Source organism: Liolophura sinensis, chromosome 4 (assembly GCF_032854445.1).
Source record: "Liolophura sinensis isolate JHLJ2023 chromosome 4, CUHK_Ljap_v2, whole genome shotgun sequence".
Classification (NCBI taxonomy): Eukaryota; Metazoa; Mollusca; class Polyplacophora; order Chitonida; family Chitonidae; genus Liolophura; species Liolophura sinensis.
Window position 1 is genome coordinate 18176627 of NC_088298.1, and position 72089 is coordinate 18248715.

Below are 72089 nucleotides of genomic sequence, written 5' to 3' on the forward strand. Positions count from 1 at the left end.
TGGTGAGGTTTAACACAGTGTGGAATCAGCGTTCTTGTTTGCGAAATGTTCCCAATTCATTTAGTTATTGTAGAATGAAATTTACTTCAACAATGAAGTGGATTGTTTTTGTTGTGTGTCTTGTTAACTGATAACATCAATGTTAGCATGAAATTTGTTCTTAACAATCGCTCATTCTGGACAAAAATGTGATTCATACCAGGTATATATTTAATTAAATGTTTTGGTAGCTGTAACTTCCTTGGATGGTGGTAGCGGGAGTGCCTTGTGTAAAACTACCGGCATTTAGCATGCTACTAACGACATTTCCCGCGTGTGACGTATCGATATGGACCCTGCACCCTATGTGACGTAGGGATTGAAAGACGAGCGTCTTAAGCCTTTGGCTATGATTCTCTTTCTATCAGACACATACTTTTGGTCTTCCTGTCCCTAAGGACACAAGCTTTTAGGGATTGTCAAAAAGCTTAAAGGATACATGAAAAGCTTGACTTGGCTTGGCTTGAGTTTAGAATGTGGTGTAACATTTAAAAGGTACAAGAATGCTTCTTAGCTTTCTTCTTAAAGTGTAAAAATAGCTTAAAACTTCAGTATTTCTAAGGGTCCCATCGTTCAACAAGGAAATTAAGTAGCCTGCTGTGGTGAAACCAACTTTTGTAACTGTCAAAATAACTTTATTGGATGGAGAGCCCAATCTGGGGCCGCCAAGCTATTTCCTTGTTCTCAGTATGTTTATCGATGACGTCATTTCCAAATATTCCCGACCCATTTCTGGGATTTATGCATAAAGTATAAAATATACCTCAAAAACGAAAAAATGTTTTCCTTTTTTATGTACACGTCTTTAAAGGCGATCGTACGGTAAAGCGGAGAATTTGCCCCAGAAAGGAACAGTAAGAAAGTGTAAATTTCAAAATTTCAGCTCATTTCTGTAAATTTCTAAATCAGAAATATAAACCTTAGTCGAAGCGCCCTAAAAACCTGTTGCACCTGGAGAAAGGGCTCGAATCTTGGTGCTTCTTCCTTTTCTGTACTTTTCCTTTCTTTCTTTGGAAACACACTTTTGTATGTGTAAAGATATGGCCGTCTTGCATTAAATAATTATTATCATAAATTAGAATGGATAAGTTATGTTATTGCCTATAACGTTTGAGAACTATATGGCCTAGCTATCATTAAGATTAACATGTTACCGTTATGCGTATCGGAAGTATAAGGCTGAAAGTTACAATTGTTATATATTTATTTAGCCGACCGCTGCATACCCACGTGCTCAAGAATTGTTCAGAAAGTATCATATGCGGTTTAGTGATTTTTCCCCGCTCTATAGTGTGTAACGCAAAAAAAAAAACAACAAAACGATATTTCTGTGTGACAGGATCTTTCGGCCCATTTTCGCACCATTGCATTTTTGAGCTGTATGAGTCGCTAAATTGCCAAATAATAGAAAAAAAAAAGATTAAACAGAGCTGAACAAAAATGTAGCCTTTCGGGAGTGTGTCAGTAACGTCTCTCACAGCTATAGTCAGTTTTGTTGCTTGAGGGGCAGAGTGTTTTGCACTGGGGCCGACTGTCCGCCTTAACGTATCCGGTCCGTTGACTTAAATCCATAAAGGTGGTTTTGTAGTAGCCTTTCATGTAACCATTAGAAGTTCAGCCGGGTGTGGCTGTTTGGAGAGGCCGTCGACTGCAAACTGCTGGCGTACACATAGCAGGCCACACCCGGCGTTTGACTTTGAATTTCTAGATTTCCCCACTCTCATTTTCCCAGCTACCCCGATGATTGTAAGCGGTTGATGGCGCTTGTGGGTAGTTTTAAGCAGCATACCTTCCGATCACGACAAATTGTTTTGTGCCACTGTGACTAGCCAGTGTAGAGGTCGTCTGTGGGCATGAAAACTACCACAGAAAAATCCTGGTGATTTTAATCCACTCGTAAATCCCACCTCCAACGTCTATCGGATACATTTTTGATTTCATTTTGATTAGTTTATTCTCCAATGTTGTACAAAAGAAAAAAAATCAAAGCCAACTTTATAGGCACTAACAAAGTATAACCATAAATACTGTATACACGAAGAAGTTACATGTAGTACACTGGCTGGATTAAAGCTTGTTCAATCCCGATTGAGGAGATATGAAATCATGCGATGGCCCATTTTTAGTAAGACTTTTAGTAAGGCAGTGATCAGAACATCATAAAACATATTTATGTGAATATGTATGTTATAAGTATTTAGTATTTATATGAAAATCAATATTTATATGAAAATCAATATTAATCAATATTAAAATCAAGAAAATCAATATTAATTCCGTATGAATGCATAGGTTAGCTTTATGAGAAAGTACAAATATATCATTCATTTATATACAATCATTCATTTTATAATTGTAAATGGGGAGGGATAATGAAACATATTAAATAATGTTCCCTTTAATAGTATGTAAGTGTACAACTATCGGAGAGTAAAGATGAGAAACGACTGACTTTTTTAACTCTCATATGAGCGATAGGCCTTACACAAGATCAAACAAAGAAACACGAAGGCGCTTGAATAAGTTAAATGCATATACTCTAACAAAATATACAAATAAAACAAATGACAATAATATACTAAACAATACAAATAATTGCAAAAATATATGGACTCTTACTGATGAGAGCGTCTAAATCCGGATGGAATATTACAGCTTTCAAAGGTGAGTCAGTCCACAGAGAAAAAAAATGTAGGCCAGACACTGACAAATAAAAAAACCAAAAATACAATATAGTGTTTAAAGATGCGGGTTGTTAAAGGTATAACAAGTATCACTGACTATTGAGTGTGTGTACATATACTGTGTCTTTTTATGGCGGGCGAGTCCATACTGCCAAAAAGGTGTCATGCCGATTACTTCAAACATGACAGGGGCCTCCGTGGCTCAGTCGGTTAGCGCGCTAGCGCAGCGTAATGACCCAGAAGCCTCTCACCAATGCGGTCGCTGTGAGTTCAAGTCCAGCTCATGCTGGCTTACTCTCCGGCCGTAAGTGGGAAGGTCTGCAGCAACCTGCTGATGGTTGTGGATTTCCCCTTGGATCTGTCCGGTTTCGTCCCACCATAATGGCAGCCGTCTTAATATCGTTAAAAATTTCGATTAAAGGTTCCGTTTTCTATCTCTGCTGAAAGAGCAGATAGTCATACACACAGATAATTAACAAAATCCAGAGTGAATGACAAATGGAAAGCACCTGGGAGATATTGTTGTTGTAATCTTACTGTGACTGACCGAATCGGGGATGTCAGATAGAAATCCTGTTATTAAGTATGGAGACTAGCTTGCAGACGATCGTGACACCACGTTTTGGTGAGACAATGTTTTTTTTTCTATTTTTTCGTGGGAAATTCTAGATTCTAGATTCTAGAAGCGGTAAGGTCTTTGAAGACACACCAACATTTCGACTAAAATTTGAAAACTTGAAGTCGTTTGCCAAGATAGTTTGCTCACGAGGACTGTTCATTTGTCTCATATGGATTACGTCTTATCTCAGTTATATCAGAAAAGCCTGTGGTCTTCCCACAAAGCATATAATCCATATAGAACTCATGTAGTCTGTCATGCAGAAATTATCATACAGATTTGTTCTGAAGCAGACGCTAAAATCGATGTAAAAAGAAGGCATATATACACATTGTATAGCAGCGTTCAGTTCTAGTCTATTTACTTATTTATTTATTCATTCATTTATTTTTTAAACTTATTTATTTGTTGAAATAATTTTTATCGGCAGGTCGAATAGCTTATATTGGTCTACATGGGGTTACCAACCGCTGTTCTCAAGAATTTTCACTTCTGTAAGGTCCGTGTATGACGGCGACTATATTTTAATCATTTTACTGATTGATATATTTGTTTAATTGGTATTTTACTCCATACTCAAGAATATTTCACTTATACGACAGCATTATAATGGAGAGAAACCGGACAGAACCCGGGGAAAACCCACGACCATTTGGTGGTTGCTGACAGGCCTTCCCTCGTACGCCCTGAGAGGCAGCTAGCATGAGCTAGACTTGAACTCATAGCCACCACATTGGTGAAAGGTACACTAACCACAAGGTCACGGAAGCCTCCCAAACAGAATGCAGAGCCCGGCACAAGTCGCCGCCCTTGCTAGTTATCTGACAAATTTCCTGACTTACATTTGCAGCCAAGCCACCAGTAGGCAGCTGGTCTCGAGCAGAAGGAGCAACTGAGGCTTTGCAAATATTTATGCGTCTATGGAGGACTTTTCACAGATACGTATTACTACAGGTTGTATTTATCTTTCGTGATTGTACTAAACTTGGGCTAATTTCAGAGTGTAAAACTAGGACAGATGCGTCAGATCACGAAATTTCCAGTCACGTGTTAAAGGTTTGCCGAGTTATGGTTGCAACCGGTGAGGTTCTCGAAGATGGTGCGACTAAATTCACGTTTGCGCGAATTTGTCTGACATACAATGGAAGACTCCCAGCACGTAGAGTAAAGTCAGAGCACGGACGACTGTGCGGTAATTTTTAAATGTTTACACATAACCGGTAAAATACGATCTCTTGTCAATTTATCTCAGTCAGAGCTTTACTCTAATTGTTCCCGTAAATGATTAAACAGTAGGAAATTATATGCTCCCTAGCACCATGGCTTAAGGAGAATTGGGTGAAAAATGTATTAGACGTCACCAGTATAGAATTACTCAAACTGTTGTGTTATCACATTTAACATACAATAATATTAAAACAGTGCAAAGGGATCAAACCTCAGTCATGACTAGTCTACCAGCAGAATTCTGGTTTATGCAGAATACATTATAATAAGACTTACAGTATAGAGAGTGTAAAAAGAAGCAAATCATACGCTCTCTAGCACCAAGGTGCAAGCAGAACTAGGTAACAAAATAGAAGTGACAATGATTGCTTCACGTATCGTGTTCCGGTATTTCAATGAAACCAGGAAGATGTAAAACTAGCTCGCTGTGGCATAGCTTGTTATGTTATTTTGTCTACAAATAGTAGTGACGGTCTTAAAGCACACCATATCTGAGGCGGCAAAGGCACCCACAATGACGGTTTCGAGGCACATTTCCAGACATATTGTCTTTGTGGTTACCATTCTGCTAGTTATTGGTGAGTATGCGTATAAGTTTTTAGTCTCCAATCAAAGTTTTGATTCAAGAGAAATTATTTTATCTCAGTGGAGACCTTCGTGGCCGAAGTGAAAAGCGTACCAGCGCGGCGAAATCGTCGTTGTCAGTTGAATCTCAAACTTTTTTTTAGTTTTTTTTTGTGGGCCGTGCTTTGGAAGGTTTAGTAGCAACCTGCGGATGGTTGAGGGTTTCTCTCGGGCTTTGCCCGGTTTCCTCCCACATAATGCTGGACGCCGTCATGTAAGTGAAATGTTCTTTAGTAAGGCGTAAAACATCAATCAAATAAGAAATAAATATTCTGTATGTATATTTTTCTCTGTTGATAAAAAATATTACAGAAACCTTTTTTTCACATATGTAATCATAAAAGTAGTTTCCTATCCGGCCGTACGTGGGAAGGTCTGTCAGCAACCTGCGGATGGTGGTGGGTTTCTTTCGGGCTCTACCCGGTTTCCTGCCACCAAATAAGGAGTAGAACACCAATCAAATAAATAAATAAATAAAATTTGTATTCCCATCTCCAAATTGCTTATGTTACAAACAAGCAGACTTCAGGAAGCACACAAATTGGAGCACACAAAGGTAGACGTAGCAGAATAAATGCGCGTAATGCGCGTTGGATATTAGCACGAGATCGATGTCCACTGTGTCGTGAACCTAAAGTATCGCTTTGCTCCAGAGCGTGATCGTTGTGCATTGTACAGAAAGTGGATACTGTGGGATGGGATATGAGGAACTGTCAGCTCGAAAGAAAGGATATATGATCCTTGTCAAGAGCTGGCAGTTCCTCACATCCCATACCACAGCATGCAACGTAAGTTTTATTATACCGAAAAAAATGTAACTTTTCGGGTTATGTTTAAGTCGCCGGATTTGTACGTCGATAACGGAGCTTTAACTGTAAACCATTGTTTACTTTGCGACTAAGCAGACGTCGGAGAGTTAACAAAAGTAGATAACAGCCGTGGACTCATGGTATGTGTTCGTTGGATATTGCCTTGTGGACGTGGGATACTACTTTGCAAGCGTGACGTTACATTCCTTGGGCGCGTGATAGTTGGGAAACGGAGAATAGCCAAATGAGGTATAATAACATGCTTTGCTGAATGTCATGTGACCGTATATTGGACAGTGCATATATATATATATATATATATATATATATATATATATATATATATATACACATCTTGTTGTTGGTTGCCTGGTAAATGTAAATATAGAATTAAGTTTACAGGGATTTGGGTCTGTATTGCAACAGACCTTAACTAAAGAAAGCAAACAATAATATAGTAATACCCTCACAGTAAAAGTTCCGCCTTGAATATCTGAATGAAGTGCTGTTTCATATGAAAACGTTTTGCATTATCCTCAGGAAATGATTTTAAAAAAGGGTAATAGTGGGGATTTAGTCATAATATTTTGGGTACATACCCTAATGTGTTTACTGATTTTTAGAAATATTTTTCCCATAAATGTACTACAAAGTCGTTCATTGGACTGTAAGCGAGTTTGGCTAATTTAAATGTCAGCATATCCTTTGTCATTGTTGGGGTTAATTGTAAATATAAAGTTTATAGGATGAGAGGCATGTACAAGGGCTAAGGGTCCCCGTAAAAGTGTAATTCAATTGAGCATGCCTACTCCTGATGGATACCATACTTTTCTACTGATAATGGATGCCCCACTCCATTACTCCAAATGGAAATCCCACTTTTCTACTCCTAATGGAAAATCCCACTGCCCTACTCCTAATGGAAATCCCACTTCCCTACTGCTAACGGAAAATCTATTGCCCTACTCTTAAAGGAAATGCCACTCCTCTACTCCTGATGGAAAATCCCTCTCCCCTACTCCTAACGGAAATCCCACTCCTCTACTCCTAATGGAAAATCCTACTTCCCTACTCTTAATGTAAATTCCACTCCTCTACTACAAATGGAAAATCCTACTCCCCTACTCCTAATGGAAATATTACTCCTCTACTACAAATGGAAAATCCTACACCCCTACTCCTAATGGAAATCCCACTCCCCTACTCCTAATGGAAATCCCACTCCTCTACTACAAATGGAAAATCCTACTCCCCTACTCCTAATGGAAACATCACTCCCCTACTCCTAATGGAAATACCACTCCCCTACTCCTAATGGAACTCCCACTCCTCTACTCATAATGGAAAATCCCACTCCCCTACTCATAATGGAAATCCCACTCCCTACTCCTAATGGAAACACCACTCCCCTACTCATAGTGGAAACACCACTCCAATAATCCTAATGGAAAATCCCACTCCCCTACTCCTAATGGAAAATCCCACTCCCCTACTCACAATGGAAATCCCACTCCCTACTCCTAATGGAAACACCACAGCCCTACTCCTAATGGAAACACCACTCCAATAATCCTAATGGAAAATCCCACTTCCCTACTCCTAATGGAAACCCCACTCCCCTACTCATAATGGAAAATCCCACTTTCCTACTCCTATTGGAATCCCCACTCCCCTACTACAAATGGAAAATCCTACTCCCCCATTCATAATGGAAACCCTACTCCCTTACTCCTATCAGAAACACTACTTCCTGACTCCTAATGGAAAATCCCACTTCCCTACTCCTAACGGAAACCCCACTCCTCTACTCCTAATGGAAAATCCCACTCCCCTACTCCTAATGTAAATCCCACTCCTCTACTACAAATGGAAAATCCTACTCACCTACTCCTAATAGAAATTCCACACCCCTACTCCTAATGTAAACACCACTCCCCTACTCATAATGAAAAATCCCACTTCCCTACTCCTAATGGAAGCCCCACTCCCCTACAACAAATGGAAAATCCTACTCGTCACCTCTTAAAGGAAACCGCACTCCCTACTCCTAATGGAAAATCCCACTCCCCTACTCCTAATAGAAACCCCACTCCCCTACTCCTAATGGAAACCCCACTGTCCTACTCCTAAGGGAAAATCCCACCTTCCTATTTCTTATGGAAATTTTACTGAGCTGAAGAGTGCTATTTCTAATTTCACAAAGAAACTGCATCTACACGAATATTTTATGATATTAAAAATGATGACATTTCAGTGGTAAAAAAAAGAAGGGTATTTTCACCCAAAATTCAGAACCCATGACTCAAGCATATTTATAGTCTTCACAAATCATATTCCTTACAAGGTACTAAGAAAAGGAAACAGGTAAAAAGCAATCTTAATAACAATCAAAGGGGTGCTCTGAAACATTTACAAGACAGAACGAACATAATGACAGAGAAACCTGACAAAGGTTCTACTGTAGTTTTAATGGATAAAGACTACTATGAAAGCAAAATTTTAAACATGTACCAAATATATACTATGAAACAATATCCTGATGTCATAAAGCATATTTTGAGTGTATGTATACTTACTTCAAAACATATTTTGAAAGATATTACTTTCATTTATGGCTGAATTTCACTTACATCATTACGTCTTATAACTGGAAAACTATTTTTTGTTATTCGCATTGAAAGTTGTATAAAGCAGTAAAATTATTAATTAAACTTTTCATCTAATTTTAAAGCTTTACCTTTTATATCGTGTATATACACGATATCGTGTAAGCATTCAAACCTGTCAGGCCCTTCATGAACATGTTTTGTTGCTGAAGTTTTCGATTTTTGTTCAATTTGCACTACATACCACGTCTTGTGGCAGCAAAATAGTAATAAAATAACGTTTCTAGTGAAAGAGCTATCCAATGTAATCAAAATAAATACCTTTATAAATGTTTGATTTATTTATTTATTTATTTTATTGATGTTTTGCGCCTTACTCAAGGATATTTCACTTATACGACGGCGGTCAGCATTATGGTGGGTGGAAACCGGGCAGAGCCCGGGGGAAACCCACGACCATTCGCAGGTTGCTGGAAGACCTTCCCACTTACGGCCGCAGAGGAAGCCAGCATGAGCTGGACTGGACTTAAACTCACAGCGATCGCATAAATGTTTGACTCTGACATTTTACATAAAATTAATATATTGTTATTTTCGCTTTAGCGCTAAGAACTACAAATATTAAAATGACTGTACAGAGAAAACATACCTAGTGTTACATTAATTTTTTGACACAGTCTTGACAAGCCAAACAAGCTTAAGGTATTGCTCTAAAGGGGTCATGTACAAAAACGTTTCTGGAGAACCCGGAAGAAACTAGAGATCTCCGTAACTTAATATCCGTCAAGAGTATAAATACAGATTTGCCACTGTGCATACATACACCTTAAATATGTCACAGAGCCACTGACATAAAACACATCATATCTACGTATGTATAAATCTCTGCGTTGATTTTTACATCGCACGTTGAGAGTATGTCATATAACGACGAGGAGTTATTAGGTGTGTGTGCATATGCTGGGTCTTTTGTGGCAGGGCGAGTTCATGCCACCACAAAGTTCTGCCGCCACTGAAGTGTCATTCACCACACATGACATTAAAGCCAGTCACATTATACATAATATCATATTAAGTATTTGGTATGTCACGACTAGATCTCCCGATTTCGCGTCGGACGCTCTAACCAAAGAACCATCCTGACTATGTGCACATATAGCCGACATACCAGAAGAGATGGAGGATGGCAAACTGTGAAAACTCTTTGAAGCACTATCCTGGGGTCTAAGTCCATACATGTGAATGTAATAAATGTGCATATGTATAACATGCATGTACGTTCTCAGTCCAGCCATATACGCTTACAACTTGTGGCATCAGGAGTTGCATGTATGAGGACCATGTCAACAGGAACAACACGGTATAACTTCTGTTCCCTCAAAGGGTGGTAAAATTTACATTTCGTACCAGAAATACCTAAGGAAGACTCTCCAAAGCAAAACAGTTAATACGTTTATTTATTTATTTATTTATTTATTTATTTGATTGGTGTTTTACGCCGTTCTCAAGAATAATCTCACTTATACGACGCCAGCCATCATTGTGGTGGGAGAAAAACGGACAGAGCCCAGGAGAAACCCGCGACCATCCGCAGGTTGCTGGAAGACCTTCCCACGTACGGCCAGAGAGGTAAGCCAGCATGAGCTGAACTTAAAGTCACAGACACCACATTTGGGAGAGGCTCCTGGGTCATTACGCTGCTATAGCGTGCTAACCAACTGAGCCACGGATGCCTCTCAAGTAATACATGTGGAAGCACGAAAATCTGGCCTGAAGATCACTTATTTTTACTTATGCGCGGAGACCGCTGCCGTCATAACCTCGGACGACTTGTGCATCCGGTTAACACATTGTATCTCTATTTACGTAGCTTTATTTATCTCAGCAAAAGCCACTTCGCAGTAAGAGACATTTGCGCACGTTTTGAAAAAAAATTGGCACTGACCTTTATAGGATAATTTTCTTCACAGAATCTTAGTCGAACTAAAATCTTTTTTCTGCTACTGGCCACGTCACGCCATCTTTAACCAGTTGACTTGGTGACATCATCTAAATATATGTCACAATCTTATAACTGAGTATTCCAAAGTATAGAACAACTCAACTCGCAAAGGTCCACAACATTGTTTTAAAAGATTATTGGATAGTCAAGTACAAGCATGAAGTACCGAATGTTTTTAAAATGATCATGTATTGACGCCTTGATAGCGGGTTCATGTGCCGTCACACGGAATATCAGTCATGCGCGGGTGCGCCTGTGGAGCGCGCGATCAATTGCATCACCTGAAATGTATTACTGTCTTGACAATTGTAAGCAGTCCACAAAAGCGCGATATGATGGGCTTAGCCTCGTATATGACACGGGGTGAGATAAAAAAAAAAGGTCTAGAAGGCCGCAAAGCCGTCGGCGAGTGTAAATTTACCGGACTTTTGAAAATTACACGTACATTTTGGCAGACATTTTCGATGAGCCGTTTTGCTCATCTTAAGGCTCTGTTATCATACACGAATTTTGATGTTGACGTGGTCTCCGATGTGAGCTAGACGTTACACAGTATCAAAAGTTCACGGCCGATTTCTCTCTAATACACGTATATTCCGCCGGTTATAAATTTTATCGGATAATGTTCTTTCGGTATTTTGTAAAAGCCGTGTTTGGGTGGCAATTTAAATGTGTATGGATATAAACCGACTTTTTATGCTATCCTGAAGTTACCTGTTCCCTAGAGCTTCTAGTCTTTGAAATAACCATGACGCGTTTTAGATTGTTTTGGGGATAAAACGGTTCTTTCGGGGCACAATCAGTTAGCCCGAGGTGCGATTTTATATGACTTGGTAATTAAAATTATGGTAGGAAGGTAGGAAAGACATGCTTTTTATCGGCAAGTCATGTATAATTTGGGGGCTTCAAAGCAGCGATACTACCATCTCAGCCAAATAGGGAAGGTTCCAGAGCTGTTTAGAACCCGGAAGTTCTGGCCTTTTAAATAGACGAAGGTGCGTTTTTCCACGATTTTTAATTACATATGTATCCGTATACAGACATCCATTTACCAATCGTCAACCTTAACTTAACTTGTTAATCCGCTACAACTAAAATATATTTCAATTTTGTCGAATTTGTGTAGAAGTGAAAACTGTTACATGAGGGGTTACCATACCCACCTATCTAGAGATTGCATGTAGGTTGAATTTGTGATATGTTGGGAAATGTGCGAGGTGCGTGTGGTGGCAAGGGATTTCAAAAGATTATGAGCATATATTATCAATGTGCTGGTGTAAATCATACATTACAGGGTTTTTTTTTTTAATTTGTTTACTTATTTGATTGTCGTTTTAAGAACGCCATACTCAGAAATTTTTCATTTACACGATGGCGGTTATTTTTAAAGTTGTGTGTGAAGGAAACCGGAGTTCCCAGTGTATTTACCCTGACCGACCTTGATGCATTACTAACGTCCCACATGTGAAATACTGATATGTAGACGGGTACAGGTATAAGAGTATAAGTGTTTTCAATGAACGTTATAGAGAACTCATGTACTAACGTAACCCGTTATTAATGATGAACTCTTCTTCAGGACTAAAGGTGACCACAGCTCGAGGTAGACGTGGCGGTGGAGGTTCTCGTTTCGGTGGAGGTTCTCGTTTCGGTGGAAGTTTTCGTTCCAGTGGAAGTTTTCGTACCAGAGGAACATTTGGTGGAGACTTCGATATCGACACTGACAGCGATAGTTACAGCGACAGTGAGATTTGTATAAAACTACCTATCTCCAATCCCCGGAATACGAAGCCATCTTACTTAAATCACAATTTCGCACCACTTTAAAATTGCTACTTCAACAAAGTGAAAATATTGCTTGATAACGTAAAATCTTGGTAAACTATTGTGCAACAAATTGCAGCAAAAATACGGCGAACAAACGTGCTAAATTTAATGATTAAATTTCCGACTTAAGTCTAGGATGACTTCGTGATTCCGAGGTAAGAATCATAAATCAGGCCCCAGTACTTAAATTGGAGATGAATTTTAAGTGTTGAAATTTAGTGTGTCAAGTGGCAAAGAGCTAAAGTGTCATCGCTGTTCCCAATATGATCAGAAAAGACCACAGTACAATCCCAAAGTTATATAGTTATATATGAATACATTTTATTAGGTCAAATAATATTCTACAAAATAAATCAAACTATTTTCCCGGACAATATTTAATGGGGTTTATCTGATATTAACGTAATGTTAGCGTGGTTTTTACCTTTAAGGTAAAATGTGCATATTTAAGATAAAAAGTCGATCCTATACCGCTATAAACTGTTTCAACCTAGACTCAGTCTGCCTTAGCGAAGGGGTCAGAAGTTGAATAGCGGAAAGGACAATGTGGAGTGTCTATGTAGAATTCATACCGTTTGTATCCAATCTCTTGGAACTGTCGGGATATCGCGACTGCATAACCAGTTGGTCCGAAAGACCGGGCGCAAACTTAGGATGTCTGTCTCCTGAAGGAAGACACTCTTAAAAAGCAATCAAACACTAGCTAAATCTGTAGATACGACTGCCTTGTCAAGACCCGCGACCTGCACATGGTTCCACCACACTGCTAACCGCCGTCGTATAAGCGAAATATTCGTGAGTACAGAGTAAAACACCAATTAAGTAAATGAGTAAACTACATACATTGGTTCTCTTTGACCCGCCCCTTGCAATAGTGACGCCTTTCTAAATCAGTTCACACAATAGCGTTGTTTTAAAGCAGTCTTTTATTAACTTTCTCGTTCAATTTTCTGTTGCACAAAAATTTCCAATGATGAATAAATAGGATGATACACAAACTTATATATGTACAGTACACGAACCAACCACAAACATATATATGCACAGTACACGAACCAACCACAAACTTATATATGTACAGTACACGAACCAAACACAAACTTATATATGTACAGTACACGAACCAAACACAAACTTATATATGTACAGTACACGAACAAACACAAACTTACATATGTACAGTACACGAACCAAACACAAACTTATATATGCACAGTACACCAACCAAACAAACAACTTCAATATCGTTTCAAAAACATGGTTTTTGCCCCTGGGAGTAAGGGTATGTTCACCCATCCCAATGTGCAATTTGCCCAACACTTGGTTTTGCAAATGGAAGTTGAAGTTTTAACACATTTGTTTTCACACTGCATTGGTGAGGTGATCAACATGTTAATTTGAAGGGCAGAAAAGAATATCTAAAATCATAAACCAAAATTTTGATTCATACGGTTTTTTGGAATCGGTCCCAGAAAGCAGTATCAGTATATGTATAATTTCACTGAGTGAAGTGTGTGGTTTCCCCTGCCCATTTTCTTAGGGTTCTGTCCCTTTTTCTCTGTCCAGTGCGTTTGATCAAACATATGCCAACAACTGAGAAAAATATTAAATTTTGAGCCATATTTCATATTTACCCCACCCCAGTTCGGTTCTTCTCCCAATAAAATTGTTTTCACAGCTTTTAGTCTTAACTATTACTTCACCAAAGCAGAGGACTTAATTTCCGGACTGACTGATGGATCTGTAATTTAAAGCCACCTTTACTTCCAAGCTAGAAAGCTGATAGACCTTTTGTAGTTTAATATGTAAGTCGACATCATGCTCTAAGTATTAAAAAAAATCAAAGGTTTGTGTACCCTTTAAACCCCAATTACATGAATGCATTAAAAGATAAAATGGATTGACCTCTAAAATTAAGTGCAAATCTTTATAATCTATGTTTTCAGCTTACCAAATTTGTCAGAACAACAACATCAACGTGAGTGAAAGTGTATCAGTTTACGGAAAATTTTACTGTCCTATGAGCAACCAGCCTTCTGACTATACCTACTGCTGCGGAGAATCAGGGAATCAAAGATGCTGTAGATATGCCGATGAGTAAGTGTAAACCGTCCACCAGAGGTGCGCCACAAGCTGACCCCTAGGACTTTTGCAGTACACCTCTACCAATAACATAAATTAGTTTACATGGCGACTCCATTCCATGGAATGATTTGCGCCAAAGCTATAGGTTACAGTTAACGTCTGACGTAAAGGTGTTCAAGTCAGATGGTCACCCAGTCAAGGCCGTGTTTTGTCACAGAGGCCGCGAAGCGACCGAGTTGACAAAAGACGGCCACGACTGGCTGATCATCTAGCTTGAACACGGAAACCAAAGGCAGTAACTGACTTATACAGCGGTTTCATTGTTTGGCAAAAGTCATTCCTTTTTAATGAAATCGCCGTTTTAGCGACTAAAGTCGGGACGAATTTTTCTAACTATTAAAATTTGCCTGAATTAATACCTCTACGACACATATGTAATAGGCTTCTATAACTATGTATTTCATTATTATGGTAGCGATATTTATGTGGTGTTATGTGAAGCTATTAAGATGTTATCCATTACACATAATGTCGTTACAAACTACATAGGTTTACCACGTACATTTACTTCGTACTATCGTTTATGTTCGCTTAAACCAGTTCAGTAAGCTTCCCCAATAAGTTAACTTACGTTAGCCTGAAAGAAAGCTGCAAATTTCTATGTTTATATACCTTCAAACACAGGGGACATAAGGAAAAATGATATTTCTTAACACGGCAATTTCTCGGAACAAATAGCACAGGCCAATAAACAACAATACCCAGCAATGTACTATGTACCGCAGTAAATAAATAATCATGTGCAGATATATGAACGGCTCATTTAGAAGTTTGAATATACATTTTCTGTTTATTACAAATAACAAACTTGCTTGAAAAAATAAATCCAATGGCTTATAAAATTTAATCCCCTATACTGAAAATGGAAAGATGTTTATCTTTAGTTGTTTTAAATAGATAGGACAAAAGCCGTTATGCTCCATCCGGTGTTGTTGTTCTTGAAAAAGATAAAATATAGTACGATGGCATGATGACCTTACCTGGCTTCTACAGAACACCCAATAGCTCAGATGACAGAGAGATGGACTATAGACATAAGGTCCGATTTTAAATCCCCATGAGTGAAACATCCAATTTTAAAATGGAATCTGGGAAATTAGTACCTCACCTGAACACCCCGTACGTCACTTGAACACCCGGTACACCTCACTTGAACACCCGGTACACCTCACTTGAACACCTGTGATCCTCCAGCAAACCTGTTGGTGCGTAGGATGAATGACCCACGGCGAACAATGGAGCCCATGTGTAAGACATAATAAAAGACGTACAGCATAGAAAGTAAAACCAGTGCAGCGATGACAGTGTGATAGCTGGAAAATGGGCACACGTAAGCTGTGAAACACAACCCCTTGTCAATTAACCTCATAAATTGTTGCAAGTTACACTGCGCCTGGTACCATGGCTTAATCTGAATTGGGTAAAAAAATGATGCTAATTGCAAGTTTTTAGACGCCTACAGTTACCCAGAATGCTGTGTTGTCATCACTTTAATGCACAATCATAAGAGGCATTTCGTGGATTCAGGCTGTCCACGGAAAACTAAGCTGCTGAAGACGCGGTAACACTGGAACGTTCTTTCAGTGTTCCACAAGTATTCGACTGGAAGTCTAGTGTCTCGCCACTGGGTTACACGTACCAGATGGAATGTGAATTGCCTCGTGAAAGAAACAACTTGAGATTTGTTTCTGAGTCTAATTCCTCATATCAGATAAAGTCGTAGTACACACTGTATAAGCATGCCAAATGTGATTTGGCCCACCTTTGGTTGACTTGTGTTACTGATTACAGTTCCCTTCCTTGATGTTTTCTCAACTGTTCTATGTTACTCTGAAACAACGAGGTAAACATGTTCCAGGCTCTATGGTTTTGAATGCATCTTTAAAACTATATGTTCATTGTGCGTAACCCAGACAAATGTTCGAACTTAAAAAGGACTTAAACTCTCAAGTTACGATTGAGATCTTGATTCACTTCGATTTTCGAATTTTCTTTCCATTTTAATTTCCCTTTAGCCGAACAAACAATTTCTGTAAGAATGGGCTTAGTTTAGCATTTTTCAGGTCACACATTTTTCTTGATTCTGATTAAATTTACGAACCTTATAAGGCCACTTAAGACTTTTGTTTTGAACTTTTTACCCTTGGTTAATTTCATTTCAGAAAATTTTTTAGCATTAACACTTTCATTTTAAGACCTTTACCTGCTTCTAAAAATGCGTTTTTTACTTAGCTTTAGGTAAAATACCATAATGCTTTTACACCCCAATGACGAGAACTGCGTGCATAGATAAGCGAAGGCAAGGACTGCATGCATGGTGAAGGGAAGCCTTGAAAAATATTAATAGTGGTTAGATATAACCCGTGAACAATGACTCTGCCTTGAGATGGCACATTTGTCTGGAGAGTTCTGTTTTTCCACACAGCTGCATCATTCCTCCAAAACCAAAAGAAATCCAGAATCCCCATACATAAACTTCTACGTGTAATTTTAATTCTCCAAAACCATAATAATAATTTTTGAACATTTGGAAATTTGGGGGATTTGTCAATACCTTAAAATCACCATTCCTTAAGAATCAAAAATACAGAATCCCTGTTTTAAACCTCTTTACAGTTTTTTACCATGCTTTTACCATTCGGCCCCATAAGTTTAAAAATCTTAACCGTTTAGAGCCAGGAATTTAAAAATGACATTGGTTATTTCTCTTTAAAGACATATTTTTGCTTCATTCTGATTGATGTATCCCACTTCAGAGTTGATTTTGTAAAGTGTGGTAAATGTATTGGCAGAAAACAGGCCTTTATGTGCTTCTGAACATGCATTTTTACATGTATATGGTATATTTCCTTATATTCCAGCCCAGGTAGACTTGCAGGCCTTATTGGTGGAATCTTCTTTGGGATCATAGTTAATGCTGCATGGATAGGCTTTTGCCTATGTAGGAAGAAGATGTGCGGAAGAAAAGAGTCGGAAGATTCGGCCAATCGTGAGTATATCGATCTTCACATGTTTACTACAATACTGAGTGTAAACTATAATTGCTTCACTATGCCATCTTTTCTAGTGACCTCCCTGTAGCTCGGTGATTGCCTTGTTTTCTTGGAATGAATACAGCTATGGTTACCTGGAATGGGGACATACGCCTGCACATGAACACACACACAAAAAAGATTTCTCAACTGTCTGGAAATATTGGTACGATTCACAATATAAAAAAACTTTCTAAACAGAAACTCTTTGTTCCTTCTGTATAATTCTTTTATATTACTTATTACTTCCTCTCCGAAATCTCACGTTACTCAGCTAAAGATCAAGGAACTCGACTTTGGAACAGTTTGTCAAACCATTTGAAATCTATAACATTCATCTCAGTATTCAAGAGTCGAAATAGATCTGAAGTGATACAGGGCCGAAACTCTTTGTAACCACATACAATTGTTCAGTCGTTATAGCTGGAACAGATTAAGGGATGGAACAGATATTCACCAGCTGTGTATTACCAAGGCTTTGATCTCTTAAATTCTATGCTTCATCTTTTAAGAAATACTTCTTTCACGAGGTCTCCAGCTTACTTTTCATCAGGCCAGGTATTACTTTAAATGTTTTATTTCTGTCTTGCGAATTTATGCTGTTTGTATGCCATCTTTATTTATTGTATTATTTGCTTTGTTTAAATATTCTTGTGAATAAATCAAATATAAACAGCTACTTTGGAAATTCATAATAAAGCAGGAAGCAGGAAGGTAGAAAGAGTTTAGAAAGGATCAGTTTTCATCCAGGTAATGCTGGGGGGGGGGGGGAGCCTCTCTTCTCAGAACATTGTGAGAGCAAACGTTGGTATGACCATTCTATTTTTGTTGTGTAAAACGCTGGCTGTTCAAGTGATTTTACTGAGAAAAAAAAAAAAAACCAACACGAGGACGTGCCACATAAGAAAAACTGATCCCAGTTAAACACTGTGCCTTTGAAATCCCCCCTGGAAAGAGTACGTGATAAATTTATTGTAGTGCATTCTAATGTGTTGTGCAGTGCTGTCATTTACATTACATGCATTACATTATTACATTATATTACGTTATATTACGAGCCACCCGTGCATGCCACATAGGAAAAGCAGATCCCAGTGCACAAAAACATTGCCTTAAATATTCACACCCATAAGTTTATTTTAGAGGACAACAGATATCATAAGATATTGGTGCTGAAAGGTGAAACTAAAATTCTTCCAGCAGGATATTCTTTGTCCTTCCCAACATGAGGCTCAAAATCCCCTTCTACCTATAAAGATTTATAAGACCCTCAGAATAGGACAAATTATGTATATATAATTACATGTTCAATCATGGTCAGCATTTTAAGTATAATACGATCATGGTAAAAGTCAGGTGGCTTGTTACGCACCCCTACTTTTATCTGTATGTTCTGGCTTCTACGCTGCTCCTCTACTACACAGGAAACCACGGACATCGATTCGAAGGTTGAATACCTGAAAGAAACTGAAAAGTACTACATGTATATACCGATGCCTTCTTGATGGTTGTCGTTGTGGTTTGTTGAAGGAAGTATATGTATATCTATCAAGGGCATCTGTGGCAGAGATGATTAGCACACCACCCAGAAGCCTCTCACCAAGCCCAGCTCATGCTGGCTTTTCTCTCCGACCGTAAGTGTCGGGTTTCTCTCTCGTTCCGCCCAGTTTGCTCTCACCATAAAGCTGGCCAACGTCTTGAGTACGGCGTGAAACACCAATCTCAATCAAACGATATCTATCACATTTTACCGTATTTTTACCTATTTCACTTCCTGGCTTTATAACATCTTACGGTTACCGTATCGTATAACAACCCGGGACTGTCCACTTTTATGTCATGAAGTCTGGTCTGCATGTAGTTCTGGTTCTCCCCGCTTGATACATATGTAACCGTGGCTTCCATGATAAGAGGGACAATTTTTGAGTATATCATTATTGCACCAACTATGTAAAGATAGTTACATATTTAGTTTATGCTCATATATTTTTTGTTCCTTTTGTGTTCATAGCTCCCAATCAGTTGACACTGACACCCGCAGCTCCACCCTACGCTATCTATCCTAACGGTACAGCCCCTTACGGTTACCCCCAGGCAGGCGTATACCCTCAGACTGGGGAACCTGGTTACCCTACACCCTACCCAGCTTCGGAAACCCTGGCCTATGACAAGTCTGATGGCTTGTCCCACTCGCCTAACCCTACAGGTAGACATGTTTAGTTATATATTGGTTACATGGTTTCTCAGCGAAATGATACGGACAGATATGGTTTCCGTATCGTATCATTGAGTAACCATGTAACGAATTTATCCTGCGAAAAACTCATAATTTCAACAAAGAAGACCAGTGTACAGGTGAGTCTCTTAAGCGATTTGACCATTCTCTTCACAGTCAAATAAAGAAAGATAAACCTGGTCACCGGAGACATATTACATCGGCTTTAGGATATAGGAATATTCATGTACATGCCCATATACCACACACACCCACACACACCCACACACACACGTGGCCGTTGCTGTCCAATAAAAAAGCGTAGTATTTTGCGGGATAATACTGTGAATGACTTAAAAGTTTGCCCAGAACAAAGTTGTTTATTTTTGTATACATTGCGCTGAGTAAGGTATTGTGATGTTTAATTGGGATTTATGATGAAACTTATTGCGAAAGTGATATTTGATTACTTAAAAATAGGCCAAGTTTCTAGGTTGTTTACAGTAATTGACATGTGGACATGAAGACGTGTTTAAATGCATTCGGAGATGGGGGTTACCCCTTATATTCCCAGGATTTCAAAAGGCATAGCTTTAGCTTTGTGATGTTGCACAATAGAGATATCGCAATTCAAAGTAAACAAAGTGACGCACGCAATCCAAAGCGCCAACATGGTGTCAGTTTTATTTAATCCGCTGCGAGTTAGTTACATAGTCCCTGGACGCGTCTCTTTCCGCTCACGTCACCCGAGCCCTGCTTTGCCTTTCAACCTTTTTCTTTTATGTGTGCGGTGCACTGTTTCCAATTGCTCTAACATGGGGCATGCCATGGCCTCTAAGATTTCTCTATTAGGAGTTAATTTAAAAAGAGTTACAAAGCGCGCAAGAAAAACGTCCGTTCCTCTCCTCTTTCAAAATAACTGAAGTTGTTATTGTTTGTTGTCTTGTCTTTTAAATAATTTGGATTGTCTCTCTGATTAGATTAGATTAGATTAGATTAGATTAGATATTTAGACCACCTCACTGAATCTTTCAACCCTGCTCTAAGGACTGCTTTCTGAGTGGGGTGTGTAAGACTAAAACTGCGTACAAAACTGCTCTGGTATTTAAGTGTATAAAGGCCATTAAAACAAGTCCATGATAGGCCTAATTTAGAGGGACTGTCAAAAGCCGTGAAACAAACCATCTTCAGTGCTCACTATTTGGGAGGTCTTCAGATTATATAATCCTTGTGGCAGCAACCGGCCGCGATGGCTCAGTCGATAGAATGTCCGCTGTGGGGGCGCTCGATCCAATGTCAATCATGGGTTGGGTCACACCTAAGGCCTTAATGAGAAAGTTGCAACTCTCGCGCTTGGCGTTCAGCATTAGGGGAGTAGGGCAACGACTGGTTGACCCGTATAAGTAAGATGGCTCGAATGCGACAACTTACTTGCCTTCAGTAAGTCGTCTCAGTGAAGCAGCACTAGATAAAAGAGCGGTGGAAATCCGTCCTGCAACAAGGAGGTGCAGTACACGTACATGCACTCGACGGGCTCCTGCGTCGTCATATGACAGAAAAAGCTATCAACTACGAGGTTAAATCCTCAGCACTCACTCACTCATGTGGCAGTTTGTGCATTGTAACGTTTCTGAAAAAAAATACTTGTTCTTCCGACATTGGAGAAAATACTCCGGTTTTAACTGGACAGCAACAGTCCAGTGGATAACATGTGTACTCTCGCACACTGCAGCCGATGCGATATGTGTCTGTTGACTAGGCAACTAGGCTTTGTTCAGTTGGGAAAACCATGACGACACTCAAGCTGAAATCAAGTTGTCCTTTGCCGGAGAAATTTGTTACATGGTTACTCAGTGACAGGATATGGAAATATATCGTGACAGTAACCCTCATATTAATTTCGAAAGAACTAACATCAACTCCGATCGTCCGTAAATGTGGTATCGACTTTACAAAACCATTAGCATAACAGTGTAATGTTAAAAATTGAAAGCTGAAACATCTAAATAAGTCCTATGATTACTTCATAATTTCCACCCCCCAGGCACAACTGAGGCACTACCGTACTCCGCCAACCCGGTGGGATTGGTCCAGCCAAATCTGCCCAACAACAGTCACTCCGACCCTGATTCAACTGAGCAGAGTAAGTATATCCCAAATAAAACGTCTGAAAACGTTATTTTGGATTGTTTATCTGATTCGCCTATACAGTTAGGCCACCTCACTGAACCTGTCGTGTCTTGCACTAAGGCCTGTTTTCTGACTGGAGTATGTGAGACTGAAATTTGGTAGAAACCTCCAGTTTTAAAACTGCTCAGGTAATTGCGTGCACAAATGACTGCATCCTGCAGTCAATACTATGTGCGGCTGTTTACTAGACTCCCTTTGTGCGGATGTGAAAACATGACGACGCTGACGCTGAAATCTGTGCGTCTCTTACAGGTAAAATTCGTTACATGGTTACTCAGTGACAGGATATGCAACTATATGGTGTGAGTTACCCTTAGATTAATTTGGGAAGAACTAAGCCCCATGATAGCTTCATCATTCTTTTCCCCCAGGGGATAAGCCTGAGGCACCGCGTTACTCCCCCAACCCGGATGGATTTGTGAAGTCCAGTGTGCCCAACTCCAGTTACTCAGATCCTAATCCCACTGACAGAAATAAAATTTTTAAAATGTTTATGGTTGCTGGGAAAAACGAAGTGTGGGCTCAAGCGTGAAACTTTATCAGTAATTTGTCAAAGGTTTACCGGGCAAACCGGTTTCTCCCACAATAAAAACTTCTTCTGTATTAGTGGGGGAAAAACATTTGAGTAAGAACAGTTCAGTAATAAATGAAATGTGTCCGGGGAACTTGATGATAGGGATACAACTTCCTGCATTATGAATAAGGGACCAACTTCATACTGTCGACCGGCCCGGATAGCACAGTTAGTAGAGCGGACGATTCAGGGTCAATCCTGAATGGAGTCATACCTAAGGCGTTAATACAGGAAGTTGTAACTTCCTCACTTGGCGTTCAGCATGAAGAGGATAGTGCAACGACTGGTTTACCCGTATCACTATCATGGCTCTGGCGAGGCGGCTTATTTACCTTCGGCAAGTCGTCTCAGTGAAGCAGCACTAGATAAAAGAGCGGTGGAAATCCGCCCTGCGACAAGTAGGCACATTACATACAACCTTACATAGGATTCCTTCTTCGTCATATGACTAAACAATTGTTGAGTACGACGTTAAACCCCAAGAGCACATTCACTCACTCATACTGTCGATTTCATGTGTAAGCTTTCATTTTTAGATGTAACCACTCGCTACTGATGCCTTGAAGTCGGCCGGCACTTTGGAAATGATCAGGTTCGCTTTACATCAGATATCAGACAAGGAAAAGTTCGACGAAGTAGTTTTCAGAATAATTCTTTTTTTCTTTCCTCGCTTCTTTTGTCATTCCCAATGCATAAGAATTCTTTAGCACTGACGTTCAATAAACTGTGGACAGTCAGCGTCACGTGGATGTAACTAACATGATGACATTTTAACCACAATATTTGCCGCCATCGTACATGTAGCTACGTATTCTGGTGCGGTAAGTTAAGTAAGGTTAGCGAGTTGCTCTCCTAAGAGATTCCCATGTACACGTGTCTCATAGAATACATCATTAATTTCCTTTGGAGAGATTATTTTTATTTAGATTTCTTTATTTTGCTGCAAATGTATTATTATTATTAGTAAACTTAAATCTTTGACAGCGGTTTAGAAATGAACTTTTTTTCATGTTTTGTCACTGAGAGCGAAACTTCCAGAAAACTTACAAACATTTCAAAGTTTCATTGAGACTGTCCTATAGATAAATGAAATTCGCCATTTGTTTGCTTCTCTGCTTTCTAAAGAATTATTTTGTTCATCGACGTTTTAGTATGTGTGTACACTGATAGTTTTACAGTTAACATCTATATCTTTTACGTGTATATTTACAAAACTGGTAGAAAAGATGATGACGTGTGTGAACTGTGTAACAAAGGAAAAGAAACTACTGAACATTTATTTTTCCAGTCTAAACTAGTTAAAATGTTTTGGCGTAGATCTGAAACATAAGAGCAACTTTCCGTGCCAAAATGACAATGTTACAGCTATTATAGGCTTATCCGACGAAAAAAAAAACAAACAATTATAAACATTACTTATATTTGCAATAAAGTGGGCTTTTGAGACTAACAAACTAAAAAGACCACTGAATACAGAAAATCTACTTTAAACAATTCAGTACTTTAGAATGGAAAAATATGTTGCCAAAATAACGGGGACGGAACGTTGATTAAGAGACAAATGGAGTAGCAGTAACGTTTGCATGTATCATTGATAAAGTTCATAAAAAGAATTTTGAAAACAATAACTGTGCGTATATATAAGGTTGTATTTATCCGGATTCATCATTGTCAATCATGAATTTTTTTCCTGCTTTAACAAACGAAAATTTGTAAATTATAACTGGTTTAAATAAATAATAAAGACTTCGCAAAAAGAGTATGACAGATAATGTTCCATTCAGGGGAGACAACTGGAATGCATATAGCCACAAAGTTTTCTTCTTTAAAAAGATGAAACATAAATTTTCAGACTGAGTACAGTTATGACAGTATTTCAGTAAGGCTGAAATTGCTCATTACGTATAAGCATTTCTTCGTTGCAACCACAGAATAGGACGAGTAACGATTTGCTAACTGACCAAAATTAATTACACCTATAGAATATAGAATAAAACGTCCAAATTATTACAGAATACTTTCTAGCAAAGGCAGTGGTTATTTCCGTTATGTAGATATGCGTAAGTGAAGTTCATGAGAGTGTTTGTCATTTGATACCGTACTTTAGAACTGTCACAATGAATGTAGTGCTTTCGCGTTTTGTTTTTAAAAGCATTCGACTGCGTCATTCTTGTTGGGTTGATATATGTATATCTGAACTGTTGTTTTCAAAGGCTCACATGTTTTAAGATTTTTTTGTAGGCGTATGTATGTGAAATATTATATTCATATAGACAGAGCTTATTGGTAATGTTTAATGACACATTACCTGTATATATCTATGATAAATGTTGTTGACAAAATGGGTATTGGCTTAAGTGTAGTAATAGGGGGGTTTTTTGCCCCCGAAACAGAGTAAGGCAGGTAAATTTATGTCTACAAAAGCTGCCTAACATTTTTGATAAGTCATATGATACAATAGGACTACTTTTACCTTTAACGACAAAAGAGTTCCGTCTCAAGACTCCCGTAGTACTTTGAACATTCATGTAAACGTGTATATATTGTTTATGTTAATACATAGATATTTTGGTAAAAATATGTTTATTATTCATATGTCCATGTGCATTTTGGAGTTCATGCGAATATATGATGGGGGTTTCAGCGTAAGTTTATGTAAGTGTGTGATGACATGTTCATGCAAATCGTTGTTCCTGTCGGTGCATGTTCATTAAATGAGGTTTCTAGCTGAATGTTCATATAAATGAATGTGTAAAAGAAAATAAATATTCATGCAAGTCAGTGTATGTTTATTCAAATCCATTCTAATGTTTGATTATATCCGCTAGTACTGACCCAAAGGATGTCATCCCAAACACTGGTGAGTGTAATGGGAATGGCTGTAAATAAAGGGTGCTGGCTTACATTCATGCCTTTGTATTTCATCATGCTAAAGGAAGTTTACGAATGTGAGGATAAGTTCAGGTAAAAGATCTGGGTGTCGTTGTAACCCTATCTTAAGGCATGCCCATATCTTGTCATGCAAATGGCCATGTCTTGTCATGCAAATGGCCATGTCTTGTCATGCAAATGACCATGTCTTGCAAATGGCCATGTCTTGTCATGCAAATGGCCATGTCTTGTCATGCAAGTGGCCATATCTTGTCACGCAAATGGTCATATGTTGTCATGCAAATGGTTATATCTTGTCATGCAAATGGCCGTATCTTGCCATGCAAATGGCCATATCTTGTCATGCAAAATGGCTGTGTCTTGTCATGCAAATGGCCATATCTTGTCATGCAAATGGCTATGCCTTGTCATGCAGATTGATGAAGACATCTGAATTTACCCAAGGGGATTTTTAAGCTATGATGCAACTTTGCAAGTAATTTTCCCGTTGCATAGATTGAAAAAGAGTTCTTTTAAGTATGGATGATGTGGACTATTCGTAAGAGTAATCAACATGGGTATGGTTGTTCAGATCAACTCACCAAAGATCAGTGGTTTACGCCAGGCATGCAGCCCGGTTTCCTCCACCCATAAAGCTGACACTCAACGTATGAATGATCAATTCTTGAAATTGCTTTAAACAACATCAACTAAATAAATGAATAAATAAAATGGAGTGCGACAGAACTAACTATCCTAACTGTTCATGTAAATGCATAAATAGTAGCAAATTACTCGTCCCCCGACCCAGCACCATGACTTAAGCAGAATTACGTAAAAAATGCCATTTCTAACCGGTTTCAGCAGAAAGGTGGGAAAAATCGCCCTTATTTATTCGTGAGAAAATCTCACCGCTCTAGTAGCCTTCTTCAACCTGCATACCAGGTTTGCCGAACAGACGACATCAGTGAAAATAATCACGTGTCTCCAAGTTACAGTGTGATTGGTTGACATTGGTAAGGTGTTTACCTCTGATATTGGTCACAGAGATATGCCCCAAATACATGTACATTGTAAGCCGCTTGTGCCTGCAGCAGGGTATGTACATATATTTGTATTTGACAAATCTTGGCAAGTTTGGAAATAGGTCCACTTATTTAATACATTTTGAAATTTACTAAAACATATCTGAAATTCATTTTTAATACCTGGAAATTTTTTTAGGTTATAGGCCCCTCTGAAATACATTTTAAGATATGTTTGTTTTCTTCAGAAATCACAGAAAAAATGGGGAATGTAAATATGATTTCTAGATGTATTGAAATAAGTTTGCTATTCCTAATATAAACGGCAATTTGTAATCCTTCTGGTGAAACGTGCCCAGTGTTCACCTGATGTATGCTTATGATACGAAAGTAGATGATTCTTGAATCATTACATCAGAGATAAAACTAGGTCACAAGCGACCTCAACATCTGGTGCCACCACAACGTGTCATGCACATGGCGGGTCCTTTCTAAGAAAGTCTGTAAAACTACACTGTCATCATGGTTATATTTATTTATTTATTTGATTGGTGTTTTACGCCGTACTAAAGAATATTTCACTTATACGAGAGCGGTCAGTATTAAGGTGGCAGGAAACCGGGCAGAGCCCGGGGGAAACCCACGACCATCCGCAGGTTGCAGTATATTTTAGTTTTGTGAGCGTTTCTTCTTTGTGATTAGGCAGTCAACTTTCTACGTAGGATACTGTGTCACTTTTGTGCCAAGGTCGCAGCGATTTTGTTCCATTCAGCATTCTCACAGTTACAGGCTGGAATCATTTGTTATATTCTGCACATTGCATTAGCGAATCGGACAAGGACACTTATTTGTTTTTCTCGTATATAACATTGTGGTCGATGTGGTTAGCGTGAGAGCGCGGCGCAATGACCCAGGAGTCTCTCACCAATGCGATCGCTGTGAATTCAAGACCGGCTCATTTAGGCTTCCTCTCGGGCAATCAAATAGATAAAGAAATGTAACATAAATATGCTAATATGGGTTAACACGGGTTGTCTCAGTAGTGATATGTATCATCGCTGTGACAATCTGCATAGTCTGATGTTCTGTAGTTGTGGTGTTGAGTTTATTTATTTGTTTCATTGTTGTTTTGTCGTATTTACAGGTATAGGATACCAGAGTGAACGGACTACACTACCAAACTACGCTGCTACTGACAGATAAGGGGAGATTACTCATAGCACTGACTACTGTGGATTTAAAGTAGAGTATGTTTCTCAAGAGATATGTTTAGAGATATTTATTTATTTACTTATTGAAAATTCAGTTGGAGTTTTATGCCGTAATTATTGATAATTATTTATTTCACTGCAGACACGGTGGAGTTTCAACAAAGATGGCCTCCTTAGTTCTGAAGAATATGAGTTAATGGCAGGAAACCTAGCCCAGTTGACGAAGGCTTGCCCGGAAAAATCCGAAAAAATCGCAAAGAATTGTGAAGATGGTGGGACATTGTGTTCCAGGAAGGGGCATGGGCGTCCAAATTCCAGTGAAAGACGCAGCAAAAAACGTTGTAGAGTATCATTGCGTTCAGGACCCAACCAAGCTTGCCGAGGAAGCAATGTCCACAAATAGCCAGTTATTTAATATGATTGATTGAGAGGATAATGGAGTTATATCACTTGGTGAAATGCGGATGTATTACAGGCATCATTGCCTCATTGGTGACAACTTTTTCCGAAGTGTCTTCCAACGAATTGACGCAGGCGGAAACGGTCGAATATCACGTCACGAGTTCATGCGGGCATTTGATGCATTCTGGCCGAGTGATGATCCTGAAAATGGATTTGATTTTGTTTACGATCCGTCGCAGGGCAAAACGCAGCCTTTCTTTTGAGTACTACAATTATAAAATAACTTGGAAGATATACCTATTTCTTTTTATTTTATTTATTTATTTATTCGTGTGATTGTTGCTTAACTCAATACTCAAGATTTTTTTCCTTGTCCAAACGTTGAAATATATACAGGATCTTTATCGAGTGACAATGTTGTATCAAATTTATTAAACGAGAGTTTAAAAACTTTCTTTCGAGGCCCTGACGAGAACTAAATTTTGATTCGAGTTTAAAAAATTTGATACTACAGGGTCAAGAACAGGTTGTACTTGCGAGAATACAACCTGCGTCCATTCAGACCGTCTTGCAATTACTGGTGATATTTTAAAATCCATCACTAAGATCCCTCACGACACATTGTACAATCGTTCTAAGATTTACGAAGATTCGTGGCAACTTTGAGATTTCCTTGATTATGGTAGCATGTGTCGTTATGGCAGGGGTTTTATAGAAATCGTAGCAAACCTTGTCAACTAACCGTACCTCGGTGAAATGTCCACTGATTATACACAATTCTGAAATCTTTAGCAGCTGTTTTCATAAGACATCGTTATTCAGTGGTGTAAAATACTTGTGAGTTCAAGTCCAGCTCATGCTGGCGTACTCTCCGGCCGTACGTGGGAAGGCCTGACAGCAACCTGCCTGCTTTCGTCCCACCATTATGCTGGCCGCCGTCGTGTACGTGGAATATTCTTGAGTACGGCGTTAAACAGCAATCAAATAACCACCAAACAAATAAAATACCAAACAAATAAAACACCATTCAAATAAATAAATATATAAATAAATATATAAATAAATAAATAAATAAATACATTCATATAAAAGTTATGTTCAAGCGTTCAGCCCATGTGTTTATAACGTGCGTGTATTGTGTCAATAAATTTCGCCTTTGAAAGCTTTCATGCGTGACGAATAATGTGTCGAGCTTGTCTAAACTAAATTACCTGCACTTGTTAGCTAACCCTCATTTTTTCCCTGTAATATATGTGTGTATACATACATAAAGTGTGTGTATTTTCTGATGATGGTTACATTTTTCACATCGGGCTGTTTATTAAGACTACCTCGACAATGACCATTTAACACAGAGAGCTGAATTAATTAAGCTAGTGTGTGTAGAACTGGCTTTGCTAAGTCGCAAACCGACACGGTAAGATGCCGCATCTCTCTGATTCCCTGTATGATCACAGAAGCTCGCTCTTACGCAAATCCCCAAGTTTTTTGGTCTGTTTTTGTTTTAGCACAAATGATTTGCCAATGCAACCTAATGTTATCCTCACTGCAGTTTGGGATTTCATTTTCTTAGAAACACTTAAAACTAAACACTTAAGCAGTTTACTGATCTTGAAACGTTTCGTGAAATCAGGAAAAGATTTGTCCACTTGTTGTCCGATCTTATTTTACAGAGCGGTATATAGGCATAACTGATTTATTTATTTATTTATTTGATTGGTGTTTTACGCCGTACTCAAGTATATTTCACTTATACGACGGAGGCCAGCATTATGGTGGGTGGAATCCGGGCAGAGCCCGGGGGAAACCCACTACCATCCGCAGGTTGCTGTAGACCTTCCGACATACGGCTGGAGAGGAAGCCAGCATGGAAGGCATAACTGAAACCCAAACTTGATATTCGGATCGGGTGGTTGTTCATATTTTGAATACAAGTATAAATAAATGTTAAAACGAGTATTATTTTATAGCTGATGCACAGTGTGGTTTTAGTTAATGTTTAAACACACGAAATGCAATCTTTGTTCCCTGCATACTATTATTATCATATATGCAACAAAATATTTGCGATACAAGTATAATTTTAAGCCAGACTTGTTTATGAAGAGTCATTTATTACAAACTAAACAAGAAAAGTATGCATGTGTCTTATGTTGTCAATATCCCCCATGACATATAACACCATCAGCCCCAAGAATAACGAAGATTACCGGCGATTTGGCCAAGTAGCCTCAACTCGCTGACCTGGCCACTAAATACACAATCTATAAATGACAAGATCGTTGACACCAACAAATTTATCTTAGCTACACATAAATAGGCTTTACTATCACACTGAAAACCAGCGATTTAAAGTAAGAGTTTAAAGTGGGTGAGGCGTCATGTCTCGTGTTCTCGGCATGATACTTCAGTGGCGGCAGCGCTTTGGTGACATGGAGTCGCCCTGCATAAAGAAGACACAGTATATATACGCACACTTAATGACTTCTCGTCTCCATAAGACTGAAAAATGTTTAAGCACAACGTTCCACCCCAAGCATCAATACATCCATACCTACCTACCTACCTACCTACATACATACATACATACATGCATACGTACCCACCTACCTACCTACCTACCTACCTACCTACCTACCTACGTACATACATACATACATACCTACATACATACATACATACATACATACATACATACATACAACTCTTATTCCAGTTGACTCGCTTCATACATACATACATACATACATACATACATACATACATACATACATACATACATACAACTCTTATTCCAGTTGACTCGCTTCATTATTTTGCATATATTAGCTCTTACCCGATGTGGCGATCGAGTTGATTTGAGATCGGTCTTCAGTGCAAATGAATACCGAGCTAGCATGTGTTATTGGCACTGATGTGTGCTCCCTCCAGAGGGCTCTTTCAGCATATAAAAACTGATCGCATCACAATACATGCAAATGTGTCATTGGCCTCTGAAACAAGCACAAATTATCGTCTTATTTTCAGCCGTCAAGCTCGTCATTTTTGAGCGTGTCAGTAAACGTCTCAGTATTTCATTCAATTTGCCAACTTCGTTAAGACCGTAGAATTGAAAGAAGATGTGGCAATCCGGAACTCCGCGATTTTAACTGAACCTTTTTTCAGTATTGTCATTGCGATGTATTTTAACCTTCTCAACACAGGGAAATGTGGCGCAGAGCATTTAGGCAAGCACGTTTATCGTTTTTTTCACCAAAATTACTGACAGTTAAGCTTATCATTGTTGAAAGTGTCAATGGACAAAAGGAATCATTTCAACTGGTTTGGAAACATCGATTAAACTGTAGAATGGCGAAAAAAGGAAGACATGATTGGCCTGACAAGGCAGAAACCAACAATGGGCGAGGTTAATTGCTCGCCCACTTCCAGCTGCAGGTATTGTGTTTTTTTCTGTAGTCCCAAAAGATCTTGTCCCTTACAATCACTTCTGGGTTATTGTTGTTCTGTAATTACGCGGACAGTTGAAGCTCTCGTTTTCACGTTCTCTCATTATGCCAAATCCTAGCTGCTCATGTCTGGAGCAATACAATGATAGTCGTTGACAGCGTAAAGTCGTCGCAATACTAACCCTTCCGACTTACAGAGACGGAGAGAGTTTAAAAGACTAAAGAAAACGTCAATTGACTGAGTAACTTTCTCTCTATTTAATTCAGTTTTCGACATCCAACATCATTTACCTTGATTTGCTGAGTCATATGACCTCCTCCGAGGCCTGTGTTGATGACAAACTTCCCCTCATAAATTTGCCTGATTCACGATCCAGTCAGGTTCAACTTTACAAAGGTCGACATGCTCCTCAATTACTGATATTGATTAGAGTAGGAAACAAAATGTTCTAGGAACAATGTTGTAGTGAAAATATGTTATGTGTTGAATAAATTTACTTAGAGTACACTCAGAAGAAAAGCTAGTATCAAAAATTCATCCCTGCAGAAAGACTTTCTAAATTGGGTTTTCGGGGAGGGTAAAATTTTGGGGAAAATAGAGGAGAAACAACAACACACAGTGGCTGTCCTGAGAAGAGGGGAAGAGTAATGCTGTCCCCGGGCTGACCGACCTCTTTTGTTTTCACCAATGTTGACTTGTATAGCCGGGTTTTCTACTGGTTGTGTCGATAAAAGCACATGGACGCCGTGCACTGATTACAGCTGACCTCTGATTTTGCGTCAATGAAGGAAGAGCATATCCACCTTTGTTTTCAAGACAACTGGTTACCTCTTCAGCCAATAGTCACCCAGTCGTCAAATAGTCAATTTCAAAGGTGACAAGAATAATCCTTTATACGTCAAAAAGATGTCCCAAACGGTTCAGATATACCTTAATACGTTATTTCTTTTAAAGTTATGCAACGCCACACTAAGGAATTAGTAATCAATTGTGATTAGGCTTATGGTAGTTGAAAACCTGCCAAAGGCTGGAGTAAACCATCTACCTTCCCAAAATGACTGAAAAGCCTCGCGTGTCTAAGCCTTATATGAACTAGCAAGAGTTGTATATGAGCAAAACATTACAGCTCATTTGCCGTTGGTTTTGAGGGCGGAAATAAACCCGCCATTCTTTGCTGTAAAGAGGTAATGCAAGGGACAGTCATCATATTGATGTTTAGGGGGAAAATGGACAAGCCTTTCTCGCTTCTCGGAATCTCAGTTTCCTATTGGGAGTTTCTAGTCCATTAGGAACACATCCACCTAGTGGGATTCGTTATTTGATCTTCTCACTGCATTCCATCTCAGACTTAGAATGTACCACTAAACGGCTCTCTGTTGCCATTCACTGTTTCTGTATCTTTATTGATTTACCGGGAATTGTTGGATGCTTTTACGGAGCAAATGGAGACAGTTACAAAACATCTGTTAAGGAGCTTAAGATTTGCATGGCAAGAGACCTGATTTATTTGGGTGACCTAAATTGATCCTCCAAGCACAAAACATCTTGTAGTAATGGAATTGCGAAGAAAAAAGATTCCATGCTAAACAGTTATTAAAGCTGTCAAAATCTACATTTACTGCTAGCTACACTATAGGAGAAATGGTCTGTAGACTAAAGCGATTCTGGGATTTCCTTAAAATATGTATTGGGTAGCAATAAAAATAGAGTCAAGAGTATCTGACAGAAGAGAATTTACTACTGTGGTCAGCTCGGAATTATTGGTGCACGAGGCGCTTTTCTTAACATATGAAGACAGTTAACTTCTGAAGAGTTCGAGGCGATTTAACATCTAAGAATTGAGTTTTATAACGAGGGAAGAAAAAATATTGGAGGTCCAGCATTATTGCTTGTGTTTAGCTGATTTACTTCACTGGGGCGTTATGTCATTTGTGTAATCAAGTATAACAACATCCGCTAGAGACTGACGGAATCTTTGTATAAACTGGTGAGAACCACACACTTTGCATCAATCTCTCGATACTGTTGATTCAAAGGGATACTTTTCATATTGCCCGCAAAATCTCAGCGGCATCTTACATGTTCTAATCCCCGTCACGCGTGTCTGGCTAACTTTGCGGGCTCGGTCATTGGACTGCGGTTACCGGGAAAGTATAGGTGTCAACCAGTTAATTCAGATGTATTAAAAGTCTTAGCCCCAAGGATATCCAGTTCGCGATTTACAAGGAATTTGCTTTGACTTGGCCGAAAGGAGTCGTTTTAATGAAAGAGATTAGCTGCCAATGGATTTCGAGTCGAACACTATTGGATCTGGACAGCCATTTCATTGAGATGACAGGATTTACACCTAAAGCAGACTACTAAGACTTAGTAATGAGATCCGGGACCTGCTTCTATTCAACTGAATAAGTTAAACACTACTAAATGGGCAAATAACTAGTGCTTCAGACTGTCCTCAAGGCACCTGCGTGGAGGTATGTAGCTACACCATGTGAGCTCTTTTGTCGCTAAAGGTAAAAAAAAGTCCAACTCCAACCTGTGACTAGTGAAAGATGTAATTGCTGAAATTACTTCGTCGATCACATTTCTCACCGCGTTAGAGGCCTAGATCAACTGACACTGAACACCATGGTTCGTTTACCCTAAATAACTTTTTTGTGAAAGTGTTTTCAGTGGAACTTGTTATAGTACTCCTATACTCGGAAATAGTTTTAATAGGTCATATGGTGTCTTTTCTGTATTTTCCGCGGCAAAAGAGTTTAAAACCGAAACTCGCCTATTCTGTTTAATATAGTCTAAATGTAACAGTTCAGTTTTGTGATGTAACAGACCCATTCACAGGACAAGATGAGACAACCACAGACAACAGCAGACAACCACAGACAACAGCGGTCACAACTCCATGACGTTGTTGTGTGTTTACAAGACACCTTGGCGACTCATCACTCCGAGAATCTCTCTTAACAGTACGATTTTTATAATTTTAATCGTTGTTGCATTAAATATTAGTCCAAGTGACAAATACTGTCATATATGTAGATTTCCACATGCTTATGTAAATGTAATTAATATAATTAAGACGTAAAACATAGAGGGAAAAAACTAGAGCATTTACGACGTTGTAATATCAGGCAAATGGTAATACGTAATAGGTAAAATACACCCTTTTGTCAATTTACCTCAGTCAGGATTTTATTTTAAATGTTCATGTAAAAGCATAAATAGCAGCAATTTCCACGACCTCTAGCACGGTGGCCTGAGCAGAATTAGGTAAACAAATGCAGGGATGTTAATTGCAATTTTTTAGATGCCACTGGTCTAGAATTACCAAACATGCTGTGTTGTCATCACATACAATACAACATCATTAAAACAATTGTCTGTGCAAGGTCTAAGGTTGGTATATCAATTCACATGTATAAAAGGGGGCTTAAGTAAAGATTGTAATGACTGAGGTGTGTCAACTTGGGACACCTGAAAATTTCCAGACTGACAAATGGAATGTGCTTTTAAAAGGAAAAATTTTGGAAAGGAAGTCCAAACTAACTAATCTATGGCTGATCCAGAGTGTCAGAGTACAGGATCTCTTCAGTGAGGATGGACAAAGTCACGTCAAAAAATATAAGTATGATCATTTGATCAATAACCTGCCAGACTCAATTCATTCAATCTCAGACAGCTATAGGAAGTTACATGTTTATTAGTACAAATATCTGATTCCCAGTGACTCGCAGTTAGACTAAATGCAGTACATCTCAGCGCTAGACCATTTACTACATCTTTATTGATTTAGCTAGAAGAGTAGGGTGACTTTTATGGAGTAAACGGAAACTAAAATATAACATACTTTAAGGGGTTTATGATTTGAATCACGAGGGACCTCTTTCTATTGAATGACAGGAGCTGATCTATAAACGATTTTATAGAAAAGGACTTGGGCGGGGGGGGGGACAAGATTCCATGTTGTACAGTCATTAAACCTGTAAAACTCAGTCATTTCCTACGCACAGAGCGGGAGGCAATGTCATCAGACCTCAGCAATCCTCGGATTTCCGTTAATTATGAATTCATCGGACTGGAAAAGAAACCCGAGGCAATATCATGGAATTTGGTTTATTAGTTTCATGAGCTTAGAATTACATTCGCCCAAGAGGCGTGAATACGGTTGATAACTAAAAAATTAATGACAGCTTTGTACAGAAGATGTAGACCTCGACTGAACACTCATTTAGGGGCAACGCTGTGTTTTTAGTACAAGTCGCTGAAAATATGGTATCATATTTTCTGTCTAATACATACAAAAACGTGGATCAAGTAGGTTTTTATTATATTTTATTTTATAAACAATGGAAAATTAATATCGGAATGGCCAGTAATGCATCTGCAAGAATTTATTGATCTATTACATTGGTACTATACGGCATACATTTACCTAAAATACTTGACTTATTTGGCGAGTATCGATTATATATTGCAGTGTGCTTGTCAAAATTTACCAAGCGAATCTGTGGTAGCTTGATTCGAACACACAGCCTGATTGCCTTTTGCCCTACAGTAACAAAGTGTGTCTAAAAATTATTTCTTGGAACTGTCAAACTGGCCATTGAAGTAATATTTGTCCAGTTGTTGTATCCACACTAAGGGCATGTAAAGGCTTCTTAGATTTCATATGCACTCTGCAAAATAAAACACATTACTACACTCTAGAGCGGATCTTGCCACAACGTAAATATGGGTAGCTAATTTAGACATTGTTAAGTTAATCTGAATTTGCATCAAGCAAGAACGGTTTGCAAGTTGAGAATTGTCACTGAGATTGCTTCTGAAAAACCCAAATGAGGAATATCTAGCAAGTAAAACCCCCAAAAACACATTTGAAGAAATGTGTCATAGACTGTCATCGAGAGCTAAGTCTTTCTTTGCTGTGATCACGGCATGTCTTTCTCCCGAGAACAGTTGGAGAAAAATGACAATTCGCACAGGAAATCCCGGTGAGATAATGGTCTGTGTTTACACTGAAATATATTAAAAAGCAGTCTTCTACATATACATGTTTAGGCTATTACAGTCTTCTATCTGGACTGTTTCTTTCTTACATGTTAGCGGCTTTATTTGTCGTTTTTTCCGTAATAGCGTATATGTATTTATTTATAACATTATCGTGAGAGGAAACCGGGCAAAGGCCGGGGAAAGCCCACGACCATCCACAGGTAACAGAGACAAAATGACGTATAGATTTACTCGGAAATATTTAATGAGTGACACATAAATGTCGGACTTGGCGCTTAGATTCCGGTTAGTGATTATTCTCTTTTGGTCTATTATTTAACACTGTTTGAACAGACGCATACCCGCTTTGCAATTTTTTGTCTCCTTTAAATGTACACACTATAGAGGCTTGTCAAATCTGAATGACGAAAACAGATTTCTATGTTTATAATATGTGGTGAGATATAGTTTGATCAGGTAAAAAATATTGGTCACACAGAAATAATGTCTAGATTAAGAACCATGAACGTAGAACAGAGGCCAGACATGCCGGTATTACGAGAAAAATGAGAACGTGTGAAATGATGTGGAAAACGAGTGTTATTTTCTCTTTATTTATTTATTGCAGACTTGTTTACAAGTATACAAACCATATTAAGCCATTAATAAAAACACTGATACCTACAAACTGACTGAACTACATATATTGTCATCTAAATATAGGAATATTTTGTCTAAAATAGTTCAGTTCATTTACGAACGTGTTGAGCTACGCTGATTCAGTGTTTACACATTTCAGTTGTTCTCACATCCTTATATTTTGGTTTTGTTACGCTGTGTATGTTAACGATGTGTCAAGAATTTATGTCGTCAAACTCTATACCTCTGTATCTAATAGACCAGAAGCCGACTTATTCAATAAACTGGATTGAAGTGTAAAGTCTGTCATGGGAATGCATTCCTACCCAGATCCTATCTAACTCGACTGGAAATCCGTTTAGTAGATAATGTCTTTAATTATATCTCGTCTCTTCTTGTCGACGTCCACGAAATCGATCCATGTAAACCGTGTATTGAATACCGTCCGGGCTATGTAACTGTACCTAAATTAAGTGGATCACACCTTTGAAGCTAACGGTTATAGCAATCTGACAACATGAATCATAAAGCTAGAATCGGAAAAAGGCAAGTAAGACGACATTAAATTTGTGCGCGCGGAATTGCGAGCAGTAGGAAAAGTACCCCTTTGAACTAAAGATAAAGTGAGAAAAGTTGGTGGATTTGTCTGTAACCGGACAAATAGCATGACTTCCTCGCGGTTTGTGCCCGATTCCTTCAGCAGTTAACCTAAGGCCTTGTATAAAAATGATGGGGATTGCGTAAACTTTGGGGAAGTATGAATTTGAATGGTGAAAGTTTGAAATTCTGGGCTAGAGGAAACAAGGAGACCGGTAGTGATGAGGATGCGAGAGACATCCACTTGGCGTTGCTACGCCAAGTGTTCACCATAAGGGAACGATTTTTGTGCACATTAGTTCAGGAATGTTTTAGTCATGGGAAAAAAGTATTATTCCAACACTCAGGGTCGTGATTAGAGTTGGAAAATCTTCCCGTGATGTCAGAGTTCCTAAACTCTGACGGTATGTTCCATAAAGTCCACCTTAGAATTCAAGCGTTTTCACGCCATTATCTCTTCACAAAAATCTAAAAAGAATGAATGATAAAATATTTATGTACAGTTTTAAGTGATCTATTAACTGACACCTGCTTCGATTTTAGAGGTCTCTTCCGTTAAGAATACGCCGTTGTCTTTTAGTCCTCACCATTTAACTGTGGGTATTTACACGTCTACAACACACCCTGGGGTATTAATAATTCTAAGCTGAACATGCCAGTGAACCGTGTTCTATCAGATGAAGTGGCTCTCTTTTCACAAGTAGGTCACTCAAAATCGAAGAAAATCCTTGGGTTTTTTTCAGTCTGTGGAATATGCGATCTGGAATGTCTGGCAGTGATGAGGTGTATTACAGGTTTAATAAAAGCTTGACAGTCATAATTACATTTCAATAAAGCAGTCTCCATGTCAGGCGTTCCGCTTGTGTCATTTAATTGAAACAGGTCTCTAGTGATCCAAATCCTAAGTTCCTAACAGATGTTTTCCAACTATTTTGTAAAAACGTCAGACATTTCCTGCTATATGTAAATCAATAAAGCTGAAGTAAACGTTAATGGCAATGGCGAGGCATTCAGTGATAGACGTAGAGGACGCAGCATGTCTCCGAGAGTGATAGCACTGAGAAAATCCAATAACGAGTCCCAATGGACCAAAGGTTTTCCTAATGAACTTGTAACTCCCCACAGAAAACTGAGATTCTATGAAGCGAGAATGGCTTGTTAATTGTCTTTCTCAGCATCGATGTCAGAACTAGGTATCTCCGTTCAACGGCCAATGATACTGTGTTCTAAAATCCGATTCTTTTTTGTTAGTCTAGAGATGTATGTAAAGTGCTTGGCGAGGAACGATGGTTTTCCCCGTTGCTTGACTTTGATCTGGGAGAATTTTACTTCAATTGCAGTAAGAACAGAATGGCCAGGGCCATCCGCAGGTTGCTGACAGAACTATAAATAGTAGACAAAACTGGTAACATGTAGGACAGTACACTCTCGTGTAGAGTACATGTTTACATGATACATGTTTATGTAAACATGGCACATGTATACATGATAAATGTTTATGTAAACATGTCTCGTGTTTATTACATGTTTACATGATAAATGTTTATGTAAACATGGCGCATGTATAGTACATGTTTACAAGGTAAATGTCTATGAAAACGGGTCATATGGCTAGTACAGTGAACATTTTACATATTTATTTGCTCTCTTACACCTAATAACACAAAACACGTCTCCAGTAATATCCAGCACGTGGCAATGTCAATAGCTAACATTTTTAATACAATAAACTCTTTAATTGCTTATCATAGTCTTTACGAGTAATATCAGAGTGTGTTTTCTAAGTGTAATGGACATATGTTTATGAAAGCCACACATATTTGTGTGCGTAGCTCTCAAGACAGAAGGCCAAAATAGGCTTTAAAATGTGTACCTATTCAGCCAAGAAATGAAGCGCGATTTGATATATTTCGAGGTAAAAGCATAGAATTATCCTAATTTATCTCATCGCATGGTCTATTTTGTCCGAAAGCTAAGAAAAATTTAGTCTAGCTCAAAGTTTCTAGCACAGTTCACAAATGTATCCATTTAAGGGTTTGTTTAATAAATGTAGCGTATGTTACAAATTTGATTCAAATTTTAACCTAAGTGTAAGATCGTTTCGTGATCGCGGGGGCCAGATTTTTTAGCACTTCATCCATCCAAGCCATTCGGATCTTCCGAATAGTACGTTAGTATGGCCTATCCAGAAGAATTCTTACATCGCAAAAACATATTGCATTTTTTTAGTCTGATATTGCGCCAGCTCGTGTTCAGTCGCTGATATTTTTAATTAAAGTTCCCAAATAGACAACCAATTACACAAAGAACTGTCAGCCAAACTTTCACTCGTTTTAAAGAAACATCAAGCGTCCATGACCGACCCCATGTTGTGAGAAGAACTTCAATTGAAGTTATTGTACGATGTAAATTCTTATATAGTAAATTGCGTATGGGCCCAGACGTTTGTTCTACCCTGCATATCACCTTTAAGAATTAATGACGCCTGTCAGTTTGTTCGCTAAAATGCCGATCTTGAGCCTGAGCGAACGAAATAGACCATGTTATTCAATCACCGTCTGTGTTTACGCCAATTTATAAGTGAAACATTCTGGAGAATGCTGTGAAACAACAATCAGTAAATCAAACATATCACCATCTTCACTTAAACACAATTTAACAGATTGCATGTCCCAAGGCATACAGATTGAGAAACGTAAAGTAATATATGCTGTTGACAAAATGTTGATTGTTTTATGTATTAAACGCTGTTCTTTTTTTCAGACTGTGACGGCTTCCGCACTTTAGACGCATGCACAGCATGAGCTGGATTTGAACACATGGTATCATCCACTTTACGGTTACCCACTCTACGGAGTCTTTTGATACTGATGCTGAAAATGGCAATTAACAACTCGACTCTTGGAATCTCAGTGTTCTATTGGGTACTATATGTAGCCTACCTTAGAAAAACGTCCGCTTCACCGGGACTCAGTATTGGATCCTTTCAGCGCTATCGCTCTCTGGAAATACATTGTTCTCCTCTTCGCCTATCCCTAAGAACCTCGTTTCCACAGTTAGCTTTTACTACACCTTTATTGCTTCAGCTGAAAGTATGGGATGATAAATAAATGTAAGGGCGATAACTGCTCTTTTTTATCTGTGTTAATAGGAACAATTATCAAGCTATACTCGCTTTGTTGAATCTTACTTTTCCAGTGGGATACACAAGTTTGAAAAACGTTCGGTCCACTGGGAACCATTCTTGGATTTTCTAAGTACAATGCCTCTCAGAGCTGGATTGTGTCCTCAGCGTGTATCAATAACCGCTTTGCCTTTACCTCTAACTTTTAGTACACATTTATTCATTTAGCTGGAAATGTTGGGTGCTTTCAGGAAACAAATGGAAAGAGAACAAATCTGTTAAGGAGCTTATGATTTGGATCACAAGGGACCTACTTCATTTAAATGACGTAAACTGAGATCCTATACAGAACTCGTTTTACAGTAATGGAATTGAAAAAAAAAATATTCCATGCAGCCTGTTCATCAAAGCTGTAAAATCCCAGACTCTGCTAGCCACACACCATGAGACATGACCCGCAGACTGAAACAATCCTCGGATTTCCTTTAATTATGAATTGGCTAAGAAAACATGAAAAGAAAGCCAAAGGGATCTGACAGAACACACACGGAAGAATGATCAATGGGGGTCTCCGTGGCCGAGTTGTTAACGCGCCAGTCCGGCGCAATGTCCCAGGAGCATCTCACTAATGCAGTATCTGTGAGTTCAAGTTCGCTCAAGCTGGCTTCTTCTCCGGCCGTACGTAGAAAGGTCTGCCAGCAACTTACGATGGTCGTGTGTTTCCCTCGGGCACTGTCCGGTTTCCTCTCGCTATAATGTTGGCGTTGTCGTGTAAGTGAAATATTCTTATTTACGGCATAGAATATTAACCAAATCATTGAAAATAAATAAATACAATGACTAATAACGAAAAGATGTTTCTAGACCTGGAGTAGTTAAGAGCTAATAAATTAAGGACTGCTCTGTACAATTAAGAAATGGGGTTCCTGTCTTTGACACGATATTCTTTTCTCAAGCGCATACCCAATATCTTACAAATATGGTTGTATTCTTTTCCGTCGCGCAACTTTCATAGTTGGAAGGAGCAAATGGGCATTTTTTTTCTAAAGAAATAGTTGAATATTAGGAATATTTAAAGAAAATGAAAAGGCATGACACTGGTAGCCCTGCATTGTTGTCTCCTTTTTTCATTTATTAGATTAGCGCTCTACGCCATCCATGTGTTTAGCGAAGATTTGTGTTCAAATGCTGTTTTCTTTATCCATTTAGTTTGTGATCATGTTCAGTTCACATACAATGTTCATGCATATAGATTTGTCCGGTTTCTTTCCACCACAATGCAGGCTGCCGTCGTATAAGTGAATATTTACAGCACATCAAGTAAGTAAATAAAAAAAAGTTAAATCGGACTCGATTCCATTATCGAACTGTTTTTTTGGTTTGAAGGTTATAGCAGCTCTGCTGTATCATGCGACTTGTGGAAAACGTTAGGCAACCTTTGTTGACATTCATTATTTTAACATCACTGTTCTCAGCGTGTTCACCTCTTTCCTCTAAGAACATTTCATTGTCATAAACGTTGAGCTCCTCAATTTCCTCCATCGTGGGTCTACTCTATAAAATAATTTTTTATGAAAACTTTTTCAGACATCCATGTTATAGCAAAGGATATCAAAAATGGTTGTGTAGTGTTTCTAACAGATCACATGATACATTGGGGAATATTTACCTTCGGGATAAAGGGGTTTGAAATGGAAACTCCCCTGTTGTGGTCCTCGTACCATAGTTCATTAGTAGAGCCCATCTGGGGCCATAAAAATTAATTTAGAGGCCAAAGACTTTCTAGGATTTACTTTTTTCATTGATGTTTTACGCCGTACTCGATGATAATTCACTTATATGAGAGGGGGAGGAGGGGAGGGGGGTCTCCTTGGCTCAGTTGGTTAGCGCGCTCGCGCAGCGCGATGACCCAGGAGTCTCTCACCAATGCGGTCGATGTGAGTTCAAGTCTAGCTCATGCTGGCCTCCTCTCCGTCCGTACGTGGGAAGGTCTGCCAGCAACCTGCGGATGGTCGTGGGTTTCCACACATCATAATGCTGGCCGCCGTCGTATAAGTGAAATATTCTTGGGTACGGCGTAAAACACCAATCAAATAAATAAATCTTATACGACGGCGTCCAGCATTATGGAGGGAGGAACCCACGACCATCTGCAGGCTGCTCGCCGACCTTCCCACGTACTGCCACGTACAGGAAGCCAGAATGAGCTGACTTGACAGCATTGGGAGAGGTTCCTAGGTCATTACCTTGCGCTTGCGCGTTAACCAACTGAGGCATGAAGGTCCCGAGTTTGTAGGAAATTCACAAAGTAAGCGTGATATTTAATATTTGACAAAAAACACTATGTCAAGTAAGGAAGACAAAAACTGCATTCATTGCAATGCCTTGCTTACATATTTACACAAGCATGTATGGGACAAAGTTCACAAGTATCAATTGGGATTGGAAATTAACGTCTGTCTCCGACAAATGATTCACTCTGGAGCCCTGGTGAAGCTGCTCAATATTGCAACAAGACAATCAACACCACACTTGAATCTCTGGCTACATGTTATGTAATTTCGGTATTTCACTCGATCCCCTTCGCAGACATGATCAACGACCTTCGGCTTTATATCCGTAGTAGCTAACGGCCTCATACTTTATGCCCACAGCTGAACAGGCCTTTAAAAACTGCTTTGGTCATGTCAGATCCAATCACCCAACATCTTTATAGTGGTGCCTCAATTGAAGACACCACGCATGACGGTCCACTCAGACACATTTTATATATTCACACCGTGCCGACCAGTGCTTCGCCTATTCCACGAAACGAATTAGTGCACGATTCCCGATGTTAAAACCTTAGGTTTGATTCGATCCGGATGGAGCCCCGGACGTGCCGTTTTCGAAGCAGGCACTCTGTCTGACGTGATAAGAAGTCATCTGTCATCTCATTGGTGTATTGATAAGCCTATAATTCCGGGTCCAAACTAATACATTAAAGCGTTCTGCTTTAGCAATACGTTGAAGACTGTATTTATGTCATTCATACCCCTCCTGATATAATCCCCTAGATATGCAACATCCGTGGAATGACATGTGTATACCGGCAGTTCTGTTTTAATAACTAAAATTGGACCGCAAAACATATCACTTTGATTAACCTGCGACATATACCGTCCGCAGATATGTCGAAAACGTCGCGGCATATCTGCTGACGTGAGTTAGGATGGCACATTGTTGGGGCGGGGGGGGGGGGGGGGCAGTTAGTTTAGTCCGAATGTCTCCGTTTGAGTGGAGCGTACACACGTATAAACTGATATCATAAGATAAAGCATCAACTCACCTTTATCCATTCTATTTATTTATTTGATTGAGTGTTTGAGTGTTTTACGCCGAACTCTTCTCAATTTTACGACAGCGACCAATATTATGGTGGGAGAAAGTCAAACGGAGCCCACGGAAAACCCACGAAAGTTGCCTGAAACCTTTCCACGTCCGACCGGAGAGGAAACCAGCATGAGCTGGACTTGAACTCAGAGCGACCGTATTGGTGAGAGATTCCTGGATCATTCTGCTGCTCTAGCACGCCAACAACTAGACTACTAAATGTTTTCCCTCAGTTGCATTCCAGCGCAGTCACAATCTTGATTTTAAAACAACGGTTGTACTTGCTTAAAAAGAGAAACAAGAACAAAATCTTCATGTTAAAATATTTATTTCACAATATTGAGAAAATAATTCATAAACACGACGATGTTCAGCTTTTTCAATTAACTTAGGCCATTTCACATTTTTGTTTTGGTTTTTTTTTTCCCATCACAATTATTATTACGCTCATTTTAAAGCAAAATAGGTAATTTTTAAAAATAATTTTTACACCCCTAGGACATTAAACATACCGGTAATGAATAATCACAGGAATCTGACAGTATTTACACTCCGGTGACAATATTTTTAACAGAGTTTGTTTTATATAGTATAGAGTTTTATGTAATTGTTTTAAGAAATAATTCATTTCCTGAGAAAGGTACGATCTGACCTATAGTCATAAGATTGCTAATATTGGATTAAACATAAATAAGGCTTGTAATATTATATTCGCTTATCTCAGAAACCAGTTGGAACAATTATCATTAAATTGCAGTGCACTTAAAAATTATTGTCTTAATTTTAAGAGAAAATCTGTTGTCTGAGTGAGGCAAGAACGCATTCTAGCATCACTCAACCAACAGATTCTCTGTTAAAATTAACAGATGAAATTTTTGAGTGTAAATGAAAACAAAATAATGAGAAAAGAGTTCGATTAGTTCGTTCATGAAGAACTATAATAGTAGACCTTTAATCAATCAGATTTCCTGTGCACTGTTTCCTGGCACATATAAATAAAACAGTTGAATCTGTGACTAGACTAGGGATGCAATGCACTTTTTAAAATATTTTTTCATCCATACTGTAGATTAATACGTCTAAAACAAGAGGATATTTATCTCACACAATAACAATTAGGAACAATTCATAAGCCACTCTTCTACAGTTTCATGTCAAAGTTAAGTTTGAATTTATGGCGTATTTCAGAAATCCACCCATATTGGCTGAGGGGACAAAAGGAGGGATATTAATGGCGTGAGCAAGAATCAGCCAATCATTCAGTCGTTATTTTTACACATCTGCAACAGACAGGGCTCTAAGCTATTCGTCGTACTGAACTTATCAGTGGAAGTATCAACTTCCAGCAGAAAAACTCAGGGTTATGACGACGTTTTAATTTTAATTTATTTTTTTTTAAATCAAAACATGCTTGTGTAATCTGCCCTAGGACTGTTACGGATCGGAGCCAGGTGCAGGGTGGAAATTGTTTTTGGCGATAGAGAAAAGGAGATTGGACGAAGGATAAAGAAACATTCATTAGCGTGCGAGGCTTAAAAACTAATCTACTATCAAACATTTCATGGCTTTGAGACAGTATAATAATTGTCAATGTAAATTTGCTCTAGAGCTAAGCATTTGCCTGGTGGGTAGCTGGAAAATTGCTATATATTTTACATACTGTATATTATTTATTTATCTATTTGATTGGTGTTTTGCGCCGCACTTAAGAATACTTCACTTGTACAACGGCGTCCAGAATTATGGTGGGAGGAAACCGGGCAAAGCCCGGGGTAAACCCACGACTATCCGCATGTTGCTGTCAGACCTTTTCACGTAGAGTATTGTGTATTAAGTTGCACGGCTAATAGCAGGAGGGTCTGTTCAGACCAGAATTGACCGTCTTCTACTTGGGCTTATTGTGTGGTTTGTGGACTGGGGTTTCTACGGGAAGCGGCTAATTCCTGGACTGTGAAGACTTTTACCGGCTTCATTAGTATTTGATTGGTGTTTAACGCCAAAAGCAATATTTTTCACTTATACAATGAAGGCCACTTTTACGGTTTGTGGAAAGTGGCCCAAGTGAACAACAGGCCTTAAAGAACTTTACAGAGCTTTGAGAGGTTGACCTGTCTACATTGTGCAAATGGAGATGTATGTGTATTTTGTACGGTTGAAGTTGCTCGTCACCTGTTCCTGTCTCAACTGACACAAAAAATATCCTCAGGGCAGGACTATTATTGCAACAATTGTTTTTTTTTCAATAAATTACCCATATCGGTTATATATAGGTATTAAAACTGAATCATCTCCTATTTAGGTAAATTCCGTTTGATTGTTATCATCTCATATTTGGAATTTATTTCCCGGACACTGTCATGTATTGCTTAGTGACGGTTTGGTGTGATGTTTCTTTAAATTCGATATTACAATTCCTGCTTCATCAAAACAGTTACAGCTGAATTACTTGTTACGAACACAAATATCGTGCAGCAGTTTTTGAATAATATAGAGATGTGATAGATTCATAAATTTAAATTACTACGAGACAATCTCCATGATTGTGTTAAAAAAGCAATATGGTGTAGCTGACAACGATTTCAAGAAACAAGAATGTGTGATTTTCTCCATCATTCAGGCCAAAAAACAGCATTTATGGACTAAGAATTTGAACTTTGATATGGAATTTATGCCTGGAATATCCACTGTCCGCCCGGCATCATTGAAAACTGATGACCGCTTCTCTCTTGTGTGTTACCGGCTGTATTTCCTATTTGTATAATTTCCTGCATACCTTTGTCGTTGGGAGCTAGTGTTAAACGTTGTTGTGGACATGGATCTTGCGATTATCGACCTGGAACACCCTTCACGGACTACGAATTGTATACGAACGCCGGACATGAGGCTTATATTCTTCGCACTCCATGACTGCGCCTGACCCTCAACATTACAAGGTGAAGACCTTTTTAGGCCCGAGCGAAGCTACACACGTGGTCTTGTTCTTCAAGTGAGAACCGATTAAATAACCTTTCCTAAATAAGGCTACTTTAAATCTTCGCAAGGATTATTCTACCCACACTATGATTAAAAAAGATAGCATTGCTGCCATGTATTTTTAACAGTGTTAAATACCGTATTTCCAAAAGCAGTTAATTTCTACCAATGCACTCATCATCGATACATATAAATTTGCTCGGTAAGGGGTGATGTAAGTGGAGTCTGCCAGGCTAGCCTGGCAGATCCATTACAGATACCCATGTAAAAAACATCGAGCATCGATTAAAGATGATTTGTTTTAAAGTATATCGTATGCATGTATATCTATAAAGAAACGACACTCATAACAGTATCCGAAATATATAGTCACTACGATATACATTGTCATATCTATTTTAATGCATATCTCGCATCTTCTTTAGTATGCTGTGGGTAAATGCTGATCTATCATCAACAGCCGTAAACAAAAGTATTTTACTTATCTTTAAAAACTGCAGATGCGCCTACTTTTGGATAGAGCTGATCTATCTCTTAAACTCCAGTTGTGCCTCTTTTGGACGGTTACATATCAAGTAAAAAAATGTTTCGTTCGGGATATTTTATTACCTATATAGGTTGTGGAAGTACAAAAGGGTTTCACTGCAAGGTACGTGGTTATTGCTGCAATTGAATTCCTAGAATAAACATTTTTCCTAAACGAAATCAAAGCAATCGAACGAAATTGAACTCGTTTGAATGAATTAAACTGAACAGCGCTGCCACCGTCAATAAATTGTGTACAGAAATCTTGAAAAGGTTAACGTCAATGGTTTAATACACCCACACATTATGGGTTATTGATACACTATAAATTGCTGCACTGTTATTTTGCACCTTGTTAAAATACATCCAATTTTTGTCTGTTTTTGAAAGAGCTGGAAACTTTTTGCCCCTTGATACAGCCCATCTCCCCTGAGGGTTGCCTAAGTGAAAAAATACTGAGACTTCGCTTCTGGCTTCAACAGGCAATACAAACGGTCATGCTAGATTGATTTTTGGTTTTCCTGTATGGTGTAGGAAAAAACGCAAGCGGCACGTGGTGGTATGACATGGTACCACGTAACCTAAAGCGAACCGAGAGAGTTGCACATGCACTGTAAGGAATATAAATATTAACAGCGTTATATACGGCCATGCTGGCCATCACAATTAGAGAACAGCTTACAAGTCATACCACATAAAACGATCAAAATGATGTACGTTGATAAGGTTGTCGGTCTTATTTGATCTCTGTGAATGGACATCCTGTCCTGTAAGCACATTTCATTTGTCCGGAATAACGGCTTACCGAAATCTCAGTTTAAATATGTTTACACTCTCAGGCCATAATTTTGAATGACCACAAATGTTCTTGACAAGCATATATTCGACAACGATTACAAAGTAAATTCCTACTAAATTAAGTCGGGTTGGCCATTGAACTCAGTCCATCAGTATTAATTACAACTCAGTAGCACTGATAGTCACCAAGGGACCCCAAGGACGGCCAGTCCGTACTGAAAATTCAGTTATGAATGACTTGATCCCCAACGACTTAAATGAAGGAGGGCATTTCGAAAACTGAACCCCCACAAATTCCCCCAAATCGTCCCCTCAACCAACAACTCGATCAGGATGCATATCTATAATTTGACACGTTCTGTAATTTCGTAAAGTGTGAGCCATACACGTCACGGCTGATTTCTCGGTCCAGACCGCAGTACGTATTTGTGAAGACCGAAATGTCGAAGCAAACAAAGACACTGTTTGCACTTGCCCCGTGAAAGAAATATCACCGTAGGTTCCTTTCATGTTGACAAGTATACTTGAAGGTTGTGTGGTTATGTGGCAATGGCCAAAATATTAAACATGGGGTCTATACAATCATTTCAGACGTTCGCTAAGACGCATTTTTCAGCCAGTCTTACTCGACATCATCCTTTGATGCTACTATCCTAGATCATGTAAGTACGTGGAAAAGTCTGCCAGCAGCCTGCGGATGGGCATGGGTTTCGCCCAAGCTGTGTCCGGTTTCCTCCCACCATAATGCTGACCGCCGTCGTATAAGTGAAACATTCTTGAGTACCTCGTAAAACACCAATCAAATAAATAAATCAAATAGATCATGTAAAACTACATGTACATAGCATGGCCATGCTGTGTTCTGTAAAAGCCATGTTATCTCTCATTTCACTGATGTTATGTTTAAATACATCTGGGCGTGTCAGTATTCATCATCCCCCGTAGATATATCAAACCCACCAAGTGCTCAGATTGTCACAGTATCTGAACACAGCCTCCCTTCAAAAGAAATGTTGAGTCGTTCCACAGAATGATCACAAATAAAACGCCGTCTTTCATTAAACTTTAAGAAGGCCTACGAAGGGAAAACGCCGGAGTTTGCAAAAACATCCAACTGAGTAATACGGTTTATCACATGTAACATCCCATTTACCAGAGGATGTAACGTATCACGACAGCCATATCGTTCAATCAATAAATGTTGTTTGATCCGATAAGACACAACCTACTGCAAAACCTCGACTGGCCAATAAGCAGCCCATCAGCTTAGTTTGTATTAGAAGCCAGCCCGACATCAAGCACAATAGATGTATCTAAAATGTTTGATATGGTTGTTGTAATACCGGTGCAGTAAACTGGGAGAGAAAGTATTGTAATCCAGTGACACAATCTGTGGAAAAAGAACGCTGATAAAATTCAACACACGTTGGCCACCGATCAATGGGCGGAAATCCTGCTGAAAACGGGTAAAGAAACTGCTGTCCACCGTCATGTGAAATAGTAGCAAAGTTAGTTTTGTAGTTCCGTCGTGGGTTTTACAGGGTGGGCACATCAGTTCTGTCGGAGGCAAAACGTTCACATCACGGCCATTTAAAAGTAAAATGTACACGTATCTACATAGTGTGGGCATCATTTTTCATATCTTGCACACTCGATACAGTACATCCTATAACATTGCAACGACCTCAAGTAGGCTCGTATAATTATCCACTCACAGAACAAAAATCACCAGTCCAGCACATGCCTGGCTTGACAACGTTGTGCGACCTTGTCCCTGTGGCATTCACTGTAAAAATACTAACGTAAATTACTCAAGTGCTTGATACTCTTTGTTTTCGTTCAGCAAACTTTGAGATAATATTTGAAAACGGCTTTATCTTGGACCTTGCATGATATTTGCTTCACATGATATATCTTCAACATTTTAAAGCGGCTTTTCATATCCCACTGTTTGTCCGCATGGATGTATGAAGGTAATATGTATTTGTAGTTGAAGTTGTGGATTTCAGATAAGAATTCCGTGTTGTTCCTGTGTACATTGGATAATAGGTTTTACAGCGTAGGATCATCCAACACATACGGCGAAAGCGTCTGCTGCTTAAAAAGTAGAACAGGAAATTTAAGCCGTGATTGCAGTCGGCCAATAAATGGGTGATCTCGGCCGTCATGAAAAACTTGGCCCTCTCGTGTGTACTCGTGGAAATGTCCCAGGTGCCACGGAACACGTTGAAAACAGCTAAAGGCAAGACCATGATCACGAATGAGACGGACACAGTCACGAGCATGACGGTGAGGTGAGTTTTGTGTGCCTGCTTTGTCGTGTTAGGATTTTCGACTCCTGACAGCATCTTTTTCTGTTTGTCCATGGATGTCCGCATGCGGCAGATAATGAGGTAGTTCAAGACGGTTAGGATAAGACAAGGTAATATAGCAGAGAGACAGCTTTCCAGCCAGTACCAAACCCGTTTGACAAAAAACTCGTACTCTGCATGGAAATAGCAGTCTCTGCCTCCCTCGTGTTCCACTTGTCGGAGCGTGAAAAGAATGTTAGAATTGATGAGAAGGAGGCAAATTGCCGTTACAATGACGGCGATACGGGCTCGGAACATGGTGAACCAACAAGAGACTTTTAGTGGAAGCCACACGGCTACGAACCTCTCTATTGTCAACAAGACCAGAATCCACACCGAAAACTGGTCCAGGAAACTCCCGAAGAAACTGATGATCTTGCAACCTGCGTCTCCCAAGTCGACGTCGTGGAACGTTAACCGCAAGAATAGGAGTTTAGCGATCAGTGCCAGCGAGTCGAAGATGGCCAGTAAAATGACGTAGAGGGACGACGTTGTAAACGGTTTCAGTTTGGATATCGTCAACACTGCAGCCGAATTAAAGACGATGCTGATGGGACACAGGCATAGGAGATAGTACTTGTTCAACCCCAGTGCTAGACGCCCTTCCCAATAAAACTGGATTTTATCTACAGTAACATTGGGACTCTCCGTCGTGTTAAACGACCCTAAGTGGAGAATATCGCTCGGTGCCTCTACTGAGTAGTTCATCGTGTCGGGGTCACTTGGCAGTCACCAGGAGCAGTACGACTCTGTAAGGAGAGAAAGGGTTTGATTATATTTTGATACATTATAAGCGAGGTACAAAATGACTAAAAACACATTCGTGGCTTTACCAGAAAACAGAGAAAAGGCGGTTACTAAAAAACAAAACAAAAGCGACAATGGCTGGTATTTCCCGCCATAAATAAATGTCGCCATGTACAGTTGCAGTCCATCGTTAGGCAAGGATCGATCGACCCTTGTTACGAGATGGTGTAAGATGTGAGGTTCTGTTGACACCAGTATTGTTCAAAAATCCGGAAATGTCACAACCATTAAAGTGTGGGGACACCTAATAATAATAATAATAATAATAATAATAATGAAAAATTTAGTTACTTATACACTAATATGTTTTTTTAATTAGGATTATGTTTACAGGTGAGCGTCTGTAGGCACAAGTCGCTGTTTGATTGGCAGGTGGTTGCATTGCACAGGGTATACAGGGTTCTCGGTGTATCAGTGAACCGATGTGTTAGTCGTTGAGATCTCAGGCTCTAGTCCAGTGATCCCATCAGGGTTATGGAGTACGTGGAGAATGACAGTGCAGGGCAAGTAACAAGCTGCTGTTACTCATGGTGTAATAATTATTACATTGTACCACATTGTATTACACAACGGACGTCTGTAAAGGTCCAACCAAGTGATTTGCTGCTGACTTACTAACCAACAGACAGACCGAGCGAGTGATTTTCGCAGGTCAAATACTGTTATCGGAATCAAGGCACAACTGAAGGGCATCCCAAGTCGTTAATCTGGGGGGACTCATTTTCCGATGGTATATGCAAGAAGTTATACTGAAATGCTGATAAGGCGGAAAAGACGTCACAGAGGAACAATCAACAGTTTTCAACAATACAGGAAAGACACTTTAGGCGTGCTATTTCAAATTAAATTTCAAACTTCTAAACTTTCAATTATTCGTTATTAATTTCAATTATTATAGTATATTTTAGTAACAACAGCTCATAAATGGATCCCCTATACATCCCTTATTCCCGTGTTAAGAAAACATATCTTTGCTTGATATTCTTCGCGTAGTATGCAGGAGTATTTTAGCTGTATGTATAGGAGTAAATCGGCTGTTGGAGGGAATCTTCTGTGTCTCAGTAGAAAATCTGTGAACGGGTGACCTTATTTGTTAATGGCTGCCTGCACTTCTTCTAAGACAATTCTTTAGAAGAGACCTACTTTTCACACCTTCATGATGTCGTAATGGGAAACTACCAATAAACGTTATTGAAGCACAGAACTGGATTCGAACCCAACGACGCCAATTGGTTAACTAGCCGAGAGAGTACAAGAAACGTAGCGGACGACAGTGTGGTAATTAGCAAATGGTCAAAATGGTCAATAAGATTTTAACTGTTCACATAAGTGGTCAAAACGTTCCAGTTTATACCATCTACCACCATGGCTTCAGTAGAAATAGGTCAAAACATGCGGTGATGTTATTTCCGATTTATTACACTTCACGAGTCTAGAATTACTCAAAATTCTGCCCTTTCGTCATATCTAGTGAATTTCCCATTAACACTATGTAAACGTACCATGCCTTTGGGACTCAGTCCATCATCAGAATCCTGATTTATATGAAAATATACACTACAAAATACATGGAAAGTAAGGAGAGAACAGCGAGGGCTGTGTGATGGCCAGGCGTAACCCCTAAAATACGATCTCTTTTCATGCTAGATTTTGCGCTCACACCGTTCGTTTCATACACATCTACGCGTCTGTAGATATATTTCATACAGACTGTAGATATATTTAAAACATATGTTCATGTATGTAAGTCCTTATTTTAGAGCTGTTACTTGGGATGCCATAATCGTTTGCTACGCGCTCATGTTGCCGTTCGTGCTGTCAGGCGTTCGTTGAAAACGGTTTGTTTTTTCATCAATAGTGTATGCAATTTTTAAAATTTAACAATGGAAATCCTTCAGTATGGATTTTACCACCAATCAAATGATCAAGCGATAAAACATCTGTCACCTAGAAGGCTCAAGGTCGATACTGAAATGAGTCTTCATTTTTTTTGTAAACATTTGCTTTACATTTACTGAAAAATGTCACATTGAAGTGTTAGACACATAAATGTTGCCCTAACTTCTCTGCACACTAAGGTAACAAAGTTTGACATATTTGTTTTTTGATTAAACCAGCTTTACTAAGTACATACCTCAGTCAAACATTATTTCTCCCCCCCAAGTGTTGCACCAGGTTGACTTCTTTGTTGAAAGTTAACGCTCAAACTGTCATCTACCACCCCTCACCCCGGATCCCTACTACCCCACGTACATTCCCTCCAGGTGTCCCGGTCACTCACTATGCCAACACTTTATTTATTTGATCATATTTTATTTTCATGATCTTCATTGTGCCGAATGCTATCGTATTATATAAAAAGGTTGTTTGAACAGCATGTAATGAGTGAAATCAACTGTGTTCGTATCGACGTCAGAAGACATATCATTCAAATGCAAACCTTTCCTCGCTCTGTCGTATGGTACACAGTTTTATCAACGTCCATATTTGACCTAGGTGTCATTGTTGATTGGTCATTTCATCCTTATAATATGACTACTTACATCCTGATTTTCTTATTGTGTAACTTGGTTAAAATGACCGCGTGATTAATGAATCATGCCGCATTGAATTTAAAGAGATACAGATTGGTTGATTGTGGAGATAGGGTTTCCTGCGTTAAACCGTACGGCTTTGGTAATGCTTGAAAATCTGCCATACCTAAAAGTCAGATTAGGCTAGGTATAACCTGGACTTGCCTATCTCTTTCATCAGCCAATCAGAATCGTGTCCCTTTAGAAAGATGCTTAGCATGTGTACATTCACAGTGCATTTCTCTCTCTGGCAACAAATCTGCTGATAGTGGTGGTTTCCCCCTAGGCTTTGCCTGGTTTCCTCCCACCATAATGATGACCGCCTTGGTATCAGAGAACCACTCTTGAGTACGACGTAAAACAACCGTTAGCATCAGACATAAATTGCAGAGAGTGTAAAGCTTTAGGCTTTGAACATTTCTCTGTATGAAAGTATACCCAATGAAAACTATCTAAAGAGAGGGGTATATATGTACACGTCCCTAAAACATTAAAATATCTTGGTCACTGAGAAATAAAATTATGTTATCTTAAGCTGTCAGTCTAGATGGACTAACCTAGATTATGTACAATACAGCTGAATCTGCCATCATTATTGAGGTCATAGCATGCCGGCAGATTTAGTTCAGAGAATTGCAAATACAGGCATTTAAAGTCAACGTAACCAAGTTTATATATTACATTGTGTTTGCTTTGCGCCAGATGTTACCACACATGAAAGCACACAACAACGCATTGATTTATAGACTGCAGAGAAAACATACATATCGAACTTATGACGTGCAAAATATAATCCTAAAAATAATACCTTACACCTATCAATTGAGCATTTTTCACCAGTACGTTTCTGTATAATTTAGAAAGTCCGCAATTCTTACCAGGTAGGCAGCCTTTGGATACACACGTGTCAGCTCATTTCCGACCAGGATACAGGGGAATGCTGGTTAATGTTATTGCTAAGTATTAATGATGACAAGTGATGAAATACAATTAAAGACGTACAGCATAGAGAGAAAAGCCAGAGCAGCAATGAGAGAAAGTACATGTTTATGTAGCATAGGAAAATAAACAGCATTCTCCGTCGTCTAAGCGGGTAATTTTTGTGTCCAATCTTTTAGAATAAAAAAAAAAAAAAGAGCAAACAGGTTTGCATGACTTTGTATCATTCTTTAACATAACGCTTTATAATTCCCTAATATAATTGCAGTTACTCACTTCTAGTTCTGTGAGGCCCGAGTAACCCTTTTATGGATATGTATTATTTATCATCTATCATAATATTACTTAATGAAGTAAATTTGTTAGTTAGTATCCGTGCATCTCTAATCTGTAGTCTAATAATCTGCAGAAAGGAAAAGCCAAAATAATTCAAAATCGACAGGTGCTGGATTCAAACACGCACCCTCTGTGATGGGAGGGCTAGTTGTCTATTCGGCAGAGATCATGTAAGTGAATAAGGACCTGAGGGTTCCTAGTATTACCGTTTTGATGAGGCGGATTTGGCCAGATATCCAGGTGTACTTTTCTCCCGGTCCCCCAGTTTCCTCCACCAACAAATCTGTTTCATGTTGTTTGCTTCTAGGGACTCCGTGGCTCAGTTGGTTAGCGCGCTAGCGCAGCGTAATGACCCAGGAGTCTCTCACCAATGGGTGAGAGTTCAAGTCCAGCTTATGCTGGCTTCCTCTCCGGTCGTACGTGGGAAGGTCTTCCAGCAGCCTGGGGATGGTCGTGGGTTTCCCCCGGGCTCTGCCCGGTTTCCACCCATCATAATGCTGGCCGCCGTCCTATAAGTGAACTATTCTTGAGTACGGCGTAAAACACCAATTAAATAAATAAATAAATATTTGTTTTATTTGCTTCGTGTTCATCACTATGATGATTACAATTGCGGTGTTTTAAGTGAAGTATTCTCGAGTACCCCTGAAAACTGTTGAAATATTATCATTACAATCTAATGTAAAAACTCAATAATTATACTTTAAGTAAAAAAAAATATTTTTTTTTGTTGCAAAAATCATGTTCTTTGTGACAAGGTTTGTTCTTAGTATTTCGATGCCGTTTATCTTGTTTTGCGGATTAATGTTACGTCCATTACACTGCTTCAAGCAACATGCAGATACTGGATCTGCACCCGAGATAAAACTTTTTTCGTAATTGTAATAGTAAATAAGAATGTATTTGCACGGTCTAGCGTAGACAGCGAAAAATATGCTTAATTTTCTTCGACGTTCAAGACTTATTTTAGAACTCTCAGGTAACACTGGGTAGTTACTGCAGTATTTTTATTCGAAAACTATGTGCCAACCACGTTGACGAAAGAAAAACATATCATCTAAATGACAAATGGTTCTTTCTTGGGTGCATAGCCTAATCTTGGGTGCATTGGCCTCATTTGACAAATCCTTGATTCGTCGGGCACGCAAGGTTTATGCTCAGTCTCAACCTAGGATATTAACTTTTCTTGACGCATTGGTGGTAAAAAAAAATGAGTTGTGTCAATTAAGAGAGTGTATCGTGCAGGTTTTCACCTTCAACACGTTTGTCACAATCAAGGCAGCTTAATTAAGTCTAACATGAAGGTTTTCTCTTTCAAAACGTATGTCACAAGCATGCCAGTCTAAAAATATGGAGGTTTTCGCCTTCAGCGTGTATGGTATAAACATACCAGTCTAAGGTAGTCTAAAATGGAAGATTTCGCCTTTAACACATTTAGCACAAACACGAGGCTCGATGTATACAATAGTGAAAATCTTGTATGTACAACAAAGATATTTACTCCCCCTCAAGTCGTGATAAAGGCCATGTACTCCGGTTGCCCACTATCACGAAACTGGTCACTTGTGCACAAACCAATTAATCGGTTAATCAACCAAACAATCTATCAGTCAATCAATCAATCAATCAATCAATCACCCAACCAACCAGTGAAACGACCAATCAATCAAGCAATTCTACGATGTTATTATATTCTCTATTTCGCAATAAAATACCTCCTTCATTTCAAAGTTTACCGGTCATCACCCTCGACCAGTTTTCTAGGACTCGGTGATGAAGCACCCGTGACGTACAGTTCCAGCTAGTTAGAGCAAATCGCTATCTTTGCTTAGGCAGGTATTGGCATTTTAGCGGATATTAATGTCTTTCGTCTCCTATAATCCTTTAATTTCCGGTACTGTAAATGAGCTGACTATAATCTGCATTTGTTTGGCTTTAAATAGTCAACCCCTCTTGCCCGAGACGCCTATGAAATGTATATAATATGTCCATGCGTCCTTAAAGGCATGCGTATACCAGGCGTCAATCAAAACGGACGCTCCAGGACAGTAATCGGAAGGCCAATTCCTAAACCAACGTTTAAAACAATCCACCAAAGATCTAAGAATGTATATGAAGTGCGAATTTAGGACGTCATCAGATAAACCAAGTTATAACCATTGTTCTAAAGCGGACAGGTTAACGGGTGGGAGGTTGATCTGAGATTGGTTTCATTCTTCCCGGATTAACTTCCAGAAATAAAAATCTGTATTATTTTATTCACTAATCCTGAAATTCAATCTTTTTAAATTTGCTATCCATGTCTTTTAACCCTAAGGTAATTCCAACTTCATATCACTTAGTTATTCGTGTAAAAAAATAACGTCAAAATAAAAACGAATGTACATGTCGCTTCGACAGGAAGCCAAACTCCATCGGCATGATCCGGAAGGCTTCCAATGCGAAAAATCTGAACTATCGACCATTGACTATGTTACTGACGAATTTTCTCACAACACCATAAGGATGGCGTGAGATATTTGAGATACTGGAAGATATTTGAGCTACACACTGAAAAGGATGTTAACGTGTAATGTCTTTACGTGTAATGGCCAAGGCCGATTTTCTTTGATTTCGGCATATGAATGAACTCGAGAAGGGTTATGTTTCACAAACATACCACATCTTTTGCCTTAACCTGCAACGTCTATAACCTGCAACGCACTCAAGATAATTTCATTTGTGTGACGGGGGTCAGTATTGTGTGATGGGAGTCCGAGAGAAACCAGCGACTGTTCCGCAGGTTGCTGGCATGACTTCCAACGTAGGGGCGGAAAGGTAGACAGCATGAGGTGGACTTGAACTCACGGCAAACACGTTGGTAAGGGACTTATGGGTCACTGTGAGCTTGCATACTAACCACCAGGCCAAGGAGGCCTACAATATTGCTCAACTTTTATGTTTTAGGTCCAACACGTAATCACCTCATCGGAATACAGAATATCTTGTGATTTCGAGAGTCATGAATTTTTCAGAGTCGGATTCTAACAAACCCGATATTCCATTTACTAATCACGTGATACCAGATGGTTATTGCTTTCAGTTGGCCTTAAGATACCCGGAGGTATCGCACAGACGATCCTAATTAAGGTAAAATGACAGGGCGGCACGGTGAAAGTCAGGTTCCCTCCCCTGGGGCAGAGACATTTCCCACCCGTAAGAGGAATGAGCGGCAATGCCAGTGGCACTGTTCTGTGAGATCTAAAATTAGGGTGAGTAAGTTCAGACATTTCTCTTTCCATATCCGATGGCAAGAGTTTAACATGAAAGGCTAAATACAACCGGGTTGAGTACTGTCTTTTCATTAGTAAATGCATTATCATTAGTAGGCCTATTGCCTTTAAAAACACCATTTCCTCCAAATTGTTGCCAGGATCCTACATTTTTCAACCGCCAATCTAAATTGCATAATCAGTATTAGCCACATTACTGTCTTGGTCATTGTTGTCGTCTTAATTATCATCAGCATTATTGCCACGTGTTTCGCATTCTTCGCTGTGGTCATCTTTACTGTTACCGATTTCTTCACTGATACTATCACACGGCTTATGCTATAGGAGTGAATATACGGCTGGATATTTCCTCGAAGATATTACAATTTTCACGAACCTATAGGTCGAGTGAAAATGTTAATCTGTCGAGATAAAATATCAAGCCTAATTTATCACAATGAAGAGCATCGCGGGCTACTTTTCGTGAATTAATACAGGTATCTCAGCTAAAACAAGCTTTGTTTTCTCGGAAGCTTTGAAACTGCAGAAACCGACATCACGCCTCACACCATCAGGAGAGAATTGGGCTGGCTGGGGACCTAGGTTGAGCTTTGAGAAAAATACTTGCATTAGTTAAACTGCCACATAATCCTATTAGAACCAGTTTGCAAAGGTATGCAATTTAATTGTGTCAAAAAAGATGTTATGACATGTTTTTCCCACAGCTGGGAACTGTGAACGACATATTAAGAAAGGAGTTTATTCATAATTTATCTTTCTGTTATACACAAAGCATGTTGTTATAAAACTGAGATAAATAAGTTGTTGTACACACATTATTTTCCATCACACTCACCTAGCCGTTTTGCCACAGAGTTTGGAAAAGTTTTCCTTCCCTTGCAAGGCCATAGCCTTGTATTATACAGGGTGTCCCAGAAGTCGTGCTTTATCCTGATTTTCATTTTTTTCTGTGTTTCAGATTTAATACTGATTTTAAATTTCTTTCTCTCTTTCAGAGTTAATTGTGGTTAATAAACAGTACAAGAAAGAGTTAAATTGGTTTTTTATGCTTGGAAGAGATGGAGCAACACATCGCTCTGTAACTCAAGCATTCAACCTCAACCTGGACGGTGCGCGACTTCTGGGATGTCCTGTATATTAGGCAGCGAATTTTGCAACTTGTCTTGAAAAGAGTGATCTAGTAGAGTACAGCTTGACGGTGTTGCCAGCGAGCAAAACTTTATGACGACCAACTTGCCCAGCCAGGCACAACTGTGTACGTGCCTGGGCGATATGCACAAGGCGACGAATCGATTTTCTGCCGACAACTTCCCGATTTCTGGCACACAGAACAAGAAGTCCACAATGCCTGATACGATTTCTGTCCCATTGTTAGTAAAACATTTTCGTTTCGGTGGACTTTCATACATTATTGCTTGCTTACTTCCAGACAATATTGGCATGCGGACTAAACTGATCTATCTAGTCATGGGCAAAAGTCCCCTGGTATGCCAAATATCGCTATCATTCATTTTTAAGAGCCATCCTTCTGAAGTATCACAGCAGAATTATCTCCAGACAAACACCTTAGAGGGTAATGAAATATGCGTGAAGTTATAGACGACCCCTTTTCCTCTTTGCTGAAGAGTGGCACAAAGAAATGTTTGAATGTCAAAAATTTCGCATTGCCTCATTGGCAATCATCAAAAGTTTCTTTTACAAAAATATGTTAAAGCATTTTCTTTTATCTTCATACACAGAGACGCTTAGCGAGGAAAAAATATTTATTTGAGAAAAAAAAAAGCTGACAAGCAAAATTAATTGTACTAAACCTCGTCGGCTTAGTCGGCTAAAGGGTTGGTGTTGTAGCATGCTGCCGATAGGCCCTCGCTCCTCCAGATGCTCCACAATCGCGAACCCGTCTGACAAGTAAGGCAGACCTAGTGAGAATTCCAAATAGGTGTCTGAAATAGTGACTCACCTGAATGATTTTACTTAAAAGTTATTTTTGACCTTAATGAGACGAATGAATAGCGTCTATTGGAAATGAATACATCTTCAGTTCAATGACTCACGTTCAAGATATTCATGTTGATACCTGCGTAGAAAGATTTTTTTATATTACATTACGAGGATTTAAAACGTGAGCACGGGGCCTCCATGGCCGAGGGGATTAGAACGTCAGCACGGCACAATGAACCAGAAGCCGATTTGCCGGAGACCAGCTTACACTAGCTTTCTCTCCGGACGTGCGTGGGAAGGTCTGTCAGCAATCTGCAGATGGTCGAGGATTTGCCCCGGGCTCCGCTCTGTTTCCTTCCACCATAATGCTGGTCGCCGTCATATAAGGGAAATTTTCTTGAGTACGGCGTAAAACATCAATCAAATAAATAAATAAATACAACTCGAGCGAAGATGACAAGTAAATGTATAGCAAAATAATAAAAAAACCCAGTAATATACCATTTATATATGGAGCGTCCAGTATGGTTGACGATTTATGACGCCTAGATTTTTAACAGCTGGTTATTTGACATTCACTGCGAACGTCGTGGACAGACACACACACACACACACACACACACAGACAAAACTTTTATCTCGGAGGCCTGTACTTGATGGTATAGCTCAAAGGGGGGGGGGGGGTATCAGTAGTTGAATAACTATGCTGGATACACGCTATTTTGACGCTAGAGTGCATTTCCGCCGGCTATAATCGAATTACTGGGTTCAAGCTGACTAGGTATCTTCTCCTGGGGATTTGTATGCCGCTGTGCTTTCAACCCACAGCCTGTCGAGGCTGACGGAAACAGCTCGTCTTCGGCGCGTATCGGGTAGCAAAACGCCGAGCAGAGCCACCGTATAGCTGTTTTAACGGGCAAACCATCGTTTTGTGTAACACAGATTGAAACAATCAGGCGTTATTTATTTGGAGCATTGAGTGTGGTCATTTCCTATCGGATACTTCCTAAATCGGACGCAAACAGGGCATCGATTGCACGCAGAGAAAATTAAGCCATCGACCGTGGAACTCGTGCATATAGCTTCACCTTAAAGGGGCTCTATTATCGAGGATAATAGTGTCTTCAAATGGCAATGCTTCAAAATTTAGTTTTCATATTTCATTTTACTGTATATGGATAATACAGTGTTTACAATCAAGATTCTTTTATGGAAAATAAGAAAAATCACATACAGGGAAAATTAAGCGCATGCGCAGAACATTTAATGTTGTAGAGATCGATAGCATCTTGGACCAGGAAGTTTATTATAGCCTCATCTCAAAAGTGCTCTTTACAGGGATATGTTCTATCTCTAAAATCCATTTGTTTTTGATAATTTGTTTTTTCTTATTTATTTTTACTGTAAATGGATAATACAGTATGTCTTATCAGCAGGAAGAAAATACAAATAACAGGTCAAATGTAATGCGTTTTCCAGCGTAAAGGCGACCCAGATACAAACTGACATGATCGTAGTTCTACTGCAGAAAATGCGCAGGCCTATTACATTACCAGTTTGCCCAGAAAACGCCATCGCAAAGGCATGGGTGAACAACAGATCACACAGTACTGACCGAGTTAATTTGGGCGGGTAATATTCCCTATTAAGGTAAATAGCAGCTTAGAGTAAGCATCCGTGCTCATGCGCATAACGTATAATGTGGTAGACGATCGATAGCACGCGGAGAAAATTACACTTTTCACTGTGGATTTTTTTTTCAACCCATAACTAGAATCAGATCAAAGGGGATCTGTAACCAGTGGTGTTCGTGTTCTGTTACTGAAATTTGGTCATATTTCGGTAGTTTCTTTTATTTTTTATTTTAGTATATACGATGGAACCACTATCTCCAGTCTACATACTGAAAACAGAAGAGAATAACTGACGAGAACGTCAAATACCAGGTCAAATTAAACCAAATAGCAGTTTCCTATTCACATCTGTACGCTTGTGCAGAACGGGTAAAACAGGTTAGCATTCATCGTTGTTTGTGAACAGTTGTCCATCATTTGACATCAGTCATGTCACTGCCCTAGCTGGTTTAGTTAAACTGGCTTTGCAAAACCCGGCTTTCGAGTGACGCTATTATCACAATAGAATGACATCACATCGTTAAATGATTAGGCCGTTGTACCGCAAAGCAGAGACAATTTCCCGTATTTTTAACATGAGGGTACTCGAGCTTTCATAAAAATTAACTACAGAATATCACAATTTTTTTCACTAACTGATACCCAAATTTCCCCAAAACATAATTTAGAAGATGTTTTCTAAATTTAGAGATTTTCCCTCTGTAGTCGGTTTCCTACATTTTATATACCACTCCTTGTTTACATTGACAAATTGACCCTACTGTGCTAGTGTGTTGTCGTAAAGTGTATCTCGAAATTGTCGTTTTTTTAAAAGATTTTGGATTATGGAACTAAACTGAAGTAATCCCTAAAAGATGACTTTTTTTTTACACAAAACACTTAGCTTCATGACGTGTTGATTTTTTTTTATCAGTTCCATAACCCGAAACTGAGAGTGTTTTATATGAAATTTAGATATTTATTTATTGAATTTTACTCCATACTCAATAATTTTATGCGAGTTTCAAAACACCTCAACTCGAAAAACGCAGCTTATATTGGCGTGGGTGTGGGTTTATTTGAATTTCTCTGCAAAGATTAAATTTATTTTTTTATTTATTTGACTGGGATTTTACGCCCTACTCAAGTATATTATACGCGACTTCACAGCATCAGCTCCAATACAGCCGCTTCTTATTAGCATGGGTGTGGGTAAAGCACAACCACTACTTGCACTAGGTTGAATAAGCCATCTGTCTCCCACCACCCTGGCTTTATTTTACCTTAATGGCATAGAGTAATCCCAAAGCTCCGGGCGCCTAGCTGGTTCAGGTTTATAAAGAGCAATCATGTATCTCACCCTGATGCCCACTGGGAACTGCCGAGATCGGCAGTACATTAAGCTACAGCATAACGAGAGCCCCGCAGCGTCCAGATGATAACGTAATAGAAATGCTCAGAACACTTAATGTATTCCCTACCACCATTCCCGAAACGGATCGATCGTAAGTAACCTGCCACTGGGCGGTGGTTTATCCCTGGCCCTTAGGTTTTCGACATCCGCAACAGTGACCGCTCTTATAAAATTGGAAAATTCATGATCATGGCGTTGAAGAATTATCGAATAAAAAAAAAAGTCAAAATGAAGTAAACTCGAAGATCGACTGGAGGGCGAGCCGAACATTTTACAGGTCTATTTTGTTTTCCGGAATTAAAAGTAGTTCCGTTGAAAGGTCACGTCTTCTGTTCCTTTATTTAAAATATGAATTGCATAATCTTGCCCTTAAATAGTTGGTGCAGTTGGTTGTGAATGGTAGCGTGTCCAGTACAAACGAAGCGGCCTTTGTTGGAAACATTTCTTTTCATTTTATTCGTGTAATTTATGACCTTTAAATACAACTAAATCTTCTTTTAATTGCCTAAGGGCTTCGAGGTATGTTTTAGGAAAGTCGTGTAAAAATTTGTTAAAAATAAGTACCAAAACCACACATGCCTCGTGCTGATACAGTTCTATCACGTGGCGGTAATTTCTAGTTCCTTATAATTCCAAAGTTGGCGTTAAGCTATGATTGGCATTTTTGCGCACAAGGTGCCGTTATTTCCAAGTCACACGCTTAACGTTTACGTCAATAAATTTTACAGCATTCTGATACAGTCGGATGACAATCAATAATAATGAGTAGGTTAAATCGGTTTTGCCACGTCAGTAAAAAAAATACTGATCGACATATGCTAGCTGTCTTCCCCTCTAAGACCGATAACGAGTGGGATCAGCGCTTTCTCGTCTTTTCCGTACGCACAGGTGGCAACGAAGCAGGTTTTCAGCAAGCTGTTATTATTATTGTCGGGAATTGTCGCAGATGCAATGATTTAGAAATCACGAGATTTTGTCGTAACGAGACATGTGCTTGATGGTGCCACATGTCTGTTCCGTGTAGCTTTGTGTCGATCATTAAATGCACATCTCAGTCTGTTGCCCTCGGAGGTAAATAAACTAGCAGTACATGCAAGTGATATTGTCTGTTGAAGCACGAAACGATGTTAATGGAGAATTTCACATCAGTATGTGGGCATTCTAATGCCATTGACTGTCGTTGTGTCGTAGCGTCGTTTAGTTAAGTCATTACAAGTTCCCGGCTTATTATAGAACGCGAAAAACTTGCAAAGTTATAATAACCGCAATTCACTCTCGGTGCGGTGTACTCTCAGATACCATAAAAATAAAGTTAATTTACGTGTACATTGAGTTAAATGCTGTTTAACGCCATACGTCAGCACTTTTCATTTATACCATAGTGATAAGTTGTATTTGTGGTGGGAACCAGAGCTTGCGTAGTAAAATTGGCGACCTGTGGCAAATTGCTGGTTATCTGTAACCGTCTTCAAGTAAGTTCATTTTAAGCAGAATTTCCCCTAGTCCTCCTCAAGAAAACGAAAACAGGTATACCTAGAAAATAGGGTGGATTACCAAGGAAATGACTGGTATCGAACTGCGATTATTGAATCATCAGACATCAATTGCTTGTTACACTGTCTTTGCTGGGTAATTCTGAATCTAGATTTTCTGTTGAGTTGGGGTGGGTAAATGTGGTAACACGAAAATAATCGACTTGGTAATTTTCGTCAATAATTCCATGCAGACGATTTCTTTATCAAAATATACCAAAAAAAAAGAACTCACGTTTTAATCATTTCTTTAAGGAAACGTTATTTTCTGATATGTGGTGAACGGAAAAGAAAATATTGTTTTGATAAACAAAATATTTGCGTGTGCACGACGCACCCTATCCCAGAGCATGTGCCTGTTTCCATAAAGATGCCTACCAATGCAATTATTCCACGCATGACATTTCAGAAAGCATTTACTACATATTTAATAAAGGTCTATTGTACTTTGGCAGCCAATTCTATTGATTATTTTGAACATCAACTACATGCGTGATATAACAATCGCAGCGCCATTGTATCTACCCTTTGGCCATCTGTATTGTATGGGGCGCCATTGAGATGACTACATGATGGCAACAGCGTTTATTTGAAAACAACCGTTACGTCTGGACAATGGAGTGACAATTGCTAGACGCCTAGAAGAGGAGATTGAATACTACAAATCACGACCCCTGCGATTTATATACAACAGCTGGTAATATCCAGCAAAGAATTGTCATTTGTGTGATGTAACGGTTGATTTCCTCCGTGACATAATAGAAACGAATGTTAGATTTGAGACAGCGGGAATCGTCGGATCGTGAGGCTCCTTTCACAGTCCTTTGCTGGAATAATACGTCATGTGTATTATTCGGAGCAAAATAGTTTACAACGAGATCTTTCAATTCTAAACCCCTATGTGAGCAACACTTTGTCAACGGGTAAATTACTTGAGCTCATCATCTGGGCCTTAATATTGAGAACAATCAAAGTGAGAGGGTCTAAAACAATCCAACCAGAGCAAAACTAGCTTGAATCAGTATTTCGGGTCGTTAAGAGTCGCGTACATTTCCACTGATCCAAGTCCGGTTCACTGTTATGCACTCAGGAGTTCATGCTTCTACTGAACTGATTTGTTTTTCACGCGATACTTCCTCATAAAGATCCATTACGTCCAAATCACCTAAAGTGAGTCGCACATATTAGTCAGAAGTAACAAAGTGCCATGCTATAGTTTTTGATGCACACGTAAAGATGGAAATGACGGTTTTTAAACGACAAGCGCTTTTAGTCGTTGAGGTCCCTAAACGTTTTCCGAGGTTAATTGTGTAACTTTTTTGTCGCCATAGCGAGTCGGATGCAAGCTGAATTCATCGTTGTTTACTAGCAATGCGTAGGAACTATGTTACCATTTTCCTCACAAACATCATTGTGTGTGCAGGAATTACCTGTAAACAGTACACACATCAGTCCTGTATAATTTGGGCTGGATACCTATTCTGTGATGATAAACTTAAGGTGTTCACATGGTAGGATACACCTGTTTTGTCGAAAATGACAGGTGCCTCGAACGCTGGTAATAGTTCAGGGAGTGTGGAAAATCATATAGCAGAGTTAGATAGATACAAGAAAAATAAATATCATGTTGCTTTATGTTAACAATCCTGTTTTGATTTGTGTAGGACTTAACATATAAATGCTCGGGAAGATCTTGTAACGCACCCCAAATTAACCTAAATCTTCTCAACAAATAACCAGTCTAAATTACTTCAGTGTTTCTTCACAACTGGTCACCCAAAACTAATCCAGTATATCTCAACAAATGGCCACTGTAAATGACCCCAGTGTTTCAGAACAAACGACCATCCCAAAATAACCTAGCATTTTAACCAAACGACCACTGTAAATTAACTCAGTAGTTTGGCCAAATACCTATTGTAAAGTGACTCAGTGTTATCGGATAAATGATGACTACAAATTTACCGAGCATTTCTGAACAAATGAGTACTTCACATTAACTCAGTGTTTTGGGTAAACAATCACATCAGAATAAGCCTGTATTTGTGACCAAATGATGTCTGTAAAAACAAAAACAACAACTCAGGGCAAATTAACACACTGTTTCTGAGCAAATGCGCATGCAGAAATAAACATCGTGCGTTTAAAGAATTGACTACTTTCAAATGTCACCTGCAGAATGATCTAGTGTTTTTCCACAAGTGAGCACCGTAAAATGGCCTGGCGCTTTCTCACGAATGGCGACTGCAAATTAACTAAGTGTTCTTGAACCAATGTCCAGCGTAAATTTACTCAATGGTTCCAAACAAATGACGAATCTCAATTAACCTATTTGCTTTGAATAAATGACAACGGCACATTAACAGTAAATTTTTGTACTGACCAATGCAAATCATTGTGCTTGTACTTTTCATTAACAAATAGCAGCTTCAAATTAACCAAACGTTGCTTAACAAAGGACCAATGCAAATAAAACCAGCATTTTTTATCAAGCGGCCATTACAAATGATAAACCTCGTGTTTCGAACGGCAGTAATTTAAATTAGAGTTTTCAAACCAACTTTCAAAATTCACATAATAATTTAATACACTGGCAGCTACTTTTCCAGATATTTTTCTTCAAAGAACTGAACCCTGCGTATGCACGTTAAGTTAAAAAACATGATCTCTGCATATTAATATAATATATACATGCAACAGTCCGCTGCAAACTAAGGTAAGTTCATCCTGCACCTGGTACACCATAGGCACGTACTGTTTTCAAACAACTGACTGCTCTATATTCACAGTAGTTGGTCGTTGGTCAGAAGGTCCTGTGGCGTGCACACATCTGGCTTTGTAGCATTTGTGAGATGCTATGTGTTTTGTGATGACTTCAGTCCACCTCACAATGTCTAATCATGAAATATTCAGTGGTATATGTTTCCCAAAATACTTTGGATAAGCTTTTAAAAGTAAGAAATGTAGAGAGGACTAATATGTCACTTATAATAACTGATAGTTTACAATAAATCAATTTCGAAATTTTAAAAAATGTAACGCGTTCCTACTTTTACCTCACATTTTACATGACATTCACCGTATTACGTTCCTTGACATTTGAGACACTGAATGAATGAACCAATGCGTTCAAATACTTTTATAAAAGGACGTTACCTTTCTCCTAGCACTCCGGTTTCCTTCCTCCACAAACTTGTGCGTTGTGAAAAATATGTGAAAAGTTCTTGGAGGACGGAAGTAACACAAAAAAAAACATAGTGTTTTGAGCAAATGCGGTAACAACATCCCCATTTCTAGCAAAATAGCAAGTAAACGATTTCGGTTAATGGTAAAATGCACGCCCCAATGTTATCTGAAAGGATATAAACCTCTGAATAACAGTCCCAGTTCGATGATGAATGTATGGTCAGAGTCTTAAAATTCTCTGTAACCAGGAGACAATACTTTGGAAAACTTCAAGCGATCTTCATCAAAGAGGACGGCAAAGTGAATATTTATGAGAGCGTTGGTCACCTCTAAGAGATTGCGTCTATAGATATGTCACGAGTTTCTTTTTCTTTGTTCGATCTTATCTCACTGGATAAATCTAATACTAAAACGTTATTGCGGAAGCAACTCAAGGCAATGTCAACGGATACAAGTGAGACATATTTGATGAAGACTCCATTATGTGGAGTATCAAAACGCATGGCATTTTCTTTTTGAAATATTTACTCCGACACTAACTCATGAAATAAATACCACAGCGATGCAAAAGTGACTCTATAATAGTATCGAGTCAAAAGGCTTTTGTTCACCTGTGGTGAAAAGAACTGGCAATATGCCAAAGTACTACTATATTCCCTACAAAGTCTGATTTCGCAAACTTTATACGGAATACATCATAATGAGAAGAGCAAAAGCCCACTTTAATACAACTATTTCATTCACAATTTTTGCACTTAATGTTAACGCAATTTAACGCTCACACCGTCACGGAACAATACAAGCATGAATAAATATTTCGGTCCTCAGACAAAATAATTAGTAATTACAGGTGTACAAATAGTAGGAAAAGTTTTACATACGATTGGACTCGAACTGGATACTGATTAATCTATCATCATTAAAAACTGTTGACTGTTTCTCTTTCTATGGATCTGTCCTAATGTCTTACTTAATATACTTTCTTAGTTCTTTTGGTTTCTTCTGAACGTCCTTCTGAAAATTGATCTTGAAATTGTGGAGGTGAGAAGTCCAATTTGTCAGAAGACAGCTATACTTATGTCTGTTTAGATGAGTACTGAGTTTTACTCTTTGGAATTACGGTATTGAAGAAATGTCAAAACATAATCTTACCTGAAAATGATCGTGACAAGTATATACACCTTGAAGGGACGTGGAGATGATAATGCCTTTGTCGGGCCACTACTATAAAGCTCGTGTGATTAGCATCCTTTAATCCCAGGATCCGAATCAATTGTCCTCTCTGGCTTGGTGCAGATGTTTCAGTTTACAGCCTCTTTTGAAAAGCACTCATGAAAAACAAACCCTCATACAAAGAAAGCAAAGCTACGTAGACCAGTGACACTTCTTGTTGGATATGTGAAAGGTTACCTTTAAAAATCAATCGTTTCACGAAACAAATTGTTAATAATTTGTATAGCCTTAGACGTATAGACCCATGTCAGGAAGGCATCGTGTTTATCCCCGAGTCAAGGTTTTTGGATTACGTACCTTTCAAGAGAAATACAGATTCGTCTTGCAAACGAAATACCGAACTCTCTGAGGAGTTTCTAGTCTGCCACCGGACAAAGGTGAAATCTTCCCGAAACCATTACCGATGGACTTTTAAAGTACAATACCAATCCCCTGGTTACTTCCGGCAATGCCTGGTCAGACGCGGAGCAAAAGATATTGTGTCGAAACTGTGTCGGTTCACCAACACTAATCAAGCCACTAGCAAACACATGGCGCAGTTCCGTGAAATGAAAGAAAGTACTGTTGATGTTTCAGTGAGCAGGTGAATGAAGGATTTCAGTAAACCAGCATATCCATATGTTGTCCTTATACATCACTTTTTTCTCTCTGTCTCATCTTGAGAAAAACACTCACCATAATTTGTCAATCTCGAACAGTCCACCTCGCTACTTTGTCAGGAAGAGTCTAGTGCTATTGCCAGCGAGTTGTGAACATCCAGTGAAGCCAGCTGACAGAGTAAAACTCGATATGAACCACCTGTCCCTTTAGCCGGTGACTAAAACGTGCTGATACCTAGTCCTTCGTGCTCCGTGCTCAGAAGTCCGCTGACGAGGAAATCGAACTGGCACAATATCTCCGGCAGCGCTCCCTTGGACGGGTCCTGCTATTTAAGCGAGCGCCATAGTTGCTTGGTGATTGGAACATTGAATCTGCCCACCTATAGGGTTGCATTTCATCCTCGACAAACAACGTGTAAGTGGTCGGTATATACCGCTTAGCTTCACGATGTTGACATTGCCAAATAGTCCATTAACTCCGAGCTTTGTTGGACTTTCCTACAATTCAGAAATGTTCATGTCGTTTCACACGCATCTGTTTCAAACATCAGCGTATCAAGGAGAGTTTTCATGTCAAGGTTGCACTTCGTAGGCACCCAGAAGGATCGTTCGCTAATAAAAACAGCACTCATGTGGCGTGTTGTTATGGGTGACTCGAGCAATACTGTGCCCTAAAACCCTAATCAGTCGCTCATTTATTAATTATAATCGCAGTAATATTAAACGATTTATGTTTCATACATCATTGTGGTTGACAGAATTACGGATTACTTCTTAGATTGATAGACGTTAGGCATCCAAGTGACATTGAACTGCGAGGTAGATATTGTTAGATAGATAACTGGAAACTGTTAATGTGAAGTATCGCTAGCTTAGCCAAAACGTTAAGGCGTGTTGAACAGAGACTTTTGTTCAAGTGCATTTATATTCATGTAGAATTGGCGTGTTTGTCCATGATTTAAATTTATTAAAAAAAGATTACTTAAAAGAAAAACAGAACGGACTGACGGGAAAAATAACTGGATGGCCCGAGTGAGACATATGAAGGCAATGCCGAAGAAAAAAGCTTATCAGGAAAACAGAAGAGTCAGTAATTACCATGCTTTCTTTGCATACAACATTTCGATATTATACTCAATTGTGGCTTTTTTATACCATCAACTGATGCATTCAAATACTGCTATAACGAATCGAATTTATTAGTTTGATGAATGTGCAGAACACTCATGATGCCCTTTTTGTTCGTTCACCCACAAATGAGTTGTTTGTTTTTCTTCACTAAAATAGCATTCTGTACTTCTTCCAGGCTTTTCGCTCGTAACATTTTACTCATTTAATTTCAGGTCCCAAGATGTGTTTCATTTGGAGAGGTGGTGGTACAGGTCAGAGTGTGGTTGGTACTGGCGGGATAGCATCACCTCTATATACATTTAGTATCGACATAAGCCACTAGGATACCCCGCTGATAGACAGTAATTAAATTTATTTGATTTATTGACCCAATTGGTGTTTTAACGCCGTGCCCAATAATTCTCCACTCATAAGATGACAGTCAGGTTTATTGGTGGAGGAAATCGGGGTTCCGGAATAAAATAACTACCCTTCACCTGGTACATGTTAAACTTCAGTACTTACAGCCACAATGGTCACGGTGAGGTCAGAATTCGATGAAACGACATCACTGGTCAAGGGCTTGGCAATCGCCGAGGATCAGCGCTTTGACCATC

General features: G+C 39.0%; 2 protein-coding genes across 2 annotated transcripts; one reads left to right on the forward strand and one right to left on the reverse strand.

The window, feature by feature from the left end:
- Positions 1 to 5043: 5043 nt before the first annotated feature.
- On the forward strand, positions 5044 to 25422 carry LOC135464813 (uncharacterized). The gene is made up of 7 exons (XM_064742371.1): positions 5044 to 5147; positions 12190 to 12354; positions 14384 to 14534; positions 17444 to 17571; positions 19626 to 19820; positions 21874 to 21972; positions 23130 to 25422. Exons 1-7 carry the CDS (start codon positions 5084 to 5086, stop codon positions 23147 to 23149), a joined length of 822 nt encoding a protein of 273 aa, XP_064598441.1. The 5' UTR covers positions 5044 to 5083; the 3' UTR covers positions 23150 to 25422.
- A 24169-nt stretch (positions 25423 to 49591) lies between these two features.
- Positions 49592 to 51388, reverse strand: LOC135464487 (FMRFamide receptor-like; the record flags this gene model as incomplete). The annotated part of the gene is made up of 1 exon (XM_064741912.1): positions 49592 to 51388. A coding segment is annotated over one exon (885 nt), but the record flags the coding sequence as incomplete, so codon positions are not given.
- Positions 51389 to 72089: the final 20701 nt, after the last annotated feature.

Excerpts from the sequence above, each read along its gene's own strand:
- LOC135464813 (XM_064742371.1), top strand. The coding sequence starts at position 5,084 with ATGACGGTTTCGAGGCACATTTCCAGACATATTGTCTTTGTGGTTACC. Across the intron at positions 19,821-21,873 it reads CCACTCGCCTAACCCTACAG|GCACAACTGAGGCACTACCG; the intron begins GTAGACATGTTT and ends TCCACCCCCCAG. Across the intron at positions 21,973-23,129 it reads CCCTGATTCAACTGAGCAGA|ATGTAACCACTCGCTACTGA; the intron begins GTAAGTATATCC and ends TTTCATTTTTAG.